This window comes from Coptis chinensis, chromosome 3 (genome assembly GCF_015680905.1).
Source record: "Coptis chinensis isolate HL-2020 chromosome 3, ASM1568090v1, whole genome shotgun sequence".
Classification (NCBI taxonomy): domain Eukaryota; kingdom Viridiplantae; phylum Streptophyta; class Magnoliopsida; order Ranunculales; family Ranunculaceae; genus Coptis; species Coptis chinensis.
The window spans coordinates 8486825-8558913 of record NC_141458.1 but is presented as its reverse complement, the minus strand read 5'-3'; the positions used below and the strand labels follow the sequence as shown (position 1 = coordinate 8558913).

The 72089-nt window shown below is 36.0% G+C and overlaps 3 protein-coding genes, 1 long non-coding RNA gene and 1 pseudogene across 14 annotated transcripts in view; 4 read left to right on the top strand and 1 right to left on the bottom strand.

The window, feature by feature from the left end:
• Positions 1 to 21580: 21580 nt before the first annotated feature.
• On the top strand, positions 21581 to 28128 carry SOS2 (Protein kinase superfamily protein). Of its 5 annotated transcripts, none has more exons than XM_086600424.1 (14): positions 21581 to 22002; positions 22084 to 22146; positions 22216 to 22287; positions 22359 to 22466; positions 22550 to 22624; positions 22749 to 22802; positions 22938 to 23063; positions 23800 to 23889; positions 24777 to 24899; positions 25125 to 25244; positions 26326 to 26442; positions 27080 to 27136; positions 27249 to 27323; positions 27679 to 28128. In XM_086600424.1, exons 1-14 carry the CDS (start codon positions 21844 to 21846, stop codon positions 27772 to 27774), a joined length of 1335 nt encoding a protein of 444 aa, XP_086456550.1. In that variant the 5' UTR covers positions 21581 to 21843; the 3' UTR covers positions 27775 to 28128. The 5 variants fall into 5 exon arrangements, 3 of the variants coding, with proteins under 3 accessions (XP_086456550.1, XP_086456551.1, XP_086456552.1); XR_015217760.1 differs by having other exon boundaries at positions 21706 to 22002; positions 27080 to 27158; XR_015217762.1 differs by having other exon boundaries at positions 21706 to 22002; positions 27080 to 27092; positions 27679 to 27753.
• Positions 28129 to 37414: 9286 nt separating this feature from the next.
• LOC147507733 (uncharacterized) lies at positions 37415 to 39520 on the top strand. Of its 2 annotated transcripts, XM_086599075.1 has the most exons (4): positions 37415 to 37554; positions 37657 to 37735; positions 39012 to 39121; positions 39198 to 39520. In XM_086599075.1, the coding sequence occupies exons 1-4, from the start codon at positions 37531 to 37533 to the stop codon at positions 39492 to 39494; spliced, it is 510 nt and encodes a 169-aa protein (XP_086455201.1). In that variant the 5' UTR covers positions 37415 to 37530; the 3' UTR covers positions 39495 to 39520. The 2 variants fall into 2 exon arrangements, with proteins under 2 accessions (XP_086455201.1, XP_086455202.1); XM_086599076.1 differs by lacking the exons at positions 37415 to 37554; positions 37657 to 37735 and adding an exon at positions 38580 to 38612.
• An 80-nt stretch (positions 39521 to 39600) lies between these two features.
• Positions 39601 to 40850, top strand: LOC147507732 (phosphoenolpyruvate carboxylase 4 pseudogene; annotated as a pseudogene).
• Positions 40851 to 47029: 6179 nt separating this feature from the next.
• Positions 47030 to 48822, top strand: LOC147507731 (uncharacterized). Its single transcript, XR_015216222.1, has 5 exons — positions 47030 to 47211; positions 47752 to 47813; positions 48253 to 48321; positions 48476 to 48552; positions 48643 to 48822. It is a non-coding gene; the product is annotated as an uncharacterized LOC147507731 (long non-coding RNA).
• Positions 48823 to 69934: 21112 nt separating this feature from the next.
• The window catches only part of LOC147507730 (uncharacterized), a 4480-nt gene continuing 2325 nt past the window's right edge, over positions 69935 to 72089 (bottom strand). For 3 of the 6 annotated variants that reach the window (XR_015217758.1, XR_015217756.1, XR_015217757.1), the window contains 4 exons: positions 71427 to 71517; positions 70780 to 70846; positions 70558 to 70710; positions 69935 to 70321 (listed from right to left, as the gene is read on the bottom strand). Coding sequence is in view for 3 of the 6 variants with exons in the window: in XM_086600423.1 (XP_086456549.1) it covers positions 70268 to 70321; positions 70780 to 70846; positions 71427 to 71517 (212 nt within the window). In the remaining 3 variants the exon portion in view is untranslated. The remainder of the gene's footprint in view (positions 70322 to 70557; positions 70711 to 70779; positions 70847 to 71426; positions 71518 to 72089) is intronic. The other 3 variants (XM_086600423.1, XM_086600421.1, XM_086600420.1) reach the window with 1 other exon arrangement.

Below are 72089 nucleotides of genomic sequence, written 5' to 3'. Positions count from 1 at the left end.
GAAAACTTTATCAGCAGCACTCATCATGGCCAAGTCCCTGTCAGACATGATCACGGATGGGTTTATGTCACTAAGCAAGCTACTAAACTGATACAGAGCCCACTCATAGTCGTTGTTGTTTTTCGTGAAAAAAGACGACACACAAATAAAGACTTCTACGTTGAACTTACTCCAACAAACTGTACGAAAGGCCATCGATTCCTGTTAGTTTTGTAGGTAGCGTCTAACATGAAAACTATTGGAAAAGTCCGAGCCAACTTAACACCTTTTGGATGGGCCCATAACAACCCCGTTATCTCCTCGGTATTCTTATATTCTCTCAACTCCTTAAAATAATGTTCTTTTACTAACAACTCACGCAATCTCTGCAATTATGTGAGATTGTTCATATCCAGTCTCCTTACCTTCTGCCTTGCAGTGTAGACTATTGAGATATACTATATATGTTTTCATGATACTTATTTTTGATGGAATCCAAAATTTATTTAGGCTTTATTCCACAATTACTCATCTCTGATAAATACTCGAACTCTTGAACGGTCAGACGAGTAGCAAATGCATGTCCTTTAAGGGTCTTCGCCAATACATGGTTGTAAATACCATTTCTAACTTATATTTTCCAACTATCAACAGTGCCGCGTTGGAAAACACCTTTTAACTGAAGTGGACATCCCAATTTTTTGGTTCCTGACTTTCTCTTATTAGCCCTCCCTTCGCCTTCCTTCTTGTGTGACCGATAAACACCCGAGTACTTGCAAGCCAAATTCAATCTTGCTACTCGGTTTCCCTTAGCATACTCCGACTTTTCAATTACCACAACCACATTAACTTGTTTTCCTCTAGCGGTTGCCCAACCAATTACCTCGCTACGTGTATGAAAGACCTAAATACATAAAAAACGACAACTATTATTAATACACTAATAAAATTACATTTAGAAAATAAATAAAAACCAATTGCCTTGCTATGTTTATGAAAGACCTAAATATATAAAAAACAACAACTATTATTAATACACTAATAAAATTACATTTAGAAAATAAATAAAAATAAAATCAATGCTTACTCCATCATACCTCTTCCGTAGTAAATATTTCTTTTGTATCACTTAAAATCAGTTGACAATCCACATCATTCGAGTTTGTAGAGAATCGGTTCTAGGATAGCGACAAAGGATCCTACATATAGAATAAAAAATAGTCTAAAACAATTTGTATAATGAGGGATTTCAAAGTCACCAAAAAAAATAAACTTCTCACTAAATTTAGTCTAAACGACTCAGCCACATCGGCCAATAGGGTTCCTAAACGACCCAGTCATGTAATTCCATAGAGGGTCCAAACGACCCAGCCATGTTGGTTGCTGGAGTCTCCAAACGACCTAGAGGTGTCGTTTGGGCTCGAGTTCTAAATGTTGCTGATTCATTTATTCAAGTGTTTTGCATTCATTCATTTAATCAATCAATCAAGTGTTTTGTATTCCTTCTAATCAATGCTCTCTTATAGATTCATTCATTTATTCATTCAATCAATCAAGTATTTTGTATTCATTCTAATCAAGTGTTACCTCATTATTTCGGTTTGTTTGTCTTTGTCGTCGACGATTTCTCGGAATCTCATTTGCTCGACTAGTCGCATCTTCTATTTTTTCAACTTCTTCACCTTCACCTTCAACATTTTTTGCCACTTCTTCACTTTCTATTGGTTGTTCTTCACCTTCAACTCTAATTTGTTGTTGCACCTAAAGCATTACCTCAAATGCTTCTTCTTCATCTTCGTGTTCCATTTAGGATTTTGATTGGGTTTTGATTGAGTATGAAAATAGTAAAGAGTAAATTAGAAACTTGAGTATTTGATTGAGCATGAAAAAAGGAGTAAGGAGTAAATGAGAAACTTAAGTATTCTATGTAGAGATATTTGAAATGTTAATATATTTCGAATAATTAAGTGAAATATGTTTGTAAACCCTAAAAACACTAAACTCTAAACCCCAAACTAGTTTATTATTCACAATTGAAAAAAAAATGAAAATAACAAGTTTAGATATAAAATAAATTATTATTTTAGATTTGGATAATTGAGTGAAATATGTTTGAAATTAAAATTTTTTTATGTCGATACGAAATTTGTAAACCCTGAACTCTAAACCCTAAACCCCAAACCCCAAATTAGTTTAAGTTCACAATTTAAAAAAGAAAATGGAAAATAACAAGTTTAGATATAAAACAAATTATTATTTTGAATAATTAAGTGAAATATGTTGGTACAAAATTTGTAAACCCTAAACCCTACACCCCAAACCCCTAAACTAGTTTATGATTCACAATTTGAAAAAGAAAATAAAAAAGTTTAGATATAAAACAAATTATTATTTCGAATAATTGAGTAAAATATGTTAGTACGAAATTTGTAAATTATGAACCCTAAACCCTAAACCCCAAACCCCAAACCCCAAATTAGTTTATGATTCACAATTGAAAATAAAAATAACAAGTTTAGATATAAAATAAATTATTATTTTAGATTTTGGCATGTTTGATTACATGTTTTAACTTGGTTATATAGATACTATGCCATAACAGATAAAAAGTACAGAGTGCATGTAATTGTGTTGGTGTAACTAATTGTGTTGTTCCTAACCCAATTTTTTAAATCGAAATTCAATTTTACTAATTCAATTGGGATGTGATGATAATTGATCATTACTAATTCAATTTTGCATATCATTGTTTAAATAAGTTATTATACAATTATGATCGATTAATGATTTTGTATTCTAAAAAAAGTGTTCGGTGTTTATGTATAAAAAAAAATGTAATTGATGTTTATGTAATCAATTTTTATTGGTTAATCGGGCTAATCATTGGTTAATCAGAAATTTCTTTGGTTTAGAACTTCTCAATTATTTTAGTTCAAACGTCTCCCCCAGGTTTCCCCATAGAAGCCCCTTAAACGTGTAACACCTCTAATTTTATTAATGTCCAAAATTAATTATTTCGCAAAATTTAATATATTATTGACTATGTTTTAAGTTGACTATTAAATTTAAGTAAATATGTAAATATGTTTGACTTTTTGAAAAAAAAAAGAGTGAAAATAGTTTGTTTAGTTTGAAAATGGTTTAATAGAAAAGTTTTTAAGTTTTAAAATAATGTGTAGAGATTTTATTAATAAGGAAACATGGAGAGAAAAATTTCGTAATTTATGAGAGAAAATATGGAAAAGACTTTGATGAGAAAGAAAATTTCTATAATTTGTGGAGAGAGAAAAGTTTTTATTTGAAAAGAATGTTTAGAGAATTGTAAATATGGAAATGTCTTGAGTTTGTTTTAGGTCTAAAAGAAAGAAGAAGAAAACAGAAGAGAGAAAGAAAAACAAAAGAAAATTAAAAAGAATAAGAGAAAAAAAAATAAAAAATAAATCAAGTATTTCTATTGCTTAGTGATATGAATTTTATATGGCGTTGATTCTTTTCTATGATTGTTCTTTCGATGGCAACAACAAAAGGGTGAGTAGATATATTTGGAGAAAAAGAAAAAATAATAATAATAAAATATATATAAATATATATATATATATATATATATATATATATATATATATATATATATATATATCGTTTTTTTGTGATTTTTATCTTGTTTTCTTCGTAAATGATTCATTATCATTTTATAAAAGTGTCACGCCCCGAGACCCAACACCCATCCCGAGGACGTGGAATGAATCTCGAGGCGGTCGCTATCCCGATTCTACCGAAATTTCGGCAGAGTTTCCTTTGTTTAATCGACATTCGTAAACCCTAAAACCTGTCATAACCTGGAAATCCTAAACTACAACCTTCCAACAACCATATATATACAAACCAACCTTCTAAACAACATTATATACATCCACCAACTGTTTAAGTGTAACTGCTACTCAAATACATAAAGTATTACATCAAAATGAGCGAAGCTCTCTATATATACAACCAAAATGACTAGACTATCTCTATACAACCCAAAATATGAACTTGACTCTGTCCTCGTCAAGCATAAGGGAATCCTCCCAAATTCCCATAACCATCATCGCTAGGTTTAGGAAAAGCTTCATCTGCAACTGGCTCGTCTGAAATGTTAAGTAGGATGAGCAAACAACTATGCCCAGTAGAAACGCACATAACCAATACTAGACTACTTATAACAAAACATTTAAAATATGCAGGTTTTTATAATAATATCCAAATATCGTGACTATACAATAAATCACTAGCTAGCATAAATCATATCGGCAAGCTTATTTAATATTCAAAATATCGTTTTCACAGTCATCATACAACTATTGTGGCCACGCATCCTATTAGAATGGTGAGAGGTAATACCGGGTAATTCCCATCCGCAGACAAATCTCGGTTCAAGACTTTCCGGTTGTGAATCATGCACCGTTGTTTTCCCCGATTTTACCGGCGGGAGATGAAATGCCGTTGTTGTGTTCGCACACACAAAATCCCCAAAGCTTTTAGGGCTCGGGTGGGCCACTGCGACCACGACCCCCATACGGGCGTCACCTAATTTACGGTGGTCAACCGTTCGACAACTACAGATCGCTTTCGGGATCCCGACACACATCCGTGTGGACTAACTCTCACTCCTTACGCCTAAATCTCATCGAGGTAACATGTAACCCCACACAAGCTAATCACCATACAAATAAGGACACGCATTAACATGGTTATCTAGAAAAGTAGAAAAGGAATTCCCGGACTACATCCAGTGATGCATCCCTTTAAAGGTAGCCCACCACCTCGAAAGGTGTACACCACCGTTGGAATCTAAAGCTTTAACCGCTTGCCTCTCGGAAATACGACAACAGTTCCTTCTTTATAGGAATTCACAATTCCTTTTCTAAATCCCCTCGTGATAAGCATAGTATTATATATATACTCGTATTACCGATTATTTCCAAATACTATAGATACATATTTAGTTTTTCTTTTAAAACTGTTGGTCCTGTATGTGTGAGTTCCTGGATTTCCCCCCATCGATCACATACAACCTATGACTCCCAAACGGGCCAGTCATAGTAAATGACAACCGATGATTCCCAAACGGCGAATCATCGTAAATAACAACGAATCTCTATCCCGGGGACAATCCAGAACCTCACACATATTTACAAACAACCGGATAATCCTTACCCGCATTACAAAATCACTCTCTCTGTCTCATTACAGAGACAAGAGACGAGAACCCTTCCCAAAACCAGTTTTTCTCTTTAACAAAGAAAACAAATCTCCGCTACCCCAATTTTATCAAAAAAAACCATTTCACACGAAAGCTATCTATATATATAGTTTATAGCGAGGAAATACAGTGCAAAACATGACTATCATATATACATGCATGGTTGATACGCAAACTATCTATTTACAATTTAAACGATTCAAATCATGCATGAAAATAAGCAGACTATATATTGGTATGTAGGTTCCTACCTTAGCAAGCTCCGTTCTCCTCAAGCCCACTTAACTAAATCCAGCCCGCTTAACCGAATCAACTCGAATTCATTCCTATAACAGCATATACATATACGTCGGTTGTTAGAATTGATCGAACAACGAGGAATTCTTAACTAGTGTAAGCCGAGAAGAAATCTCGACGTTAAGAATTTGGTTTCGGATAAATTTTCATCTAACTACCGTTAACAGAGCCTCTGAGGCCATTTAAAACATTACTCGACGGGTCTACTACGGCTATTTCGGGCCATGGCGGCCCCTCATATCGACGCCAATCCTATCACATCCCAATTCCAAGTCCAAATTTCAACTACAACCAATCCCACGCCCTTCGATTCATATTAAATCTAACAATAATATCGGGGGTGTTCCTTATCCCTCACTCAGTACTCATTCAAGTCTTAAACAGTTATAAATCGACATGAATTGCTCGAAATTGGAGTGAATAACCAAAATTCTTACCAAGTCAGCAAACAAAATCGCTCCTCTAGCTTTCTTCTCTATCAGTTTCACTCCATTCTAGCTTCTCCAATTGCTACTGCCGAAATACCACACACCCCGTTCAATATTTTCATCAATACATCACAAGTTATCGACATCGAGTTTAAACTATTTAATTGAGGCGAAAATAACTCACCTTTCACTTCGATTTCGCTTGGTACACTTGAATTTCAAGGAGATTTCGAATTCTCCCACTTCAATTTAGTGTTTCTAGGTTTGAGTGTGAAGAATTGAGGGTTGAATCGATGGAACTGGGGAAGAATTTGGGTTTCTCTCTCTTAGGTTTTTAAAAGGTAGCGAAATTGGAAAAAAATAGGTGCGATTTGATTTGGGGATTTTGTTTGGTGCGATTTTGGTCTAATTTTTTGCCAAAAGACCATCCTGCCCTTACCTTCTAATTTAGCATCCAACCAAGTTTTGAATCCCCCACCCTGGTAAACAACTTCAAGTTTTGCGATATACCATAATAATTCACGGTCGTCGGCGACTTTGTCCAGTTTTACGGTTTTTCAGTTTTGCTTGACGGACTCTTATTGACTATTACTTTATTTAGTTAGGTGCCCACGAGTTTACTACGTATCGAATTATTTTATCATTTCTTATTTATCTTCTTTTCGATTTTTAGTATATTCTAAGTAACCAATTATATGAAATCTAAGAACTTTTCAAGTGGTTTTCCGGAACTAATTAGATTTTCTCGGTTATTGTCAAATTAATTTACGTTACGTCGAGGGCTAACCGCTTATCCGACCGCCAAGCAAATGCGTATCGCCCCTAAGGTTCAAGTGTCCTTTACTAATTTACTCTTAATAATAATTCAGGACTTTACATCCTACCCTCCTTAAAAGAAAATTTCGTCCTCGAAATTAAATCATACCTTATTTCTCGAACAATTCGGGATATTGTTGCCTCATATCGGCTTCTTTCTCCCATGTTGCTTCCTCTACATTGTGATTTCTCCACAAGACCTTTACCAACGGAATGACTTTTGACCGCAATCTCTTTTCTCTCGCATCTTGGATCTGAACTGGCCCTTCCGGATAGGTAATGTCTTATTCCAACTCCAACGATTCCAAATCGACAACATGTAGGGGATCAGGCTCATACTTGCGTAGCATCGAAATATGGAACACGTTATGGACACGTGATAACCTTTCCGGTAACTCCATGCCTATAAGCCAACTCCGAGATCCTCTGAATAATCGGAAATGGTCCCACATATCTCGGTGCAAGTTTCCCTTTCATCCCGAACCTCTGAATGCCCTTCTTCGGAGATACTTTCAAGAATACCTTGTCACCTTCATAAAATTCCAAGGGACGTCTACGCCTATCCGCATAGCTTTTCTGACGACTCTGGGCTGTGAGCAACCGATTCCGTATCCCTCTAATCTTCTCGGTGGTGTCACTAACCATCTCTGGCCCCAACATAATACTATCTCCGGTTTTAGTCCAGCAGAGAGGTGTTCTGCAAGGTCTGCCATACAACGCTTCAAACGGTGCCATACCAATACTAGATTGGTAACTGTTATTGTAAGCAAACTCAGCCAACGCCAAATGAGTCTTCCAACTAGCCCCAAAATCAAGCACGCAAGCCCGAAACATATCTTTGATGATTTGAATGACTCTTTCCGATTGCCCATCGGTTTGCGGATGAAATGTTGTGCTGAATTTCAGTTTGGTCCCCAATTCTCTTTGAAGACTTCTCCAAAACGAACCGGTAAATTGAGTACCTCTATCTGAAATTATCGAGAGTGGAGCCCCATGCAACCTCAGTACATCTGACACGTAGATCCTACTTAACTTTTCAGCAGAGTAAGTAGTCTTAACAGGTATGAAATGGGCAGACTTGGTCAGTCTATCAACAATGACCCATATAGAATTCATTCCTTCACTGGTCCTCGGTAACCCGGATACAAAATCCATGGTTATATTCTCCCACTTCCATTCCGGAATCTCCAGAGGTTTAAGAAGACCAGGTGGTTTATGGTGTTCAGCTTTCACCTGTTGGCATGTGGCACACTTCTTAACATATTCCGTAATGTGTTGCTTCATGCCCGGCCACCAAAAATTGACGCCTTGATCTCTCAGATATTTTGGTACCACCAGGATGAATGGTATACTTCGATCTTTGTGCCTCCTTCAAGATATTATTACGCAAAGAGTGATCAAAAGGTACCCAAATTCTTCCTCTGAATCTGATGCTTCCGTCTCTGGATTTTTCCCAATCAACATCCTCAGCATTATTCACATATCCTCGGTACCTAGGTCCATCCTTCGATGTATTCTGGGCATTCACAATCTCCTGGACTAAGGTGTTTTCTGCCGTCACTGTCATCTGTGCTAAATAACAGCACTTCTGAGGATCTCCACTTCCATTTCCCGTGATTTCAAAACCATAAGAAGCAGCAGACTCCAGCAATTGCCACTCCTTCATCATCATCTGAGCACAAACATGTTCTCGCTTTCTACTCAATGCATCGGCAACTACATTTGCTTTACCCGATGGTATTGCAATGAGAATGTATAGTCCTCCATGTACTCAACCCATCTCCTCTACCTCATATTCAAATCTTTCTGCGAGAACAAGTACTTGAGACTCTTGTGATCAGAGAATATTTCAAACTTCTCACCATACACATAATGCCTCCATATCTTTAGAGCATGAATAATCGCCGCTAACTCCAAGTCATGAGTAGGATAATTCTTCTCATGGGCATTCAATTGTCTAGACACATACGCTATCACTTGGCCTTCTTGCATTAGGACACATCCTAACCCGGTGTTAGAGGCATCAGTATAAATCACATAACTCTTCTCCGGATCTGGAATAGTCAAACCGGCGCCAAGTATCAATCGCGTCTTTAGCTCTTGGAAAGCTTTTTCGCATGCCTCCGTCCATTCAAACTTCACATCCTTCTGTGTCAATCTAGTTAAGGACGACGCTATGCTAGAGAATCTTTCCACAAAATGACGATAATAACCTGCCAATCCCAAGACACTTCTGATTTCCGTCGCTGACGTCGGTCTCGGCCAATTATTCACTGCCTCTATCTTTGAACGATCAACTGTTATTCCATTCTCCGATACAACATGCCCTAAAAACTTCATCTCATTCAACCAGAACTCACACTTGCTAAACTTGGCATAAAGCTGATGATCAACTAAGGTTTGGAGAACAATCCTCAAGTGTTCCTTATGTTTAGCCCTAGTCTTGGAATAAATCAAGATGTCATCTATGAATACGATAACAAATTGATCTAAGTATTTCCACATCACTCGGTGCATGAGATCCATAAATGCAGCTGGAGCATTGGTCAGTCCAAATGGTAACACCAAAAACTCAAAATGCCCTAGCCGTGTTCGAAAGTCGTCTTACAGATATCTTCTTCTCGAATTCTCATCTGATGGTAACCTGTTCTGAGATCTATCTTCGAGAAATATTTGGCACCCCTTAACTGATCAAATAGGTCATTGATCCTAGGCAATGGATATTTGTTCTTGATAGTCACATTATTCAACTTCCTATAATCCACACATAACCGAAATGACCCATCCTTCTTCTTCACAAATAACACTGGTGCTCCCCAAGGTGACTGGCTTTGCCTTATAAACCCCAATCTTTTCAATTCATCTAATTGGGATTTGAGCTCTCTCATTTCAAGAGGAGCCATTCGATAAGGAATCATCGAAATAGGCGACGTTCCCGGCATTAGATCTATGACAAAATCTATCTCACGCCAGGGAGGCAATCCCGGCAATGCATCTGGGAACACTGCCGCAAACTCACGAACTACAGGAACAAGCTCGGAAGATTCGAACTTCGGCCCTTGGAGACTAAGACCAGCTAACAATCCGTATCTATCATACTTGAAGTCAGACTTGGCCTTCACCCCTCGAGATACCATATGTCTAGTCCCCTTGAACACAACCTCAGTGTCCCAGTACTCTGGCGACAATCGTTTTGGCAAAACAATCTACATGGGCATGATACTTCCCTAACAAATCCATCCCTACGATGACATCGAAATCTTTTAGGTCCATCACCGTTAGATCGACTATCATCTCCTTATCACCTATCTTTATCACACAATGGTGACAAACTTCAAAGAACATAGTTTTCTTTCCTAGAGGAGTAGATAAAATAAGCTTCCTCCCCCCGGGTATTAACTACTTCCAACCCAAGAATTTCCACCATATTTTTAGAAATGAAGGAATGAGTAGCACCAGATCAAACAAGACATGCACCTTATGTGTAAACAAACATATCATACCTTCAACCACTTGATCGGTAGCTACGATATCTGCCCCCCATAGCATTATATACCGTGGCTTCCTCTTGGACCGATCAGGATCCACTACTTCTTCCTCCGCACTAGATAATACACCTTGCCCCCCGGGTCTCTGCTCCACCCCCTCGAATTGGACTTGGGACAAAACCGCCTGATATGCCCAGCTTCACCGCAACTATAGCAAACCACACTCTCTCTCCCCGACTGTGTACTCTGTGGTATTACATATTGCAATCTAGCTCTCTGACCTTGAGGCCTCAAATTCTGTACTGGTGATCTGGTCTGATAAGGAGCAGGTACCCTCGGTGCCATCTGTGATCCACCCGTCGATCTCGCAACTGGTAGACTCTGTGATGGCCTAACCACATTCAAACCCCTATGTACAGCTGGTGCCCTCCATGTGTAGTGCCTGCTGGATGACCGGCCTATACATCTGTTGCGACCCTGAACCACTACCTTGGTAAACTTGCCTCTTTCCCGTATCCTGCCTACCCGAAATCGAATTGCCTTACCGCTTCCAACCTCTTGCCTCTGTAGCAATAACTGATCATCCACTCTTTCAATACCTTGAGCCCTTCTCACAGCCTCAGCATAAGAATCGATCTGAAGGACCGACATCTTGCTTTGCATATATGGTTTCAGCCCGTCAATGAATTTCCTCGCCTTAGCTTTTTCCGTGGAAATCAACTCCTTCCCGTATCGTGAAAGAACAGTGAATTTCTCTTCATACTGCCCCACTGTCATGTTTCCTTGTTCTAACTTGAGGAATTCCATTCGCTTCTTAGCTCTCGCCGCCTTGATAACATACCTCAAAAGGAAGAGTTCCTCAAACTTAGCCCAACTCATAGGAAACGTCTCCATGTCCTTAACACTGATCCACCAGTGTTTGGCTTCACCTCTAAGCATGAAGGCAGCCAAAGTAACCCGTTCCACATCAGTACACATCATGGAGTCCAGCATACTAGACATGTCTAACAACCAGTCTTTGGCTACTTTAACCTCAGAAGACCCCACAAATTCAGGTGGACGTAGCCTGATGAAATTTGCAAGCGAAAACCCGATTGACTTTGCACTGGTGGTCTGAACTCCTCAACTCTCACTACGGTTGGCGATGCTACCTCTAGTGTTACGCCAGGTAGAATAACAGCGGATGTTAGAAGAGGTTGGGGCTCGTTCCGACTAGCCCTCAAACTTTCAATCTCAGCTCTCATCTCATTTTGTGCTTGAGCCATTTGATTCATCATAGCGAGGAGCCTATCCATTCGGTCCTCTCGACCACGATCCGTAGTATCATCACCACTAGTACTTTTCGGATGCATGGTAACTATTATGCACATACACAAAGAACCAACTTCGATTATGATAAATTAGAGAGAGTTCTCAAAATTATGCAAGAGGCGCAGGTCGCGCCTTATGGAACTCACATGCACAGAATGAGCGCGAGTAGAATTTCAAGAGATGAGCGCAAGTGCGCTCCTACAGATGGCAGGTCATACTCCACCTAGAAATGAAAATTCACTCCGACCTTGTAGTGTCCGATTAATAAATTTTTTCTCGACTCGTGTCCGCTCTCGGGATGTGACAAGACGACTAATCGTCTGACGTCTCGACATTGCTAAGCTATTATTAACGCTTAACGTACTAACTAGGGGTAGTGTATGCCTACTGTTTCGGCAATAAACTGCTTCAACACAACGAGAGCAATAGTAAAGAACGCACTAAGAAACAGAGGAATTTGATGTTGGGGAGATGAAATCAACCAAATAATGGTGCCTTACGCATCCAAGATCTGTTCTCTAGGGATCAAGTTTCCACGTAGTTCCTTATGAAAAATAATGTGGTATTTATATAGGTAGAGTAGAAAGTCCTTGTAGCTCAAGTAATCTTGTTGCTTGAGCAATTGTGATAGAATATAACTCCCAACTGATAATTATCTTTTGATAAGAAATGAATCTGACATAAATCAATGTACATTAGTGGCAAAGCCATGTGGCTAAGGTTCAGCCTTAGACACATGAGTTAATGGGCCTGTACATTGATCCATGATATTGCGAATTGGGCTTTAGCCCTGTCGATTAAACGAATAAAATGGAGACCCCTAATTAATAATGGACGTTTGCCATGTATATGGGGGTCGAAACACCGCCCCCTCTTTGTCATGCGAACAAAGTTCATATGGCAAAGAAGAGAAGAAAAAGCAAGGAAAAAATGGAATAAGAAAAAAGTGAGCGTAGTGTATAACGAAGTATCATGCGAAAGGAAATGATAGAAAAATGGAATGTCGAGAAAAATGCCTGAATTATTGTGTGTTAAATAATTTTAAACTAATTTATATGAGGCTGCAATGTAATTAATTGATAGAGGGGGAAGCAAGAAGTAAAATAGGTGACAAAAAATCGATAAAGAAAACTAATTTTTAATCCGGATTGGCAGATCTAGTATTAATAGAAGTATGGAAAAAACTATATTCCTTTCAAGAAAGTGGTTGGGTTGTAGTGGCACACCCACTAGTTGGTGAGAGGGGTGAACAATGTTCGAGTCTCCACATGGACAAATTAATTTTTGAATTTCAAAGATTCCCAAACCTGGGCTATTAAGCCGGTCACAAAGGTAGGAAGTGATAACCACATTCATGCAACGAATTTAAATCCGGATTAGGAAGTGATAAGCACGAATTTAAATCCGGATTAAGAAGTGATAAGCTCCGTAACTTGGACCAGTGGACGTTTGCCACGTAGGTGGGGGTCGAAACACCTACCTAGGGTTTATCGGGTTCCGATGAACTTTCGTTAAGACCAGTCCCCCCACTACACGACTCCCGGGATCTGATCTAATAGTGGGACGCCTCGATACCATCGTTCACCACCGAGACCCAACACACATCCTGAGGACGTGGAATGAATCTCGAGGCGGTCGCTATCCCGATTCGATCGAAATTTCGGCAGAGTTTCCTTTGTTTAATCGACATTCATAAACCCTAAAACCTGTCATAAAAACATGTCATAACCTGGAAATCCTAAACTACAACCTTCCAACAACCATATATATACAAACCAACCTTCTAAACAACATTATATACATCCACCAACTGTTTAAGTGTAACTGCTACTCAAATACATAAAGTATTACATCAAACTGAGTGAAGCTCTCTATATATACAACCAAAATGACTAGACTATCTTTATACAACCTAAAATATGAACTTGACTCTGTCCTCGTCAAGCATAAGGGAATCCTCCCAAATTCCCATAACCATCATCGCTAGGTTTAGGAAAAGCTTCCTCTGCAACTGGCTCGTCTGAAATGTTAAGTAGGATGAGCAAACAACTATGCCCAGTAGAAACGCACATAACCAATACTAGACTACTTATAACAAAACATTTAAAACATGCAGGTTTTTATAATAATATCCAAATATCATGACTATACAATAAATCACTAGCTAGCATAAATCATATCGGCATGCTTCTTTAATATTCAAAATATCGTTTTCACAAAATCATACAACTATTATTGTGGCGTGCATCCTATTAGAATGGTGAGGGTAATGGTACGACGGTCGACCCGATCCATCACCACAAATCTCTCGTTCAAGATTTTTCCAAAGGTGAACCATGCACCGTTGTTTTCCCCGATTTTACCGGCAGGGAGATGAAATGCCGTTGTTGTGTTCGTAAATACACACAAAATCCCCAAAGTTTTAGGGCTCAGGTTGGCCTGTGACCACTCTAATTCCATATGGGTCAACGTCACCTAACTTACGGTGGTCAACCGCTCGACGATCGTAGACCGCTTTCGGATCCTGACATACATCCAGGAGTGGACTAACTCTCACTCCTCGCGTCTAAACCTCATCGAGGTAACATGTAACCCTACACAAGCTAATCACCATACAGCGTGACACGTACAAGCATAGTTATCTAAAAAAGTAGAAAAGGAATTCCCGGACTACATCCAGTGATGCATCCCTTTAAAGGTGGCCCACCACCTCGAAAGGTGTACACCACCGTTGGAATCCTAGAGCGAACTGCCGTCTCCGAAAATACGACAACAGTTCCTTCTTTATAGGAATTCACAATTCCTTTTCTAAATCCCCTCGTGATAAGCATAGTATTATATATATACTCGTATTACCGGTTATTTCCAAATACTATAGATACATATTTAGTTTTTCTTTTAAAACTATTGGTCATGTATGTGTGAGTTCCCCGGATTCCCCCCGATCGATCATACAACCTATGACTCCCAAACGGGCCAGTCATAGTAAATGACAACCGATGATTTCCAAACGGCGAATCATCGTAAATAACAACGAATCTCTATCCCGGGGACAATCCAGAACCTCACACATATTTATAAATAACCGGGTAATCCTTACCCACATTACAAAATCACTCTCTCTGTCTCATTACAGAGACGAGACGAGAACCCTTCCCAAAACCAGTTTTTCTCTTTAACAAAGAAAACAAATCTCCGCTACCCCGATTTTACCAAAAAAAACCATTTCACACGAAAGCTATCTATATATATAGTTTATAGCGAGGAAATACATTGCAAAACATAACTATCATATATACATGCATGGTTGATACACAAACTATCTATTTACAATTTAAACGATTCAAATCATGCATGAAAATAAGCAGACTATATATTGGTATGTAGGTTCCTACCTTAGCAAGCTCCGTTCTCCTCAAGCCCACTTAACTAAATCCAGCCCGCTTAACCGAATCAACTCGAATTCACTCCTATAACAGCATATACATATACATCAGTTGTTAGAATTGATCGAACAACGAGGAATTCTTAACTAGTGTAAGCCGAGAAGAAATCTCGACGTTAAGAATTTGGTTTCGGATAAATTTTCATCTAACTACCGTTAACAGAGCTACAGGCCATTTCTGGCAATGTTACTCTGACGGTCTCTACGGCTATTTCAGGCCATGGCAGGCCCTCATATCGACGCCAATCCTATCACATCCCAATTCCAAGTCCAAATTTCAACTACAACCAATCCCACGCCCTTCGATTCATATTAAATCTAACAATAATATCGGGGGTGTTCCTTATCCCTTACTCAGTACTCATTCAAGTCTTAAACAGTTATAAATCGACATGAATTGCTCGGAATTGGAGTGAATAACCAAAATTCTTACCAAGTCAGCAAACAAAATCGCTCCTCTAGCTTTCTTCTCTATTAGTTTCACTCCATTCTAGCTTCTCCAACTGCTACTGCCGAAATACCACACACCTCGTTCAATATTTTCATCAATACATCACAAGTTATCGACATCGAGTTTAAACTATTTAATTGGCTAAAAATAACTCACCTTTCACTTTGATTTCGCTTGGGTACCCTCGAATTTCAAGGAGATTTCAAATTCTCCCACTTCATTTTAGTGTTTCTAGGTTTGAGTGTGAAGAATTGAGGGTTGAATCGATGGAACTGGGAGAATTTGGGGTTCTCTCTCTTAGGTTTTAAAAGGTAGCGAAATTGGAAAAAAAATAGGTGCGATTTGATTTGGGGATTTTGTTTGGTGCGATTTTGGTCTAATTTTTTGCCAAAAGACCATCCTGCCCTTACCTTCTAATTTAGCATCCAACCAAGTTTTGAATCCCCGCCCTCGTTACAACTTAAGTTTCTTGCGATATACGTAATGCATATATTTCGTCGTCGGCGACTTGTCCATTTTTACAGGTTTTGGTTTTCGGTTTTAATTTGGACTCTTATTGACTATTACTTTATTTAGTTAGGTGTCCATGAGTTTACTAAGTATCGAATTATTTTATCACTTCTTATTTATCTTCTTTTCAATTTTTAGTATATTCTAAGTAACCAATTATATGAAATCTAAGAACTTTTCAAGTGGTTTTCCGGAACTAATTAGATTTTCTCGGTCGGTGTCAAATTAATTTACGTTACGTTAGGCTAACCGTCTATCCGACTGGCCAAATACGTAATCGCCCCTAAGGTTCAAGTGTCCTTTACTAATTTACCCTTAATAATAATTCAGGACTTTACAAAAAGTTTCATATTTAATTATGAACGTTTGCTATTTGTTTTGAAATTTTAATTGTCGTTTGGAACGATGATATGTTTGCAGAATTCTGCACAAGTACTGACTTGTAATTTGAATTCGACTAATTAGATGATGTAACTAGTTTTTTGACAGAACTAAACAATTTTAGTTCTCTGAGTCATCTTTCATTTTCAATTGGCCTTGGCTGATTCTAGTTTATATTCTATTTGATGTGAATTTTACAAGAAAATGCGTCAGAAAATTGAATATCATAATTTAAGTTGTTGGGTCTGTTCTATCACATAGTTTAGGGTACATACTAAGGCTCTGTTTGGCCATCTAATTTTCTGTAGTACCTCACCATGTGTAGGGTATGCAAAATTAGTGGTGGATACTCCAAAAGTGATTATTCTAGAGACTGTTTGGTCCGACGGTTTGTCTCGTACTGTAGTTCATCTTCTTCATTTTTTTTACCAACTCTTCAAAGGCAATAAAAATTGCCATCAAAATTTCCAAAATAAAAAAACTCAAATCTGATCGAAATAAAATCCTGAATGAATCAGTAACTTCATAATGAAAACCCCAAACTTCAAATTCAACATATAAAAAGCACTACCCATTACTTGAAATCCAACCAAAAAAGTGTTTCTTTGAATACCCATTACTTTCAATACCCAAAGTACATGAAGCACTACCCATTTTGAATACCCAAATTCTACAAATTTTATGTGGTGGAAATGGTGGATTGTGCTTGTTGGTAATGCTTTGTTTTTTATTTATTTTTCAAGCAAGATAAAAGTTTAGAAAGAATATGGTGGGGGTTAGAACTTTCATAATAGAGGAATTGATATTTGTGGTGGTCGATGGTGGTGGCAGAAAGGTGGTGGAGATCCTGGATGGAGGTGGGAAAGGGTAAAGAAGAAGCCGTATTTTTGGTGTTTTTTTTTTTTCGTTCTTTTGTTTCTCTCGGATTCTGGAGTTTTCCTTGCGTATAAGCCAGTAGAACGAAATCGCAGCTCTCCCAATGGATACCACAAACCCGGTTAAAGCCTATTATCTAGTTTCGTTATACATTAAGTTCAGCTAGCTATCCACTTAAAATGATGGACCAAACAAGAAACCCACTATCAATGCTCTTATTCATTATACAGGCTACCCAAACCATGCTACCAAACAGGCCCTAAACGAATTAGTGTTTATAAATTTTTGTATTGAAATGGATTTTCTGTCTAATTTTCAGAATGGTATAATTGATTAAAAACTTTGATTATATGAATTATCTATAATTTTTAGAATGGACAAAGGTCAAACTGTCCTAACCAATTTATCATGCATATAACAATATACGTAACTTATCAGTGTAGGTTTTAGTTGTACAAGAAAAAAATATAATAATCATGCAATTTGTATCGTATTAATATTTCAAATAAATGTATATTGATTGGAGGAGTAATTATTTTATTTGTCTAAAGAGTTCTATTACATGTATTGGAATAAGAGTTGCATGTATAATTGTTTGATGAATATTGTATGTATAGAGCGTATATTGATACCATAATAAATTAAATATTTTTGGATGATGACAGTATATATATTAAATGTTGGTTTCATATGAGTATAATTATTTATAGATTTTATTAACATGTGATGATATACGTACCAAATTGGAAATATTGTAATTGGGAAATTTATTTATTGTTAAGACGTGTTTGATGCTAAATGGAGTTCAGATTGATTAATTAGAAATCTTTGTAATGTAAATCAAAGAGTACGTATGATTTTAGTGTGACATGACATCCCTTAAATGCTATAAAATATGGTTTAAATCTGAAATATATGCAGCGTCTTTAGGTCCTATTAACAACATTTATCAACATAGAATTTTTTTAAAGCGATACAATGTACTATGCCCGATTTCACAAAAATAGCAATATTTGTTAGTTCCGTCGAAGTGATGATGTGTCATTGTTTTTTTTCATTTTAAGTTTTATTTGTATTTTCCACTTGGCATGCCAATTTTCTACCAACTTTCGGCATTTCCACCTCGGCATTACCATTCAAGCTTTAACTTTCAGCATTTTAAGTTTTTTAAGTGACTAAAAAATAAATTAATATTTTTTGAATTAATAAATATATAAAATAGAATAAATTAATAATTATATAATAATAATAAAATAATTATATAAAAATACATAAATATATAAATAATATATTATTTTATTTATTATATATATTTGAAAATTATCAAAAAACTATAAATAATAATAAAAAAAATATATATTATTAATTTATATATATTATTAAAAAAATATATATTATTTTTTATAATAAAAAATATATTATTTTATTTATTATATATATTTGAAAATTATAAAAAACTATAAATAAAAAAAAAGATTATAATATAAAATATATATATATATATATATATATATATATATATATATATAAATATAATAAAAATTATATTATTTATATATTTCTTTATTTATATATTTTTTTATTTATATTATAATTTTTTTATAATTTATAGTTTTTTATCATTTTTAAATATAAATAATAAATAAAATAATATATTTTTATATATTTTTCTTTATTTATATATATTTTTTATATTATAATATTTTTTATTATTATTATTTATAGTTTTTGATAATTTTCAAATATATATAATAAATAAAATAATATTTTATTTATATATTTCTTTTATTTTTATATATATTATTTTATTATTATTATATAATTATTAATTTATTCTATTTTATATATTTATTAATTCAAAAAATTATTAATTTATTTTTTTAGTCAAAAAAAACGAAAATGCCGAAGTTAGCAAAGTCCCAGTGAAAAATACAATAAAAACAAAAAATGAAAAAAACAATGACACATCATCACTTAACCCATTTAACCTAACAGATTGCTATTTTTGTGAAATCGGCATAGTACATTGTATCGTTTGTGAAAAAAAAAATACAAGTGTTAATAGGACTTAAATCGTTGCATATTTCTACAGATTTATACCTAAAAATATTATGCAGTATATTTAAAGCAATTGTGACATAATATTGTATGTTATAATTGTTGTTATGTTAAATGATATAATATGTTATGATATATATTAAATGCGACATTTTTTCAGAATAAATGTAAACGCTCTATTATTATATTTGTGAGATGCTAGATGAGGTATTATAGTATTTGTGGATATTTCCAAAGAGATTGTGGTTTTGTACAATAATTTTATTTGGCATGTGAAAGAATAAAATGGTTATGAGATGAATGATGATATTTCTAAACGTTGTGTTTTAGTGCAATATATTTTATTGGCACATGATAGAATGTGGAATGATTACGAGATATAATGGTAAGATATTTGAATAAATTACGTAACGAAAATCCTATAACCTAGCTACCACAACTCATGTGATTAGCCCTTGTGTAGAGGCGTACGTAATATGATTGGCTCTTGTATAGGGTGTATAAGATGCTGATTGACCCATGTGTAGGGCAATCATAGCCGAATAGTGGCTTGATTATCTCGTTCGCAAAATTTAGAACGAGACGCGTGATATTTTATGCCGAATAGTGGCAATACTCACCTAATGGAGTTCGTGTGAGGGTTATCTGGTATGCGATATCCCGCTTATGGTAACTACGCATGGAGTGGTTCATTACGTGAGGGGAGACATGTGATGTACATGTTCGGCGTTGGGGAGCGATTGTGGTAGCCAGGAAAACTAGGTAAAATATAGAGATGACGTGATTCGAGAGACACTTGAAGAAACTTTAAACAATAATTGTGATGATATATCAAAATGTACGTTAAATCTATAATAAATGATTTATTGTGATTATGAAATTGGTCATTGAGATTGTTCTTGTTGGTTCAATAAGATGATTGAAATTATATATATGATATGTTTGTTTTATTGTAATTTATTTTGCATTCACAATGGTTTTGCAGAAGGGTGGGTTGAATTGATTATTTATGCAGGTGTGACCCACTCTGTGATTAGGCCTACACCAGTGTAAGTATAGAGTTTTGTTATTTTATTAGATGCAGTTGATCTAGTACGGTTTGAAGCTAAGGCGTCTCGATAGAGGAACTAAATGCCTTATTGTTACTGAATTGAAAGTTAATGCGCCTCAGTGGAGGAATTACCTGTCTTAATTATTGTATTTAATAATGTTGTATTATTCGTTGGAAGTTAAGGCACCTCGGCAGAGGAACTAACTGCCGTATTGTTTGTGTATATATATGTTTAAATATGATTTGTATTTTATGGTTACTCATACCAGCATTGTTTATAATGCTGACCCGATTTGCATGTTTGCTTATCGGGTGTGTTCATAAAATGAACATAGTCGATAAGTCTTGACAGGATTAGTGTTGAAGAAGGTTGATTACGGCTTGTGGTTTGCGTTAGCGTCTCATTACATAATATATTTTGTTTTCTCTTAAGGTGCAATAGATTTTTAGTTGAGACAATATTGTGTATTTTTAGTTGTAATTATAATTAAAACGTTGTTGAAAGGAAATTTGCAACTTAATCATATTTGTAAATTTTTGTAATATAGAGGACTTTTGTTTATTTAAAATTTTTTATTGGTTTCAAATTATTGGAATAATTAAACGGATAATGGATTTTTTAAAGTTGAGAGTGCATCACACTTCAAAAATCGAAGAGTCGGGAACAAATATTATTTTTCCAATTTTGTCGAAATTCGGGGTGTGACAAAACGACCCAGCCATACCGCTTACATGTGATACCAAACGATATGTTCAAGCCATTTGAGTATACACTCAAATGATATGGTGGTACCGTTTAAGTGTACACTCAAACGGCATGATCATACCGTTCCATGGAGATTTCGGGAGCCAATTCTCAAACGACAGGCTCAAACCGCTGTGGATGTACACTAGAATGACATGGTGGTATCGTTTGAGTGTGTACTCAAATGACATGGTGAGATCAAACGATCCAGAGATTTTGTTATGGCAAGACCGGTTGAATTGGTTGTTGGGCCTGGGATTTGATGGTAAAGTTGTAATTTGGCCAATCCAATTTGATGAGTGGAGGATTAAGTGCCCAATTAAACTACCTTTTTTTTCCTCCCTTTCTAACAAAAATATATAAAAAAAAAAAAAAAACTGTACAATTTATTTTTCTTTTTAGGAAGGAAAAAAAAAAAAATCTAACTTTGATGAGTGGAATTAAACTATCTTTCCCCTTAAAAAAAAAAAAAAAAAAAAAAAAAAAAAAAAAAAAAAAAACTGTACGGAAGAAAAAAAAAAAAAAAAAAAGAAATCTAACTTTCCAACCTCTTTTAACCCCCGCCATAAATTTCAATTTATGTTAACAGACTTTCCTACTGTTTGTCTGACAAAAAAAAAACAAAAAAACAAAAATTCAACGTACTCCATAAAATTATTTCCACAGAATAGCATTTTCCTTTATTTATCTCCAGATTCTTTATACCCACTCACTTGTCGATCTGTAGCTTTTGTGAAGAAAACGAGAGTTTTATAAAGTTGATAAATGAAGATGAGGAAGATTGGCAAGTATGAAGTCGGGAGAACAATTGGAGAAGGGACTTTCGCGAAAGTTAAGTTCGCGCATAATACGGAAACTGGAGAAAGTGTCGCGATGAAAGTTCTTGCTAAAACTACTATACTCAAACACAAAATGGTTAATCAGGTAACTTTTTACTTGATACTTGGCCGGTCCTTTGATATGTTATTCTTTCTTAGAATAACTTGTGTCAGTAAATTTTTCCAGATTAAGAGAGAAATATCCATTATGAAGATTGTCAGGCATCCTAATATAGTAAGGCTGCACGAGGTATGGTACCTTTATCTTATCACCACTTACTTTTTTCTTAAACTTTTCTGACTTGTTATATTTCTGTAGGTTTTGGCGAGTCGGACAAAGATTTACATTGTTTTGGAATTCGTCACAGGGGGAGAATTATTTGATAAAATAGTAAGACTTTATGAACATGGCTATTTTATTTGTTACCGTTTTTCTTTCTTTCTTCATTTTTCGGTCTGCAGGTTCACCAAGGAAGGCTTAGTGAGAATGAATCTAGGCGCTACTTTCAACAGCTTATAGATGCTGTTGATTATTGCCATAGTAAGGGTGTGTATCACAGAGATTTGAAGGTGTGATGCGTTCTTTCTATACGACACTTGAGTTCATAATATATTGCTTCTCATTGTATTTATTTGTTTTCATCATTTTGTAGCCTGAAAACCTTCTAATTGATTCTCAAGGAAACTTGAAGATTTCTGATTTTGGATTGAGTGCGTTGCCCCGACAAGTAAGTTGCATTTCCTTTTCTTATGCCTTAGGCAGGGGTAAAGATAGTAGGACTCCTTACAGATGCTTCACCTTTTAATTGTGCATTTTGTGGAATTAGCGTTTTTATTTATATTTATATGCAGGGAGTGGGACTTCTTCATACAACGTGTGGAACACCAAATTATGTCGCTCCTGAGGTACGTTTCTGTTTATACACCATTAAGATGCTGGAAAGATTTTATACTGTTAACTTACTGGTGTATGGTTCAACATTCAATACTTGTGGAGTCAATTACGTGATAGCTCTTAAGCTATGAAGCTTGGCCTATCAGGTTCTCAGGCATCAGGGTTATAATGGTTCTGCTGCTGATATCTGGTCTTGTGGAGTCATCCTCTATGTCATAATGGCTGGATACCTCCCATTTGATGAGACAGACCTTCCAACTTTATACAAAAAGGTGACTTACATTCATTTTTTTGTTGTTTCTGTTTACAATTATTTTCCTTTTATCAAACTGTTCATAACAAGAATACTGCTTCATGGAACTGAGTGTTGGGCTGTTTAGAAAACTTATTTGTATTGTCAGCTAGAGAAAATAAAGTAAGTCAAATCCGAGGAAATATGGACTAGAAATGTAAATGAATTAGTAGAGAGTTTCCAATCTCTCTAAATGAGAAGTTAGATGGAGTATAGATGCCGTACAGAGACCTTATTATCTATTTTACTATCCATTCATGCTGATTATAATTTTCTTATTGGATCTGGTATTTTATTTTTTAATTATACATTGCTGATATGACACTTTTCAGTATTCCCTGAACAGTATGAACATCATCAATCTCCAAATTGTATCATGCAAGTATGAAACCATGATTATGTTAACTTTGAGGAGATTCTTGTGTCATAAAATGCATTCTAATAGATCTATTCCATTAAAATTGTTTTGTGAATATCTTGTATTCTTTTTACCAGATTTTGGAATCTTACTGGATTTTTCTCAATATGAAGTTATGCTTGGCTCTATTTGTTTTTAACCTTGTATGCATGCGCTTCGGCTGTATCATGTAACCTTAAACAACCATGGAGTTGGCTTAGGCAAGTCTTAAGGAGGAGATGGAGAAAGTTACTTATATTTGATAGGATTTGCATCTACAGTCTCTGAGTTTGTTAATGATTCTGTACTTCCTATGTAGATCAGTACAGCAGATTTCTCCTTTCCAACCTGGTTCTCCCCTGCATCGAAGTCGTTTATATCCAGAATACTTGATCCTAATCCCAGAGCAGTGAGTATTGAGAATATTGATCTATCTAGTTAAATTTTGCATTTAATTCTTTGCGGAATCGGTGTACATTAATATAGACTTTATGTACTTCAGTTGTACAAGTATTGAGATCTCTATATTACAAGAAGTATTATGAGTCATGGATACAATATATATTGATACATCTGGGTGATAGTATGGAAATTGTAGCTAGCAAGGCTTTGACTTTTTAAAGAATCCATCAGATATGTCAAATGATTTCGGTATTAGGTGTGCCAGAAAACAAAATGTGTTGCTGATAGTTTGGCAGGTAGGATATCTTGACCCATAGTTTGGCTTTGACTGAGACAATATGTTGGTCAATATCTCCAATGGGACTTACTCGCATTCCTTGATAACCTTGTTTTTAGCTCGTCTCATGTAAATCCATGAAGTAAATATATTAGAACTTTGATGTTTGTAAATTTCAGTCCTTCAGTTCTAACAAATCATGAGGGGGTCAGCCTTGGTCCATGGACAGTTGCTCATATGATTTGTCTGCAATTGTGTTGCATGGATACATAAGAAATATGCATGAACCTTGGCACTCGAGCTGCTGATACATGTGACAATAGACGGTTAGTCATTGGACAATAGATGGGGTCTACTTTGGGACTTAAAAACATCGTAAATGTGCTTAATTCCATTTTATCCTAAGTTTATCCGAGCTGCCAAATTTGTTGCCTTACACCTCTGTCAGAGCCCAACTCACATCATGCTTATGCAACATATCTGAGTAAAAACAAAAACATGTAATTTATTTTTGAACATTGGATATAAATTTAAGTTACACCCCCTCCTGTAAATTTGCAGGCCTTTATACCACAGCAACCCTTTCTTAAATCATTTATTTTCACATATCTATGCAGCGAATCCAGATTGTGGGAATTAAAAATGATCCATGGTTCAGGAAAAACTATGTTGCTGTTAGACATGGGGAAGACGAAGAAGTTAATTTAGATGATGTTCGTGCTGTTTTTGATGACATTGAGGTTAGTCTTTGTGTTCTCATTTGACTTGTCCCAAGTTTACTCCATGGGAATTAAGACAATTTGCTTATTTTAATTGACAAGTTCGGAGCTCTTTCTATTTCAGTGGAATAGTCATGGTATCTCTGTAAGAGTAAAGGACACTAGGAATTCTTTTTCAAGTCCTTTCCTAATGTGTTTCAATTGATTTTAGTTACTTAAGGTTGTTAGTATTGCACTTCCATGCAGGATGAATATGTTTCTGAGCAGGTGGGAGATAAGGATGAAGGCCCTTTGATAATGAATGCTTTTGAAATGATTACCCTATCACAAGGACTGAATCTTTCAGCATTATTTGACAGACGGCAGGTACAGTTCTCTACATTTATCATTTTGTACACGATGTAAAGAAGTTAATCCTGCCTACTTTATCATTTAATGGTGGTATTGCTTAGACTGTAGTATGTGTGTCAGCTCCTGTTTGTGTTTTCCCCTTGTTAGACCGACAGTCCCTTTGGTATTACACTTGCTGCCCCTTATTGAAGATGAGCATCCAACTTAAAACCAATTGGTGATAAGTGGAGAGGCCCAGGAACGTATATATATTTCAAGGCAAGGCTTAACATATCCCATGTGGGACTAAACATCTCAACACCCTTCTCTGTCAACTTAAGCTTTGGGGGTAAGAGTGGATCCCAATATATATAGATGCAAATTAGTTGTATGCTAATGACATCTAGCTATTTGTATGTTTAGTGATTTTGATACCACCCTTCTATTTCTTTGTAATGTAGTGCATGGAGGCATCTAATCTGCACACAACACCACAAGGCAGATTTTTGTCATCCTGTATGGCATTCTTTTCAATCCAAACAGATCAAATGCCTGGTTACAGTCAGATGAAACAATGGATTCAATAATATTCAGGCCTCCATGAAAGCACTTAAAGAGTGACAAATTGAACTCACAGTACTACTCGATCTATGTTGTGTAGACCCCTCTAAGAAGACTGACTGGCCTAAAATCATCCTAGAAAAAGCATTTTAAACTCGTGAATCAACATATAGTCATATACAGTAAGATTTGTGACGCACTGGCGCCTATAATGAAATATCTAGTATTAAGTTCGTCTGCCAACTTTTTATCTGTCCTCTTTCATGCTATTTTCCAAAAATGACAAGGAATAGATGTGTTTGTTTAGAACTTTCTGTTGGGATTTCCTAAGTCTTAACTTTTAAATTTCTGAGTTACTTACTTGGTCACATCTTTTACATTCTGCGATGGGGGGTCAGCAGTCTCAGAATTTTTGCTATAAGGTGGACTGCCACTTTGGTTGTCTCTTTTATTAAACTTTGTGGTTGCAAAAACTGTTCCTTTTCCTGTATTTGTCAATAGAAATTCCAATTCTGGTGAAACGGACTTAAACAGTGTAACTCTCCATCTCTGGCAGGATTTTGTAAAACGGCAAACGCGCTTCGTCTCTCGCAAACCAGCTAAAACCATTATTTCAAGCATTGAAGCAGTTGCAGAATCCATGGGTCTCAAGGTCCATTCTCGTAACTACAAGGTAAACATTCCAACAATACTTTCTCTATGGTCTTCCGGCTTTTGCTAAAATGATGATGCACCTTGAAAGTGTTGCAACCTTGGTGTGTCATTTTACATTCGAAGATTGTTTCATTCGACTTACACATTGGTTTTGAGAGGGCACGTAACTTTGCTAAAACCACGATATGGATTGTTGCATGTTGGAGGATCGACGTCTTTTCCCCCATTAAGTCTTTCTTTTAACCTGTAGTCAATGAAGCCTATCTTTGTGCAAATATCTTATTTTATGAGGGTCAGAGTATATGCTTGGCGTGTTGACGAGTCTTGTATGGTTAAAGGGACTAATACTTCTTGGTGAGTCTTGTAGTAACTACAAGGTAGAGGAGGTTCCACTTATCTTACCATTGGCATGTTTTTGACACATTTACAATAATGCGCTTTTTCCCTGGAGGCTGGACCCACCTTTTGGTAACATTTGAACATCTTAGGGTCCAGTACTAGACCAATTTTTTACCCACGGGATGGGTATCTCATGATTTCCTTCCAGTTATTAGTAGTACTGGTAATGATATAACTATGCTTCCTTGGTGATTCATTTGGTTTAATCTGTTCCTCGATATTGTGCATTTGAAGTCCTGCAATATTATTTTCTGCAGATTAGACTTGAAGGTATATCCGCAAATAAGACTGGACAATTTGCTGTTGTTCTGGAGGTGGCTTATAGAGATTTAAAGCGTGCATTTACTTTCCTATCTCATTTCATTAATAGCATTTTGGTTCTGGTTTCATCCTTCTCTAACAGAAGTTCAGCGGCTCATTTGTTAGGTTTTTGAAGTTGCACCTGCCCTCTTCATGGTAGATGTTCGAAAGGCCTCTGGGGATACTCTAGAGTATCACAAGGTTAGACTGTATTTTCTTTTACTGTGAGCTCAACTTTGGTTTGTCATCATTACATACGAAGAGGCTGATTAGTGTTTACAGTACACCTCATCCACATTCTCAATCTGGTAGAAATTCTGAGCACCATCCACAAGGTACTACAACAATGATGGTTATATAGCGCACCTACTGTATGGGCCATCTTAGTGTGGGGCAACTAGGATGGCCCACATTGTTGACTTGGACAAATCCGTTAGCCAAATTTCAGTTTAATGCCCTGACTTGCATATTATGCAGTAATGTGGACCAAATCATACTATGGTATAATTTTTGTGATGCTGTTGGTATCTTAATTATGGTCTTATTGGGCTTGCAGTTTTACAAGGACTTGTGTACCAAGCTTGAGCATCTTATTTGGAAATCAGCGGAAGGTTCCATGCAATCGCAGTCTGCTAGGTCAATGAGTTGCTGATCCAGTTTTATGGATGTGATGTAGATCAGTGTACAGGAGAATGTGCCTCAGCAGATTCTAGAAGTTAAGAATGTTCAGTTACCACCTTATGGTCTTCCAAGAAAACTTCTCCTATAGGCAAAATTTGTGCTGTTTTTGGTTAATCATAATCGGAGCCACGAAGCTGTACCCATGTATTTAGCGATAGCTCTGTCCAAAGTTCAATGCATTTGTAGCACGAGACCATGCTAAGGATTTAAGAGCAAGGTGTAGTGTATAATGAGAAGTACGAAAGATGAAACAGTTTATATATGGTACATGCCCTTAAATCTCTACATAAATTCATATAATAACAATTCCTAACAATTCTGTGAATTATTCTGTCTAGAGATTTGCAAGCAGGAGATTATTTAGTCGTTCAGTAATTTTTAGATGCGCTGGCTTAGGAAAAAAATAGTTTCATTTTGATGTTGAGCGGCAGATCAGGAACCATTTCTGAGGACCAGTAAGTATTATCCACAATGAATTGCACTTCGCACAGCATATAGCAGAAAGGTAGTTCCTAGATCTTTGTAAATGACAGCCTTCTGGGAGACAGCTACACATATATCGTTGGCTCTTTAACAGGGATTTTTTTTTTATCAAGTATCTCCAGTGGCACTACATATGATCAGAAAACAATTGGTTTCCACCCCACCTAGCAAAAGCAAGTTCTGTATGTAAAAATTCCTCCGAGCTTATTGAAAGGATCTACCCAATGTATAATGATGTATATTGATCTTATGAACGTAACTAATGTCGGTTATGGAAGGAAGGCGTACTGTTCTTTGATAAATTGACGATATCACTCAAATTACTTCATGATTTAGGTTATTAAATTTGACGATATATATATGGGGAGGGATCTGTTTACCATGATGCCCCTTTACAAGACGAGTTAAGACTTAATATTTTTGTGGATATGATCTACTAACTATAAATAGCTAATTACCAAAAAAAAAAAAAAAAAAAATCGCTCATTTGGATATTTTTAATCTAGTTACAAAATGTTGTCAGGCCCAGATTCTTCAATTTTGCAATTATCTTTTGATATTGTTAAACACTACCAAATGAGATAAAATTTTGTACCAGTTTGTTGAACATATCCACAAAAAATTTGGTTCTAGTTCGTCCTGTGGGTGAAGTTGTGGGCGTGATATAAACTATGATATGAAAACCATAGTATATTGATCCCTTCTTTTATATATATATATCAACTTAACAAAATAGCTCGCTTTCCTAACTCGCGGCTAGGATTCAATCTAAGGGTGGATAAATCGAAGGCCATCGTTCTGCCACGTCGATTAGGAATAATTAATAGTATGAAACCCTTCGGAGTGCAAACCCCTTCGTTCTCACTTTCGCCATTATGGCAATTACTTCTCCTCAGCGGTGGATTAGTTTCTCTCTATTTTTCATCTTCCCTAATATTGAACTTAATCTCTCTCTCTCTCTCTCTGAGCTTTCATTCTACTTCACTCAAGTTTTTTGGGTAAGCAACTCCATTGAAGAAAAAAGATGCATGGATAACTGTCAATCAAATTATTCTAAATTCCTGTCACGCATGCGTAAGTTTTCCCACGAAATTCTCCTTCAATTGTGATATTTCACATACTCATGTTCGATTATGCGATTATTTATACCTTTTAATTTCCTTGCTTGCATATTGTTAAATAAATCGCTCTCACTGCTTGATTCAGGCATGATTGCATCACTGGGTGTTAATTTGTATCAATATGTTTGTTTTCCTCTTTCACATGTCGGCTTTTCTTACTTTTGGTGTTCTACTATATTTTTGTGGAACTTTTGAGAACTCGAGTATTTCAAACTGTTGGGAATTGGTGCAGGCTTGAGCATTTTTCATGAAGATTTGTGCGCTTAATCAATTGGCATGGACATAACCATTGTCACCAAGTACGGTACGGGTTTAAAACGGTGTACTTGAAAAAAACTTAGTTCGTGTTTTAAACGGAACGTCTAGGGAAAAAAACGGAAAAAAAGCGTAAAAAAACGTGGGGCATAAAAAACGGGTTTAAAACGGTAAAACGGGTTTAAAACGTATAATACGTATAATACGTAAAAAAAACGGTAAAAACCGATGATAAATAATATAATAGATAAAGAGTTTGATTTTCTATAAAAGTGGAAAAAAAAATAGACACATAAAATAAAAATAATAATAATACAAATAAAAGAAAATTCAAATACATGAAAATATCAAATTATCATTATTCATCCAAATACTATAAGTTTTAGATTCAGTGCCAAAACACTACTCAAAATAAGATACTACTAATTACCAACCATAATGGCATAATTAAGTACTACAAATAAGTTAATAACTTTAAAATTTTCAATTAATTATTAATAGTCCAAAGCAAAATAGAACGGTCTCAATAAGTCAATCTAACGCCCACTCTTCAAAAAGGTAAACTCCAAAACCCTTTTATTTTCTAGCGTTTAAAAAAAATAAATAAAAAAAAAAATAAAAAGTTTTAAACGGGAGATTTTCAAAATCTTGGGTTTTAAACGCGTTTTTAAGTTTAAAAAAGCGGGTTTAAAACGCTTAAAAGCGCGTTTTTGAAAAACCCGGGTTTTAAACTGGAACCAGACGCCTTGGCAATATCTCGGGTTTTAAACGCGTTTTTTTCAAAAAAACGCCGTATTTGGTGACAATGGACATAACTAATGCGTGCCAAATTTGCGATGAATTGATGCATTTACAAGGTAAAGTTTCTATCCTCTTTTCTTCTTTTGCTTCTGTTTTGATTCAATTGAACTATTGGATTTTAAAATGGATTAAATATGGACGTCACTGAAATTGATCTCCACGTACCCGCAGTGTTTTGATCCAGGTTGGTCAGATAGTGGCATCACGTGGTTCGTCGCAGAACAGCCCGATTTAGCTCCAGGGGGAGCTACTCATTGTAGATGTCCACTAATTTCAGCAGATGTTTGGCATGGTTCTGATTCGCTTTCAGTTTAGATAGGAACTGAGGTTGCCAGATTCTGATGAGCTCTTAGTTGCATGCAGCAGAAGCATTGGGAGAGACAGATCGAAAAGGTCGCTGAGAGAGATGTTACCGGGGCATATAGGAGGCCACCGTACTTTCCTCAATCCATTCCAGCTGGTGCAGCAGAGACTTCCTGAAATATGTCTAAGTGGCGTTTGACCTGGGGTGGGTGCTCTTTTTGTTGCATGGTTTAGAACCCAGGTGAACGAGGTAGGCATTGAGGTTTGAACAATTTGGTTGTAGATTAGAGGTGATGGCATTGAAGCTTTACACGCTTCTTTGTAATGTTAAAACCCGTAAATGGAGATACTCATACTAATTAGAGTTGCATTATCGGCTGAAAAGTGGAATGCTGTTATGGTGCTCAACTTTCTAGCAGATAGGCAGATAGCCTGATTCAAGTGATAAGATAGTGCGTACACACTAACCAAATAGTTGAAGTAAACAAACATTTAACACTAACCAAATTTTATTTTGACTTTTCTTTAATTTTTCTTTCTTTCTTTCTTCATTGATTTTGTTTTATTATGGGAAGGTATAAGTTGAGTCAAATTTTATAAGTTGAGTCAAGGAGGGTCAAATATCTTAGTATTAATTTCTATGATAGATAGCTCCTTTTGGATTATGGACCAGTTTTATTAAATTCATGTACAATTATACTCTCTGTTCACCAAAGACATGCTTTTGATAGGTCTAAAATTTGGGGATGGACTGTTCTTTCTCACTGAGAGCTTAGGCTACAACCAGGTTACTTCTTCTATGTGCTCAAAGAATCTACTCATCTGATTCTCTTCTTGATAGTTTCCCCATTTTCTGATTGCTATGTCAGAGGTTTGTCAATGTTCTTTTTCTAATTATTATTTTTTTTCTTTTTTGAATTGCTTCAGATTGCAAAAGAAGTGGATTTTTCTGCTAATGATATAACTGCAGCTGGATTAAAATCCTTTGATGGTTTTCTTCAATCAAATATTGTACTAAAGCCACAACACCATGAACGGTGAAGGGAAGCGAGACAAATTTCAATAGCAAGTTTACACAAATAAAAAATAGCACTGGAAAGCGAACGTTTTACGTCAAAATTGGTAAGCCTCAATAGCTTAAACTTTAATTTATGATTGCTTTTTCTTAGGAACCTTATTAGTCCTAGGATGCTTTGAACTTTGGGAGGGGGTAACGTGGCGTTTTAACTTTGGTCTAATTTCTTTGTTGATTCCATTTTTCAATTGTTTATTAAAAATTCTTTAATAGTTGTTCGGAAGGAGAGAATGGTTCTCGATATTTATTCAATTCTAAAGGGTCTGTTCTTTCAGGTCCTTTAAAGCCCAGTAATGTCATAAACCATATAGCTCTTGGGTTTAGTGATTGGCTCCCATTTTTTCTTTAAGGTAACGCATTACCTATTATAGACAAATGTCATTTAAAAAATGCATCGCTTTTATTTAATTTGTTTGATGTTGAGTCCGTGATTTGTTGGGTCATATATTATCCAAATAAAACTGCATAATAAAAAGGTTTTGTATTATATTAAATTTAAAATTGCAACTTATTTAGAACTTAAGATTAATATGTAGGAAAGTTGACTATGATAATAACATAACTCCATTTTACAAATTATTTTTGCACCAAGCCAAGAGGTAAAATCAACAAAAAAGGGAAAAAAACACGGAAAATTAAACCACCAAGAGCTACACCTCCTCTTCTAGCATTGCAAAAAAGCACCCCTTTGCCAACAGTTAGTTTTATCAAAAAGGACTTTTTCCCCCCCCCCTCCCTCGCCTGCAAATTCATTTTGTTTTGTCTTTATTTTTCCCAATTCATTTTACATCTGCTTAAGGGTAGCAAAGATAGGAACCTTAAAATGTTTTACATCTATCATTATATCATGGTGCTGTTGTGATAGTACATCTCCTTTTTCTTATTGGTTATAGTTTATCCATTCTAAGTTGTTGTCCTCTTGAAATTGCATGTGACGCCTAGGTGTAGTGCATATCTAGAGCGTTAGATTCAACAAGATCTAACGGTTGGCTTGGTATGTCAAGATAGCCGGACCGTATATATATATATATATCAATATAACAAAAGCAGTTTGTTTTCGACTCAAGGGCTGGGATTCATTTTGAGGGGTATAAATCGAGGGTCTACAATGCCACAAAGATGAGAGAGGTTAGATGAGAGAGGTTAGAAATTAATTAATTAGCCGTTATTATGAAAATTGTGAAAAGGAAAAAGAATCGGCAAACCCTTCGTTCTCACTCTCAGAGGTTTTAGACTAAAATTAAATGAGAAAAAAAAAATAGAAACCTCAAAACCATTCGTTTCTCCAAAGTTCTTCCCGTCGCTTTTACTCTACCCTCACACTTCTTCTTCATGTGATTTTTGAGAGATCCTTGACAGTCCTTCTATTGCCTACAAATGTCGATTCACTGCTATGTGACACGAATCCACTATGCTCAAAGGCAAAAAAGCTAAGCAACAATACAACAAGGGATTCCACCTGCTTTTAGTCTCTATACAAATAGAGTTACAACATGTGAGTGCAAAGAGATGTGTATAATTAAAAAGGTTGGTTGCTATTATTTTTCCTGCAAATTATTTAGGTGGTTATTCTTTTGCCATAGATTGATTGGAGTCATCTCAAATCATTGTCCTCTAATCTGTGTGTCACTTTTTGAAATCACCGATTTTTGATTGGAGTCAAAAGAAGATCAGGAAAAGCAAAAACAAGGTAGGCATAAATCAAACCCAAATCGTGAATAAATTCATAATTGCAAGAACACAATTGCTTATTATATTTGTGATATATATGATTTTCTCGATTTTGTTATCAATAAATATGTTTACTAAAAAAGTAATGGCAGTTATCTTTTCCATTTACACTTTCAGGGATACGTACATATACTTCTAAAAACGATTTCGGAGTTGGAATAAATGGTTTACTGGTGGCAAATGATACTTCTAAAAACGTATACTTCTAAATGGTTTACTGGTGGCAAAGGATAAATGGTATAGTTAGTTGGATACACCCCTTTCTAAATTTGTTCCTTTTTTTTTATGAAGTTGATGATTGACTGAGGTTATTGTGTATTTATATGTGAAGTGTTGAGAAGGATTGGTAAAGTAGCATGCATTTTTTTTTTTTTTTTAAAGCATTTTGTTAGTTGGTCAAGTATTGAACTTCCTCGAGTTGGAATAAGCTAAGATAAATGATTAATACATTCACAAAATATTTAACGTATCATTTTTAGTCGTCTTTTCTTTTCTTTTTTCTTCAAGATTGTTCTTCATTACCTCTCTTTTAAAAACTCAGTGCAGTTTTTTGAGTTAACCGCATACCACCATTGAAAGTGGCATTTTTGGTAAGATTTGGGTTCTTCTTTTTTGGTCAAACTCATGTGTGCATATGATGTTGTCGTTTATACAAATGAAAATTAATTGGAAAGTATTTCTCAGCCCAATAGCCTCAATGTAATTTAATTGTTATATTTCTTTGAACTGTGTTTCCAAGGTTTCCCAAGAAGGAAGAAGATAGGTTGATTTTATGAGCAAATAATTCACTGTGGAGGGGTGCTGCTGGTGTGTATGTTCTTTACGCGATGCTATGACTAATGTTATTCATTGCCAACATATTTGTTATAGTTTTAGTACTCATAGTGATGCATATTTCAACTAATATTTTGAGTGTGTACTGCCACTAGAAATATATCACACCAGTCTAGGCACACCTTTTGATAACAACTTAAGGTCAATGTTGCCGCTCTTCTTTGATAGATTAATTTTATTGATTAAGGATTTAAGGTTAAATGCTAAAATTAAGTTTACTGTTTTCTAATATGTGAAGCTTAGACGTTCAAAGTTCTTAATGTTGTTCATATACTTATTAACATGACTTAGTACCATATATTTGAAGTATTAAATCCGTATGCACATTAAAGAAAGAGTTCCTTGATTAAGAGTTGAACCTTCAAGACCTACTTGATCTGCCAGATTTTGAAAATGTCCAAATCCTACAGAGGCAATAGCTAGACGCTATTATCCTGACTAACTTGACTTAGAATATGTGCTTTAAGCTAATTCAATTTAGAATGTTAATTTACAATTAACCTAGGTGCCTAGCTTATGATACATTTCCCAAAGATAGGTTTCAAAGTAGATACTCTAAATAGCATTCATGTGAACTTTTTGACCTAACACTATAGGTCACATCAATTAGTATTTTATATCAACTTAACAAAACAGCTCGGTTTATGACTCGCGTCTAGGATTCAATTTGAGGGGGTATAAATTGAGGGTTACCATGCCGCCACGTTGGATTATGAATTAATTAAATGTCTTAATTGTGAAAACCCTTTGTGTGCAAACCCTTGGTTATTTCCCAGTCTTAATTATGGAAACCGATCAAAGATAAATCTTTTGGTCTTCACAATCAACGAATTGGAAATAAAATAAACCCCCGTTCCCTTCAAACCCTTTAAGAGTAGAGTTAGGGTTATAAGCAATCATTTGTCTTTTTCTTCTTCTTCTTCACCAATGGCTTCTGAAGAAGAAGCTGCCGCAGCTACTTCACTTCCTGCTGAGAATACTCCCACAGTGTAAGCTTTTTTCTTTTTCTTTTTCTTATACTGTGATGTTCAATGTTATTGCTAACGTTAGATGTATCTAATAATTGTATCAAGAATAACATTTTACCATAACTCTAGCATATGCTATAAAGTAAAATGATTCTCATACATTATATGTAGATTTGACAAAATTATGAGGAAAGAGATTCCTGCTAATGTGGTATCATTTCAATTTTCTTCTCGACACACTTTCTTACTAAAGATTTCTGCCTATGTATGGTAATTGTGCATAACGCTTTCATAATAGCACTGTGGTTTCGACTTCTCCCATGCTTCAAATATTTTTCACGGCTCTCATTTGCAATGAACATGCCAATGTAGATACAAGATAACTGTGAATAAAGTTTTATCCTCATAAGACCACCGGATGTTACAAGTTAACAAGACTTAAGGGGGAATTTGAGTTTATCCAATAATGTTGTTCTTTTTAAATTGTTGATTTCTTAATGAAATTCCTCATAACATATTCTTACATGTTTCTTTTTCAGTATTAGAGTTTGAAAAATGTTATTATCCATGATAGATGATTTGTGTATGATGCACCCTTTACTATATTATATATTCCTCCTATGCTTAATGACCCGGCTTAAGTTGTATATATATATTCCTTTGATAATTTTGGTGGAACTAATATATGTGTAAAATGCCCACCCTCTCTCTTTATGGTATTACTAGCATTCTTATTGTCATTTGCTTTCTTGATCGATTTTCTTCCAACAGATCTTTGCATTCAATAATATAAATCCCCAAGCTCCCACTCATATCCTAATTATTCCGAAAGTTAGGGATGCCGACTTAACAAAACAACTCACTTTCCTGACTCGCGGCTGGGATTCAATTTCAGGGGTATAAATCAAGGGTTACAATAGTGCCACCAAAGCGTGTGAGTTGGTTTGTACACTCTTTCTTTAGTTTGTAGGAAATCGATTAACCACCTTCTTAACTATGAACTATGGTAAACTCATTAATTTATTCTATTTGTAGCTATCGTTCTCCTACAGATTTTATGAGGATTCATTTATACCAATACCATCAATTACTATTTCAAAAAAAAAACAACAACAACAACAATTAGTTGTCACAAAGACACATAATAGTGATAATATGCCTACAATTGATTCTTTCAGTTTGTTGATCATGTTGTTTCTTTCAAATGTGCTTCTCCATTTATAGTCATTCTACAACATTTGATAAGGGATGTAAAGGCTTTGTGGTTGGGCGCCTTATCTTTCTTTCTTTCTTTTATTATTATTATTATTTTTATAATTAAATTTTATTTGACAATGAACACAACTCCTCGACTGCGGCAAGGATTAGTTTTGGGGTATAAATCGAGGGTCACAATTGCCTCCACGTGAGATTAGGGATATAAATCAAATTCTTAAATGTGAAAACCCTTCAGATCCAAACCTTTCGTTCTCCCGAGATTAGAATTTAATTGTGAAAAGCTTCACAACCTTTTGGGTTCTCCTTCCACCTCTCGATTAGCCGACCATCTCGTATATATCGAACTCCTCTCTCCGATCCCCATATCGCTACTTCTTTCTCGGTAATCTCCATCTCTCTCTCAAGCTTTCAATTATATTCTCATGGCATCATATTTTTTTTTTACCATAATTTGAAGATTGAGATATTGAGATGTTTTTAACCATTTAAATTAATATATTTTCATTCAAGTTTGAGGCAAATGATGTTTTCAAATAGGAATTTTTTCAGGAGTTTGTCTATTTTGTATTGTTTTCTATGAGTTTTATTGCATATTGTTATTAAACAGGTCATTGGTGCTCTCTCTCTCTCTCTCTCTCTCTCTCTCTCTCTCTCTCTCTCTCTCTCTCTCTCTCTCTCTCTCTCTCTCTCTCTCTCTCTCTCTCTCTCTCTCTCTCTCTCTCTCTCTCCTTTTTGTATCATGGCTTCTACCTATTGCAAGCAGATCTTACCAATGCTTTATTAAGTATTTCAAATTTTGTCCTATAGACCTAGATCCTTGAGCAGCTCACTTGCTCTTTGGCCAGAAAGGTCAATTAGACGCGTTAACAATCCAATGTCCTCGGTGAGGTTTTGCTCAGAGTCTCATTTGCTCTTGCAGGAACTCCAAAGGGTAGAGAATGAAAATCCCTTGGGCAACAATGGTGAGCTTCTGTTTTGCCATAAATATGTAAAATTCTACACGTTCTATGCTAATGTTTTGTAACAATGAGTCTCTATGTAAAACGTAGTTTTTGCTGTATCAGGTCAACCATCAACAGAGCGACCGACACCTCAGATGCCAGAGAAAAGAACGTTGCACGTTGTTCTTGAGATACTGCAGAGGTTAGTATTTATGAACATAAATCCTTGATTAATGAAACTCAAGGTAATACTTGGGCATAGCTCGCTCATGAGAGTATTCTACTTCTTGGATTCTTTTTTGGGAAAGACACGTGAGATCTTCGCTGTACCAGTTGATCCTGTAGAGGTTTGTACTTGATTTATTTTCCCCCAATGTCAAAGTTCAATAATATTTATAGCGGACTTCTTGCTTTGGAAGGTTGAGGGATACTATGAGATTATTAAAGAGCCAATGGATTTCATGACTATGAAAGAAAAAACAAAAAAAGGAGCTTACAAATCTCTTAGAATTAGTGTCTTAGTAGTCCACTTTCGGTCACGGTTAACATAAATTCCAAGATCTTTACCCTATGCCTCGATTATTAGTCGAATCCTATGATATCTAATTAGTGAAACATGACTCAGTTTCCATATTTGAGTTTATGGGAGCATAGTTGGACTGTGATTGATTAATTATTTGAATACTTATAGCATGGCGTTTTCTTGATATTTGAGAATCGCGATGCTTTTCAATGCTCAAAACACCATCTTTTCTTCAAATCATCAGTGCTTGCTTTACTATTTAGTCTCAACAGTTCTTAGTCATTTTTGACAAAGAATGTTGCCTAAAATACCTGCTTACCTTTATTACGAAAACATGCGATGAGTTTTTCAGGCTCAAACTATAGACGAACTGGCTAAGCAGGTGGTTCGAACCCTCAGAACGAAGCCTGGAAACCTTGAGTACGAATTCTTGACGAAAAAAAGACATGGCAGAAAGCCCAAATTTGAAACCAGAAGTTTAAATTCTACATTGCAACCTCGAGCTTAATACAAGGTAGTAGATCGAGTAGAATGACTTCCAATGTCGCATCAAACGGTAAGCCACATTCTTGATATGGTGATTCAAATTTCATCCATGCATATGCTTAAAATTTATCCACGCAACACTTCAAGTACGTCTTATATACTGTTTACTAACTCAAAGTTATATTTGTATAGAAGACTTGCTGCTAAAATTTTGGCACAACGTACTTTTTTTTGTGTCACTCTATGACTATCAGCATCTGCCCTCAGTAGACTCCTAGAGAAAAAGTATGTATAGTAATTAGTATGTAGGGTGCAAGTTGAACCATCCAACTGATATTATATCAAATGTAAAAATACCTTTTTTGTTTTTATGTAATCAATGTAATATACTAAAATGCCGTTAGATTTGTTATATAAATTTGACCATGGGATTTTCTATTTTCTATTCTTTTCCTTTACTTTTTTCCAGGAACTAGAGAAGGACAACCGCGTTCAAGTTACAGGCCTTTTAAATCTTTCCTAAATGAAACCGAGTCATTAATTTCAAAGGAAGCCACTTGCTCCAAATCTATTGTGCGCGTAAGTCTTCTTTATCACTGTGAAAAAAATTTAGTTCCTAAAAGTTTATGGTGATTACATTCTTGAGACTCTACAGATTGACAAAGGAAGGATGGGCGGCTATGGATACAAGGAGAGCCTGTTGCAGTTTGTGGAAGGTCTGGGTCCGACAGCTAACAAGGTTGCTCAGCAAAAAATTCAGGAATGTATAATTCCACCCCCTAACACTGACTTTCAAGCAACACATCACAAGGTCATACGCCCTCAACCTACAACAGATTTGAACTTTCTGGGTGATGATGGGCAGTTGGAATCTGACGACGGATGCCAACAAGCCCGATGCTCAGGTATCGCATGCAAAGTTAGCTTCTTAGGCAAGGCCTCTGGAAATTGAGTGCTTCCTCCGCGAGAGAAGATCACATCTCTGATCAACCGTTGCCTTTTCTAGCTACAAGAACATCGAAACCAGCCAAGGTCTCGACTCTTCTATCCGGCCGATTAGCTATGGAGTCGTTTTGGCTCGGCAGGCAAGTAGCTCTATTCAGGAAAGGGAGACCAACCAGCTCTATCCAGGTACCCTGACCCCTTTGGTTGCTTATAGGTTGAGAGTGGTCCCTCTATTTGAAACCGTCGAGGACTTGAGAGGAGCTGGTTCAGTGATCAAAAAGTTGTTAGCAATTGATTGTTATCGGGGAGCACATCATAAAAACCACAATGGACAACAAAGAGGTAATGCATCATAAATAAATGGGATAATTTTGTCTAGGCCATATGAAACTTCTGTAACTCCATTGGGTTATTGTGGACAGGTAATGGTTAGGTACTTTCAGATTAAGGAAAAGATGTTGACCGCTTCAACTGCAGCGTGGGAACCGTACAAAGCCCAAGAGGACGTTGTGGCTACCTCGCAATGAGTATGGCATCAAAGTAACACTATTCCATGGACGGGGGAGGAAGTATTGGGCGTGGTGGTGGACCCATCGATCTTGCCATTCAGTCCCAACCACCTGGTTCTCAGAATGGTAGTAGGTCCATCATGCGATTCGCGAAACTTGGATACTACTAGATAATTCTTTTGCTAGCTAACGTTCAGTAATAGCACAGGTCTTACCTTTTTCAAAATCGCTTCTGTTCATGGTTATTTCATCCTCTTGAATCTATATATAAAAGTCTATAGTAATCGTCAAATGGTTTTTCCACTGAACGTTACACTCTTCATTAGAACACGTTCAATTAGAAATTCTGTAACCTTTGTTTAAACATATCTTTTTGTCTGACTCGGTTATAGCCTCCAATCCCCCCTAGAGAAGAAAATTGGTGTAACCTTATGGAAGAAATTTCCAAATTCAGTTGCAACAATTATCGGAGTATTGTATATGACAACCCGGACTTTCTTGCCTACTTTAACTAGGTTACATACAAAGTGAGCTTGGTTTCCTCAACATAGGAAGCGCACCAAAGCACGAAGCAAGAATTCAACAGAATCGGACATCTTCGCGGCAATACCATGGGTATTTGCATGGACACGCATAATATTTGTTCTCCCCAGCTTGGCTTGGTGTTGGTGCTGGCCTAAAGGGTGCATCTGGCGAGGGATATACCGAAGATTTGCAAGCAATGTACAAAGAATGGCCATTCTTCCAAATCACTTATAGATCTCATAGAGATGGTACTTGGAAAAAGTGACATCCCTATATCCGGGCATTACGATGAAGTGCAAGCTGTCAAACTTTACACGATTTGTAAATAAAACTGCTTGACCAAGTAACTTATATTTTGTTGCATTTGTTCCCGATTCTCGATGGCTATGCTACTAGCAATATAGGCACGCTTAATAAATTGATATGTGTTACACCTTTGACTACTACTTAGTGCATATATTGTTTTCATCTAACGATCTAAAATGATGCATTTATTAGCATATGTTTAGGAGTCGCCTATTTTTATTTTGGTGGTCGTTGGTTCTGACTTCGGTACTTTGGTACTTTGGTACTTTGGCATACTATTATCAAATATATTCACTGGATTGTTACACCTCTCACTTTGCCGTTGACGATGGAGGTATTGGAATCGGCATTGGAAGTAGTGTTGGTGTTGGGGCTGGTACTGCCGTTGCTATCTGAAAATCTGCTTCCTCTTTGAAATTGATTTATAGAATAAAAGTACGATTGACAATGTGAGAAAAAGTGTAATATATATAGATACTGCTAGCACAATCTTAATAGTAAAAATGTGTGTTAGTGAGTGAGATCAAGTGTGATTTGTGCTCAGCGCAATCTGTATTCTGTGGTTTTTATTTTTTTATTTTTATTTTTTTTTTGCTTTGGTAAGATTTGAATGTATCTGTAGTCTGTGAAAAGTTGTCGAGCAATTGAATTGTTACATGCTACTGTATTTTACCATTACACAGACCAACTGTTGGAACAATGGAGAGTATTTACACTTCTCCAGTACTAACATCTAGCAACCACTAATGATATTCATTGTAGCTGTTGGGGACTTCTGCACAAATTCATCACTATACAATATTTAGCTGGATTTTACCATTTAGACATAAATAAACATAACTTACAAGTATATAGAATCAAAGAATTACTTGGAAAATCACCAAGAGTTACTGATTAAGATGCAAACAAGTAACGAAACTAAAGAAGATAATGGTCTTTCACATACTGCTATACAACATAGTATTTTGTGAAGAGTACAGAGTTCTCAGTGATGTTCAAGTATTTGCTGATTCAATTTTTTAAATTATTTTCAATAGTTAATTACTATCGTGTTCGGAGGAAGAGGTGTAGCTCTTAAATGTTGTTGCAAAGTTGAAGTCTATCCATAGGCAAGTAATTAAGTGTAAAAGCCAATAAAAAAAGTTTTCTTCCTTTGCCTAATTATTGTACTTTGAGATCAATGATTGTTAGGGGGGCTACAATATATAATAATTTTATGGAATCCGTGCCGAAGGCACGGGCATTAACTAGTAAATATACGGGCTGGCTACGTCGACATACAGAAATGACATACAGAATTGACATATGCAATCCAAAAGCGGGCTTGCACATTGTTCTTAGGGCTGATTTTTTGTAGATATTATCTCCCTACTATGGATAGTATCTCTACAAAAAATCAGTTCAATCGGATGTGTCTAGTCTTGTCAAAAGAGTGTAAAATTCTAGACCGTCAAATAATTTTTTAATTTGAACTCAATTTTTGGTAGGGTTAGATATGTTCAAAAGAGTTGATTTTTTGTGGAGATGATCTCCATGTTGTGGAGATCACATCCCTATAAAATCAGCTTTTAGTTCATTATGTAAGTAGGTAGGATTGCGTATGGCATTTTCGTATGTCGACGTAGCCAGCTTTTAGAGGATATATATATATATATCCTCTAAGGGCATGCTTGATAACATTGTTTTCCTGCTGGCAAATGTTATTTTCCCACTTAAAAGGGTATTTGCCAATACTTGATCCACAAAAAATTAGATTTTAGTTCACCTTGTGGGTGAAGTGGTGGGGCGTGATATAAACTATGGTATGAAAACTATAGTATATTGATCCCTTCTCATATATATATATACTAGGTATCACCCGTGCCTACGACACGATTTGTTATGAGATACTTATTATGTTGTTTGTGTCATTAATCTTAGTACACCCAAGTATTTTCAAATGTATGGCCTATGTGGGAATTTGTAGACATTTTATTTTGAAGCTAGTGGTTGTTTATTATGTGGATGTCCGTATGTGGTGGTGTCTCATACCAAAAAAAAATTGTGCCTTTTGATAGTTAGAGCCTTCGTCATCTATCTTACAATAAAACGTTGATTTGGTACGGTTATGCAATTTCACTTTTTTCTAAATGCATATAATATTTTATTTCTTGTTACAAAGCTGAAAGCTAAATTGTAATGAACTGAACATTTGATATGTGCAAAATAATTTGATTAGTCTGACATGAATAATAGTTGGGGTATGTAAATTGTACCTAATCATTATTATAGAGTATATACATAAATTTTTGGGAAAGAAATGAACAAAAACAATTGAAAGTCTATTAAAAAAAATTGACATGGACGTTGTCCTCTACCCATAGTTCATGATTTCGGAATATTTGGAAGTCCGACAAATCCAAAAACCGGAATTCTGCCCTTGATTCCACCATATTCTGAGTGCATTCCGAAATTCAATATTTTTCCCCTTGAACCGGAATTCTAAATTTCCGAGTACATTCTGAGAATTCCGTTGAAATCACTAACTGTGCCTCTACCATGCCTTCAACACTTTTTGATGAACTTGTTCATAACTTGATATACAACCATACAAAACATTGTCTAGTACATCAATCGTGGAAAAATGTTAAACAATCACCGCTTTCTCGAGTGATGGGCACATAATAAATATTGATTTTCAAGACAATCTTCCAATCTTCAAAATAAAATTACATTGAGTAGTTTGAGCACATTGTGAGCCATATTGTCAAGTAAAATGACACTCACATAACTAAACGATAGATATGAATAAACTACTTGATTAAGGCAAAACCTTATTAGGTAAGGAAGTTTGTTTAGTTGTTTTCAAGGCTATCGTTTCCTATGAAATTGGATTTGAAAATATAATTTCAATACTTACAATTTCAAGTAGTTAAAATTCCTAAGAGCATCTCTAGGTGGTAGCATAGTACAAAATATCAGGATATGGGTATTTATCGATATTCAATTTCTGGATATGTATCGTGGATATATCCCATTCTTTGGGGATATTTGACATTGTTTCACATACAAATATCGTTGATATATCTAAAATATTGACATAGATATTGTGGATATGTCTTGATATATTATGATACATTATTTATATTTATTTGAAATATAATGGTAAATATTAAATAAAATTGTTATATAGACAAAATATCGCCAAATATCTCTAAATATCTCCAAATATCACAAATATCATCGAAATATCACCGATATTTGTAGTCGTATATATATCTGAACATATCGTGATATTTATATATCTTTCTCTGAAATCTGGATAGATATCCCCAAATATTGTGATCTATCGAATATTTTGTACTATGGGTGGTAGTATTACCTCCAAATTTCTTCAAATTTGCTTCAAAATCTCGGAATTTCGCAGAAAACCAACTTTAGGTGGAAGCAAAATCCGGTCGTATCACCTGTCTAGCCGCATCCGTGGTAGCAAATTTGGGATTTCGGATGCGGATGTGGCGCAACATTGGTAATGCCGTGCGCCACTCCTAATGTCGGCCAAATTTTTTTTTTGACTTTAATCAACACACCGCGCCATTACTAATGTCGCACTATTGCCAATGTCACGTAGTTTTTTTTTTTTTTTTTTTTTTTTTTTTTTTTTTTTTTGGCGCGACAGTGGGAATGTTACGTGGGTTTTCTTTTTTAATTTTTTTAAAAACTTGGGGTGATAGTGGTAATGGCGTGCGACATTACTAATGGCGTGCGTGGTAGACTCTATATACATATTTGCGTCTGATATTTGCAACCACCTAGAGTTGGTCAAAATTTGAGAATACTTTCTTCAAATTTCGCCCTCAAACTTGCAGGTGATACCACCACCACCTAGAGATGCTCTAAATATATGTAAATCTCAAGTTTCTGCCCCCTTATAGAAACTTACAATTCCTTGATTTTGGGGATTTGAGATTTCCATTATAGTGTAGAAAAAGTTACCAAATAGGGTGATTCTTAATTTTCAAAAATCTATTCTAATCCTAGTTGCCAATCCTAGTTGCCAAACACACCCATAGAGTTACTTTTCATGAGATAAAATATAGTAATTACAATTTTCTCTTCGTAGCCTGAACCTCATTGAAATATTGAATTAGCTGAACCAATTCTTTTCTTTGCATGTTTTCAAATGTGTTTAATTACTCAAAGTAAAATACTACATGCCATAATAATGTTGCAAACATGCAAAATACAAAACATTCCAAAATTGACTATGGATTAAAATAATTATGGAGTTTCATCGTGTCTTAACTTTTTTGGTAACTGAGATAACAAAGCCTCTTCGCCAAGCAAGTGCTTCAACAAAAATAGACTACGACATCAAGCACATGAGTTTACTTCTCAAGTCAGTTATCATGCAAAACAGACTACTGAAGCTTTGACCCGAAACCTGAAAATTCAACACCAAAATTAATAACATTACAAAGTCATTCCACCATTATTAACGGGTTAATTATCCCTACTAAAATAACTCTTCTTTTACATAAAGGCATGACTAAAATATTATGTGAAGTTGGTATATTTCTTCAGCGCCACTGCAGATTTGGGATGGTGTCCATTGGCTCACATACAACTAGAGCACAGGTCTTGGCTGTTACACCCTCTCTTTGATAAATGGAATATTTTCACCCAAGAAAAGTTAAAAATTAAGCATCAGTAACAGATGATATGTGAAAGTGACCTGGGAACACTTTCCAACATACTTACATTTTAATTTCTAGTTGTTAATTTCAAAAGTCAATTAGGAAGTCTAATGAGGTCTTGACACACCAAGTCTGCACAATCCTTCACAACTGTCTTTGTAAGCGTCACTTGCAATTGGAGTCTGGAAATATACAAAACTACATGCAACTATGTCAGAATAAAGAAAAATCAATTGAATGCATATCAACTCGAGATAGGGGGTGGGTTGGGTGTCTAGAACACCAACCTTTCTTATTTTTCATTGAAGCATCCAGCATCACATATAAACTCAAAAAGCTATCCATGTCGGTTAGTGTTAGTACAACCTCTATTGAATTTGAAGCAGCAAAAAAGCTAAACGTAGTTGTCATTTCGTCCAATATACTCGCACACCTAGTATATTTAACACCTTGGTGACCCATGGTTTATAAAAGTAAGATTGAGCACACAGACTACATCATCAGTTCTCAATAATATTGTAGTACTAACAGTCGAGAATACCACGAAAACAAAAAATCTACGAAAACCTTTGATTCCTATAATGGTCTTTACGAAATGTACATAAGCAGAAAACACACAACAATCTGCATTAATTTATTAGTTATCCAAGTTAAACAATGCAATCTAAAACCATTTGGAACCAGAAATAAGGCTTGCACCGTTTCATTCAAACTGATCGAAATAGTTGAATTCGAAATTAAAATATGAAATGAAAATGAAAATTAAACTTACCAAACGTGATCGTGAATTGGAATTGTATAATTCAAACGTTAATAAAAATTAAAATTAAAATTAAAAAATGAAAGACTATTGCAAGTACCAAATTTAATTAAATACTGAAATTTGAATCAAGATTCTCCCAATAAACAATGACTGTAAAAAATTCCAAGAAATTGACGAAGATAGGAAGACTTGGACAATGGTATTGGCCCTGCAATTAAGTATGTATGCATGTATGTGAATATAAATATGATAGGGCAACATGATAGTGCAACACCCATGGTGTAGAGGTAAATAGTGGGATTTGATAGTGCAACATCCATGTTGCAGAGTTAGATTTGATAGTGCAACACCCATGTTGCAGAGGTCAACAGTGGGATTCGACATGTTGCAATGAGATTTGATAATGCAACACCCATGTTGCAGAGGTAAATAGTGTGATTTGATAGTGCAACATCCATGTTGCAGTGATCACTACTACATAATGGCACATTTGCCACGGTAGGGGAGAAGTTTTATACCACTGTTCTACCAAAAACAGTGGCAAAAATGTTTATACCACGGTAGAAATTTATTTAGTTATTTGTTTATTAGTGTAAGCCACAGTTTCGTGTAAACCGTGGGATCTAGTTTGCTATATGCCACGCTTCCAATTATTCATGTTTTTTAACCTATAATACCCCACTGTTTCCCTCAAACAGTGGTTTATAACCTTTTTATTTTGGGGCGAAAAAATCTTATCTACCGTAGTATTGTGGCCTTTCAAATTTTACTCCAAAAACCCACACTCTCTCAAGAAAAAGGACTCCACGAACTCACTCAAAACTGTGTCGCGTTATTTGCTCTCCAACTTCTACCCTTCTTTTTAGAACCCTAACAATATTGACGACCATGTGAGCTTGTTCAATTTGTGAGCTTCTCTGTTCGTGTTTTAATTCACTTCATCTGGTAAGCATTTCTTGTTTCCCAATTCTTATTTGTTTTGTTTTTTTTAATTGTGATTATAAATCTATCTCGCTCTTAAATTTATGAATTTTACTTCAAAATTCACGCTTTTTTGCTCTTTGGAGGAAACCTCATGAGGCTTGCTTCTTGGCAATTAAATTAACTAGGGTTGGACACTTAGAATGGGGTTTCTCTCTGTTCTTCTTTGTTGTTTTCTAGTGATTTTATTTTAGTTATACCGATCTGCAAATTTGATTTTATGTTCTCTAAGTTGCTTGCCTTAAACTGTTTGATTGAACGAGTGTGTTGGTTGGATGGTGCGTTCTTGAAGCAGGTAGCAATGACCAAGTAGCAACTAATCTCTGTCTTTTCGGTTTATCATCGATCTATGAAGTGTTTGATAAAATGTTGCAGTAATGGGGATTTTATTATGGGTTAAGGTCTTTGATGAATCGTTGCAGCACAAATTTAGAACTAAAATTTATCGATGGTTTATGAAATATCTTTGGATATTGATGTGCTTGCTGGAAACACCTTACACAGGCCAACTGATGCTACTGGGATTTTTGAAATCCAGCAGATGTTGAAAGGCAATCACTCTCTAGGCAAGTATTACTGCGTCATTATGTGTTTCTTTTTTATTAAACACTTCTGTCTATGACGTTCTTAAGATTTCATACTGAGATGACCTTAAACGCTTGACTAAGATATTAAAGTCAAGGATTGTTGTTCAGTATGATGCCGATGAATATGCGATTAGAAACTCGGATACTACCAGAGGTGCAAAAGCTATTGATGCTTCATTGAGCTAGAAAAATATAAATATACTTGATGATGAAAAGAAAGTAGTCTACTTAAATAGAGTTATAGGAGAAATTCCAACGCTTTTTCCTCAACCAACTGTAACTAATACATCACTCTTGGTACATTGTTCTATACATAGGCGCTTTTTGTGCATGCCCACTTGCCATGTCTGTTCATACATGTCAGACCTGGTACTTAGAAGCATGAGTTCTCATTATTTTGTTTATCCTGATTTTGTAGTCACTAGATCTAGTTTGTGCTTCACCAATAGATATTGCAAGAGCTTACATGGGTACTTGAACATCAGAGGTAGGCGTTGCTTCCCAAAGTAAAGAGAAATCAACTCCCCTACTTGCTAATGCTTTTCTATCGAAGACATCTATTCTGGAACTTACCCCAAAGTCGTCATTATGTTTGCCTAATGCTATGGTTCAACAAAGTAATTCTTATTTAACACTAACAGATAGAGGCAGAGTTGGGGTTCAAAGTTTCCGTCCAACTCCTTATTCTAGAGATGTTCATTCAAGATCTACTTCTAAGGTATTGTGAGTTTTAATTATGCCATTTTAGTCATTAAACGTAAGTCACACCTTGTTCAATCTTACATACACATGCTTATTATGCGACCAGTTGGAAGGTGGTGGTGGCAGATCTCGTAACATCTATCTTGTCAACAAATAGGAGGCAATTGCAAACTTCTGTATATGGCGGTAGTCAGGTGAAGTACTCTCGTATAAGTGGTTAACAATTGGTTTTGCTATGACATCATGCAAGGAACAAAATCAATGTGATATTATTCTGCTTTTGAATGTAGTAACCATAGTTAGAAACATTGTTTAGTTGAGCTATTACCTTATATATTTAAAGCCCAATGGATGGACTCAATCATTGGCTAATAAGCTTATTTCTTCTTGAAATACTTCTAATTTTATTTTTCTAAAGTTATTATTGATCACATTATTTGTCATATGTGTTATGATTATCTTATTGTATATACTCATATTGAAATTATAATAATCAACTCAAGTGGTATTGCTCTATGTTTTCTTCATTGCTGTAAGATGTTTTTTTTTACTAATGTTATTGTTTTATATTTCAAGCAATCATAATAAGAAACGTTGCATAGCTACTAACTGAAATGTTTCCATTTCCAACGGACGGGAAGTAAAACTCATTCATTGGTTTAGCTTATTTATACTTGTAGTTATTTCTACTAATTAATTACGAGTATTTTTTCAAATACAACCAAACCTCATTGCCTTTGGCATACGACCAGACCTCAATGCCTTAGGCATACGAGGATCTCATTTTAAACTCTTATACAACCATGGTTTACTTTGGTCTACCACTCTGCCAAGCCAACTGCAAACTTTCATTTTTGGTGTTATTTAATTTGTAAATATTAGGTGTTTAACTTTATTTATTATGAATGCTTTTTCTTTCTCCCTTTAGAATTCTTTATGACGAATTTGTGAGTTGCCTTGATGTCGTTGGATTTACAAACCTTCACTAGCCTTTAGTTGACGTTTTTATTACTACAATACACGTGTTATGTTGTCATTTTTAATGTCTATATTTTTTTTACTACCTATGCATGCTCTTTCGCGACACCCTAGCACTAAATATTAAATATAAGATTTAGGGTAGCAATGAACTTGGTCACCTTCTTTATTTATTTTTCTTTTGCAGTGGACATTGTGTAGTAATCTTGATATTCTTTAAGGGCATTTGGGTACCTTTCTATGAGCTTGGAAGTACAATTGTCATTTTTTTTCTTCTAGCTACGATACTTATCAGTTCTAATAAAAGTACATAAGGGATTAGATTTTTTTTGCTCTATTTAAGTTCTTGTGTTAAATATATAGTGAATTTCATTTATGATTTAATTCATTAAGGCAGTTTAATTGTATCGTCTTATTTTGGGATGCGTAGGAATAATATGTAAGTAGGTTCATTTTTCTTAAGTTGCTACACGATTCACCTTATTGTGTAATTTTGGTTAACATTAAAAGGTCGTCATGCAGGTGTGTGTAGTAGATAAGTTTTCATGGATACTTGACACCTCTTACTTTTGAGTAATAAGGAGGAGTTGTATCTAATTGAATGTGCATATATGAATCGAGCTCTGGCACAACTAGGAGGGTAATTCAACTGGATGTCAATTCCCAGTCAATGTTTTAGGAGTTGAGTTGATCACCACACCAATGTTGGCTCTTTTGAATTTCAACCAGAGCGTTAGGTATAGAATGATACATCTTATCCATGGTGCAGTTAGCTTAGGTGCTTTTACTAGAATTTGGAAACCCCTGAAAAAACCTATTTTGCCACTTTGAACTTCGGATGCATTTCTGATGGTTTTGCACAATAATACATAGTCACATCTTAATATTTGATAGTGCAACATTCATGTTGCAGAGATAAATTGACACTACAACATGAATATTGCACTGCCACATCAATTTGTTCACAATAGCTTGTTCAAAGTTGTTTGTTCATATAGAACAACTCAAAATGAACACTGTGAGATGATTTTTCCTAATCAAGAAACACAAATATTTTGTTGATGATCAAAGAACAACTAGAAGTATTAAATCAATAAGAAGAAGAGATTTAGAAGATGATGAGTTGAACCACGTTCTTTAATGGCTGCCTACGTATCCTGTGTATAGGAATCAAACTCCAAGCGTAGTTCAACTATTCTATTTATAAGAATAGATGAGGTTTCTCAATTAGTGTTTAACTAGGAGACCGTCTCTTGTTAAGTATCATCTTGATGAATAGATGAGGTTTCCCAATTAGTGTTTAACTAGGAGACCGTCTCTTGTTAAGTCTCATCTTGACTCTTCTAGAAGCCCCATGTTTCCCAAGTCAAATGTCTCCTTTATTGACTTAAACAAAAAACGTGTTTAGGTTAGGATTGGGAGTTGGAGTTTCAAACTTAGTAGTTCCGGTTTGGTGTTCCTAGTCGGGAGTTGGTTCTCCGAGCCTACAACTCTCGAACTAGATCGAACCTCAATTTTCGAGCCTACTACTCTAACCGATCGAACCTCCAGTTTTCGAGCCTACTACTCTAACGGTTCGAACCTCCAGTTTCTCGAGCCTACTACTCCAACCGGTTCTGAACCTCCAGTTCTCGAGCCTACTACTCCAACCGTTCAAACCTCCAGTTCTCGAGCCTACTACTCCAACGGTTCTCAACCTCCAGTTCTCGAGCCTACTACTCTAACGGTTCGAACCTCCGTTCTCGAGCCTATTCCAACCAATTCGAACCTCCGGTAAGAGGATTTGGACTTTAGGTATGTTCTCGGTACTTTCTACCCACACCAAGACTATATCCAAGCCTTAAGAAGATCTTGATGTTACATATCTATTTGCTAAAATATGCACACCAGATGCCCACCTTTTTTATTCATGGGTTGTGAATCAAACCCTTAAGGAAAAAGGGCTGGATAAAAATGTAATCGGCGTCTTTTACCTCGATTTTCTGTGGAATATATTGGCAAAATTTTGCATTACTTCTGCAAAAGAATCAGAATTCGGACTGCTATGACCATGCCCCGAACCTTGTATTTTAGGCGAACTTGGTGAAAACCGGTCTTGCCATGCCTTGTGATGATCGGACTTGGGATTACATTCTCGAACTAAACCGTTAAATCCGAGCGTCGCGGTGCATTGTGATGACCGGGCCCGGTCGGATCAATCAAAGCCTTACCAACTCCACTCTGAGTGTAAGTCAACATTCCATGTTTCACAAAGATCAATTGGGATTACATTCGGACTAAACCGTTAAAGCAAAGACTGTCATGCTCGTGCTTACCGGACTTAAGTTGATTTCTAAATCACCTTGACTTCGGAAGTGCAACTTGGGCGGGCTGGCGAAACTTGAATTGGGCTTTGCCTAATTGAATTGTTCAACATAACAAAATAAAGATACCGCCAAGCTAACTTGCTCAAAACACCTTCTTCTTTCTTCTTGTTAAATGCAAGGCTACTCCAAGAAACTTCGTTCTTGTCATCGGTAAGAATTGATTAGTATTTTCCACTAAGTCGCGAAGCTCATGATTCCAAAGTAAAATGATATCAACAAGCTCCTAACTCTTTTCCTCCAACAGCTCATGTTTCCAACTTAAAGATTCAATTTTTTTTTTTTTATCACCATTAATGAGTGGTTGAAGCTTTTATAAGCCATTGACAAGGTTTGGGAGTTGTGGGATACCGAAAGTAAGTAAGTAAATCACTGGTTCCTTGCATTTCCATACTTGAGTCTCCGAGTAAATGCCTTGGCGTAAATGGTATTGTGATCGTCCCCGCGAAACCTCCTCCTGGCTTATGATAGCGGTGGCTTATCAATAACAATTTGGAGGTCCGGATGCCCAATCAATCGCATTCTTCGATGGAGAAAGAGAATAATTGTACTCTGGAGAAGCAAATAGAATACTATCGGCTTCAAGAATTTTTTGTCGAAAAAGCCTCAACAACCTGGAGGATAAGTTCCATTGACTTCAAGATCCATGTTAATAAATGGTAAAGGCTCAATTTCAATAAACTCTATTTGCTGCCACAGGATTGACTCGTTTGCTATCTGAGCTGCAGAGTTAACGAGGCCACGGTAAAGCTTTCATGGTGAACCACAAAGTGCATAACTTTGATCATTGGTTGAATGATCTAGCGATGCTGCCATCTCGCTCTTTTCTTTCTTAAACTTCGAGAGACAAATGGTTCGTTATAAAGAGTGTTGATTAGTTGAAAAGAATAGTTCGGTGTTGGTTGGTATTGATGTATCGGGTGTGCTAGCGAGCCTACCGTCTAGGTTGATCAAGTCAAGATCGGCGCGTTGCTACTTTATAGTTTATAATGTCTCATCAATCAATGTCGGGCTCTTCAATCCACAAAAGCGGTTCGAATCGATCTTGGGCAATGCAATTGTCGAGGCATGCAGTTCCGGATATGTCAAGTTACAATGCAATTCAGATAGGCCGGGTACTATAGTTGACAATGTAGGTTTGGATTCTTCCGTCCACAAAATAGTTTTGGGTTTGTTACTCGAGAGAACAGTACCGAACTTGGACTTTCTGTGTTCCTTATTAGCTAGGAAGTTGAGTTCCAAACTTAGACAAGTTCCGAAGGTGGAGTTCCAGGCAAGCTAGGAAGTGGTGTTTCTAACTTGGACAAGTTCCGAACGTGGAGTTCCTAACTAGCTAGGAAGTAGAGTTCCGAACTTGGACAAGTTCCGAACGTGGAGTTCCTGACTAGCTAGGAAGTAGAGTTCCGAACTTGGACAAGTTCCGAACGTGGAGTTCCTGACTAGCTAGGAAGTGGAGTTCCTAACTAGCTAGGAAGTGGAGGTTCGAACTTGGACAAGTTCCGAACGTGAAGTTCTAGACTAGCTAGGAAGTGGTGTTCTTTTATCTTTATTTGCATAAATATGTATACACAGATGCCCCACTTTTCTCTCAAACGATGGTTGCACATTCGACCGTTGAAGGAAAATGACAAAAGTGTCGAATTATATTTTATACAAATTATTATTCCGAATCTTAGAAAAACAAGGTTTTGTAGGAAAATAGGGTTTGCCCCTGTGTCAATTCCTGTAAATACCTTTAGTTTTGTTAAGAAATAAGACTTTGTAGGAACGTAGGGTGTGCCCCTGTATTATTTCCTATAAAGTACTTAAATGATTTGATATCTAATGCATAAACCGACACTTATAAGCATAAGGCATTAGAACTGCTTGTAGGAGGATAAAATCCAAACTAAGTTAAACTTTCTCCATCACACGGGAAACAACACATGAGATCTTTCACTCATCATCCCAAGAAAGCTTTCTAAAGGTTATGATACAACTTTGGCCGACATATGGGATCTCTCACCCAATATCCAAAAAGTATCACAGCAAAAAATTATAAAATAAACAATGCTCTGAAAAGAGAAATATAACTTTTATTGAGAATTGATTGGCATAGATCATGCCCCCAGTATAGTGGAAGCAGATCCAAATTTGTGAAAATTTTGTCTCTTAGAAGCTAAGAGTAGTATAACATTACTTGGAAACAGTACATGTTAGCATCGAGATTCACCGCTGGAGGATTTTTCATGAACATCTTGTTCCTAGTTAACTTCAAAGATGTCCTCATAAGGATAAGTTAAAGTGGTAAAGTCCCTATCCTGTGGGGGTAATTTATTACTTCCGAACGTGTCACTAGTCTTCTGTCTCTTGGACTTATCTTGATAGGAATTCATACTAACTTGTGCTCCACCGCGGGTTCCTCGGACTTCCTATCATTATAATGACTAGCAGAGCTCCTACCAACAGGAACGGAGGTGACACTGGTTATCACTCTTTTATGAGAAGATTCCCTATCCAATTGGTCTCCTTCTAGTTCCGCATACTTATCGATCTGAGCCTACAACTCTATCATGTTCATAGGCTCCTCTTTCTTCAAGGACATGTATAGACCAGAAGTGGGATCTAACCACTTTCTAAAGGCCACAATGGCGAGGGTCTCATCAACGTTGTCAATATGCAATTGCACCTTGTTAAATCTTTTGGTGAAATCCCTAATATGCTCGTCCTTTCAGATCTTCATGTCAAATAGTGCATCAGCAGTTTTAATGTAGGGTCGGTTGCAACTGAATTTCACAATGAAATTGATGGATAACGCCTTTAAATTAAATGAATGCTGCCTTGGGCAGCAATACTAAATGAGTGCCGAGTCAAAAACTTGAAGCAAAATACTTGGCACAAATAATGATCTTTCTTAGAAAGACCCACCATTGCTTGACGATAAATGAGCACGTAAGAGACCGGATCTCCTTTGCCATTAAATTTAGAGAACTTCGGTGGTTTATAATAATGGGGGATGTATCCACTCATAACATGTCGTGAAAAAGGAGTTCCAATGTCTCCCTCGATTGCTGACTGAACAACTAACTCATCCATCTTAGTTGGTTTCGAACCTCGCAATTCCTCCAGTATTTGTGCCTTAAGCTGTGTAAGGGTAGTTGGTTAATGAATTTGAGTTCTCTCGTTATTATACCTCGGACCTGGACTCTTGTAGTTCTCATCTCGATGATAACGTGGTTCCAGATCCCAATATCGAGTGGAGGAGTTTGAAAAACTGGATCGGGGAACTGAAGGATTCCGAGGCAATGAAGGTTCCCTTGGGAAAGTCTTCTTCGTATCGAGGGTGACCTTGATAGTTATGGATTCCGGGAAAACACATTCGGACGTCCATCCCTCATACCTCTAGAACTTGAATACCAAGAGAAGTCAGTTCCGTGTGAACTCGAGTGTCAGGTTGGATCCAATTCCAGATTATAATCCGAATCTGGTTGATTGCTATGATACCCAACGAAGTAAGGGATATAAGGCGTAGGGACGTAACTCTCACCATGGTCGAGACTTGGTGACCAAAACTGCCCCCTCGAGTTTCCATTAGTAGGCAATATCTTTGGAGGTGAACGACCCTCCTTCGTACGGTAGTAGTCTTGGAAAAAATGCAAACGAGCCTTACGCAACCACGTTACGCCATCACAAAGATCCATAACGGCTTGGTTGGTTATATGGCAGATTGGGGAGTATCGTTGTTAGGCTCATCTTCTTCACGACCAGATGATCTCCTCTACGCTCAGATTGTCTTTGAGAAGTAACATGTGGGTTATTGATCTCGTTATTCCCCTCGTTACTTTGATTCACATTGGCTCTTGTAGTAACTATGATTTTGAATCAAAGTGAAGATAAGAATTTTTTTTTTTTTTAAAGAACAACAAACCCAAGAAAAATTGGTGGGTAGGAGAACCTAGAACCGAAAAAATTTGACCAAGAAATCAAATCAATTCGTATGGTGTCCCCACATATAATTGTGTGATGATTTTTCCTAATCAAGAAACACAAATATTTTGTTGATGATCAAAGAACAACTAGAAGTATTGAATCAATAAGAAGAAGAGATTTAGAAGATGATGAGTTGAACCACGTTCTTTAATGGCTGCCCTCATTATCACGTGTATAGGAATCAAACTCCAAGCGTGGTTCAACTATTCTATTTATAAGAATAGATGAGGTTTCCCAATTAGTGTTTAACTAGGAGACCGTCTCTTGTTAAGTATCATCTTGATGAATAGATGAGGTTTCCCAATTAGTGTTTAACTAGGAGACCATCTCTTGTTAAGTCTCATCTTGACTATTCTAGAAGCCCCATGTTTCCCAAGTCAAATAGGTCTCCTTTATTGACTTAAACAACAGAAAAACATGTTTAGGTTCGGATTGGGAGTTGGAGTTTCAAACTTAGTAGTTCCGGATTTGGTGTTCCTAGTCAGGAGTTAGTTCTCCGAGCCTACAACTCGAACTAGATCCGAACCTCCAGTTTTCCGAGCCTACTACTCTAACCGGATCCGAACCTCCAGTTTTCCGAGCCTACTACTCTAACCGGTTCCGAACCTCCAGTTCTCCGAGCCTACTACTCCAACCGGTTCTGAACCTCCAGTTCTCCGAGCCTACTACTCCAACCGGTTCCGAACCTCCAGTTCTCCAAGCCTATTCCAACCAATTCCGAACCTCCGAAGTAAGAGAATTTGGACTTTAGGTATGTTCTGGTACTTTCTACCCACACCAAGACTATATCCAAGCCTTAAGAAGATACTGCCACGTATTACATATCTATTTGCTAAAATATGCACACACAAACACACTCCTTGCTTAAGCACTAATGGAACCTAGAAGCCTACCATAACGGTCTAATTAGATTCCCTTATAAACTAGTTATCCCTTACCCTTTGTCCCTCTGACTCTCAGAGAATGTCTAGCGATAGAATAAATTTGTAAATTTGTCATTCGTTACTCGTTAGGCAGACCGTATTGAATATAATAAGAGTTTTAGCCCCCCACGATTCATCTCATATCATCGCTATTGAACTTTAACAAACCTAAATAGAAACTCAGATTTCTGAATCATCATAGAAAATAGACTCAAACTTCCATGAGCTCAAATTAAATAATTCAGTTTACCAAATTCTAATCTATAGTGATAAGTAATATAAATTTTAACTAAGATAAAAATTAAACAAACAACAAAATGGATTTAAAAAAAACTTATTGTAATGAGATGTTCAATCTTCTCTTGATGATTATGATGAACAACAAAGAGAAGTAAAGCAACAATTGAAAACAACATAAATAAACCCCAGATCCAATTAGAAAACCTCTTTCTAACTGGGAGCCGATACTTTGCCCGCCCGTATCCGGATCTTCCAAGAATCCATTTCCACCAATTCACAACCAAATCATAATATATAAACGACCCATTGCTTAGTTTTCATGTAAAAAAAAAACGCTCCTTGGGGCAAGTTTGTATTGCAACAGTAATGCTTTAAAGTCTTTAAAAGAGAGAGACAAAGAAGGAAGGAATATGGGAGTGTTTGAAGTTGTTTCTATGTCTGTTTGGAAGAGAACATATTTTTAGTTGGGCTCGTTTTTATATATATATTTTTTTTCACCAAGGCTTTAATAATATAATAAGAGGTTATTATGGTATTAGAAAGTTCATTGGTATCACTAAACGGACATAAAAAAAATATGGACAAAATGACATTGCTAGATTACCTGAGACGTTGCTAGATTTGAGAGGGAGAATAGATGCATGATTGCTATCACCGACGATTGAAGAGCATTTTCTCAAAACCTTTGAACAAACACCAATAACAGACGTCAGTAAAGCACACAAACTAAATTTGCTATCAGGGCAATTAAGAAAATACACAAAAATTTGCACTTGCGACTAAAAATAATAGACAAAGGATTATAATTAATACTGAGAAAATGAAGAGAAGCCCAAACAAAATGAAGTAGAAATAATGAGAAAGATATAGCAAATAAAAGTAAATTGATTAGGAACGACGTTAAAAACCAAATTGATGTGATGACACAACCTTTCTTTCATTTGAAGAGTATAACAAACAAAAAAATAGTAACAATTTATAGAGGTAGAGAAAACACAAAACCAGGGAGGAAGTGAAGAGGCCCACTACTTTCAATATATTTTTTTAATGGAAGAGTTACATAAAAACTAAGTGAAGGAGATGAATGTAGCTGTTTATTCTAAAGAGGTGGAGACATTTTTTTTTAGAAGGAGGAGAACGGTTGGTTTGGTTTATAAGGATTAGATTTTTTTAATAACAATCTTAAAAGCTCATTAAGGTCTTAAACCAAAGAAAATTAATTAGAGGGCGGGAGTGTATTTGAAAGATAACTATAGGTTCATGATAACTCTCAATTCATTTATAGAGCATTTACTTCACTAAATAAACTTTTTAAGTTTCATTGAGAATTATCTTCAAAGGGGTTTCAAAATGTTCTAGACCATATACGTGTTTCTATCCAACACAGATCTCCACAAAATTGTCACCACTTTTTGTCTATCTATTTTATTTTATTATAATAGATATATGTCTTCTAAGAGAGTCTGCTTGATAACATTGTTTTCCGCTGGCAAATGCTATTTTCCCCCTTAAAAGGTATTTGCTGATGCTTGGATGCAATTTACGACCTGACAAATTTTTTTGACATCTGCCAAATTTTCCCTCACGTACTTTACTTTCTCGCTTAGAGTGGGAAATTTCATTTGGCATACAAAGTTGCACGTCCCTAGCTAGGGGACTATACACCGATTGACTTATGCATGAGTTCACACCATTTCACTTTGATTTTATTAGATGGAGAATGCCAGATTGGCATTATTGTGTCTGAGACTCTGAGTGTCCCTATCGTTGGACATTGTTTAGGATAACAGACTTCCCGGACGCAATTTAGAAACACTTTTTTTCACTATTTTGTTTTCGCCCAGTAAAAAGTGAAACACCCTAAAACAAACCCATTGGACTAACAAATCTAAAAAACCTTCACTATATCACTATTTTACTTATCTATTTTTATTTTCCTTCATTAGGTTTTTAGCAGTGATTTGTTTTGATAGATCAAATTTAGGTTTTTTTTTTTTCGATAATATCAAATTTAGGTTTTGAATCATTGAACGTGCATATATACTGAAATGAGGAAAGAGTTTTTCTCCAATCCCATCCAGAATCCAAAGACGAACCAGAGTACGACGAAAACCGGTGTGGTGGAGACTCGGAGTTTGGGTATTCTGGGCTTAGCCTACTACAATGTTTTCGGAATTGGGCTTCGGTAAAGACTCAACGCTGTAGCAGTTTGGCGTATGTAGAGTCGTAGACTGTGTGAGAGGCTAGGGCTAGGGACTGATTAGACTTCAGTCCAACAACCAGACCAGTTGCAGTCCTATTTTCAGATATAGGGTACGTAGACTAAGAAATATATGATGCAATTATCACATCAGATCATATGCTCTAACAGTAACTGTTCTAACAGTAACAAAGACCAAGTTGCAGTACTACTACAGAAATTGGAGAGACAATGGATGATTTACATATATATCAAAAGTTAAGGACAGAATGACAGATATGCTATCATATTAGTGATAGGGTTGCATTATGAAATGTAATTAAGCACAACAGACTTGGACACAACTTTAACATCAAGGTTGATAAATCCTATTACCACATCTGCATCTCCAAGTGAGAAGATAATAGGTATCATCGTCCTTTTCAAATGATACTTCAGAACTTCTTTTCCTATGTGGTGGAATAACCAGTGTAGCCTTGCATGGTCTACAGTGGAAGCACTTGTTTACACATAAAGGAGGTCTTGAACCCAACATCATTTTCTTCTGCTTCAAAGCTCGATCATTATTATTACTTGAAGACACCAAGCCAAGTACTGCATGCGCAAACAGAAGAAAAGCACATCAGAACAATTTTGCAAAAACTGAAGTGAACTGAGCAAGCTTGCTTTACAAGTCATGAAACATGTTAGAATTGAAAATCCATCTGGGATTCCATCTGCCAAGAAAAAAATATAGCTTATACTACAGTTTGAAACAAGAGTTGGTTTTTTCTCATTTTCTAATTTACCTTGCTCGGAGGGTAGAAACGTTGGTGACAAGATGAGAATTACAACAGCAAGACTTAACCCTTTTGAGCAGTTTGTTAGTGAAGCCATCATCAGTCGTCTTTTGAGAGTCACCAAAATTGGCATGTAAGACGCGAAAAGAAACAGTATTAGTTAAGACGTTAAAGAAGTGGTTTGAAACTTTAAAGGAAGAGAGATGTGATGGGGGGAAACGTTGAGGCAAAGGTGGAGGATTGTTGGCAGAAAAGAGACAGATATCTGATGGGTACTCTTTCTTCACCAATAAAGATAAGAGATAAGTTGAATCTGAGTCTAAATGTCCAATAGAGAGAGAAAAATATTTTTCAATGTCTTTTTGGGAAACTGTTGCACTGACTTTTGGTTTTGAGTGAATGACTTGAGGTGACTACTTGATCTTCTGTAGCTGACTTGACTACTCCAGTAATCACCAAAAATATCCCTATGCCCAAATGAAAAGCGTAATCTGAAAGAGATTGCTAAGAATCGTGGAAGTTTAAGAGAAAAATAAGGGCCGTTATTCAAGAATCTTTTTCCTCGGTACAAATTAGTGTGACTAATCACTCTTCACTTTTAATAGTTTTAAGTTCATGTATTGAGATTTGAGGGGTAATTTATACAGAAGTACGTCAGATTTTTATACGAACTTTCTGTGTAGTAGACGAGAGGCAGACTGCAGATAATTCCCAGTTGTCACAGTGAAAGTACTGATTTGTCGCTTCCCTCTTCAGTTATTAGATACTTTGATCAATAATTTCGAGAAATGCGTTGAAGCAACTATGCAAAGTGCAGGTAAGTAATGTGTTATGTCGCAAAGAATGAAACGAATACAAAAAGAAAATGTGATCAGGGTTCCCTAATAAGAGAGGCTTCCAGTGGCCGTAGATCAATTTCAAGTTTCAACAAGATATTACGAACTATTTGTGTATTTAACAATTGGTGAAATGTATTTTTACCAAGCAAACAAAAAAGTGAAATGTACTTTGATCTTTAAATGTGGTGCACATCTTTGGGCCACTTGATGTGTAAGAGGTACTATTACTTTGGTTGATGCAGATTAGGCCACTTCAAAGTTTTTTCTCCAATTACGGCTGGGAAATGAGCCGAGCAAGTTTTTTAATCGTTCAAGCACGTGTTACAGTCAGAGCCGAGCTTAAACAGGACTTAAGGGCTCATCTAAGAAATGATCCGAGCTCGACTAGGCGTCTACGCGACTAAGGACTGTTCGTGCAGTTCCTGACTTCCTGCATTTGCAAACTAACATGGGCAGAACTTGAACTTACTTTGCGGGTTTAGGTAACAGTGCTACAGTAGGTGGTGTGATGCAAAATTGTTTATTTAATGGACCAATTATACTGCATTAGACTAATTAGACTCCCAGATAATCTCTTTGACAGAAAAAGGGTAAAAGACGTGGAGGAGAAAGTGGATTGTCATAAAAAAAAAAAAAAAAACGAACTGACGTATATATAAAAAGCAAGTCCAATGGGGGTTATATGTGCTGCTAAAGTTAAATATAGCACCCCAAATACAAAAATATCATTTCAATTGTATTGCTAAAAGGGTCTTAAATTTAAGAGTAAAAAACCCAGCCAAAATTAAGCCCTTCACTAGCAGTTGCCATAATAAGTTCGCGGAGATGAACGACATAGTTTCTACCGTCTGTTGGTTATTTATGTACAGACGGTAAAAACTATGCCGTCCGTATCCCGTTTTAATTAAATGGACAGAACTCTGCCGTCTGTACCTGCCAGACGCAAAAACTGACAAATCTTATTATTCTTTTCATATACAAACTCACTCTACTTCATTCCATTCTAATCCATTTCGTTCATACAATAGATATAATAATCTACACATATGATTCAACTAAACAAAATTCATTCATTAAACAAATATGATTCAATTCATTTAACTAAACAAAATCCATAGAAGTAAATCAAAACACACATAAAAACAAATTCTAAACTAATTTCCGCTCGAACCCTCGCATGCTTGCCTCTTCTTTAATTTACTCGCTCGCCGTGATTCTCACAATGTCAGTTATAGCACCTGCACTTCTAACTTTGTGACTTTATCATGTGTCTTTTTCTTATCTTCTCGCTCAGCTACCAAATAATGATAGTATTCGTCGGTTGTAGTCATAAACGAATCGCACATTCCATGCATCATTAGCTACGACTCGGCATATCGCGCTCTAAGTGTAGCCTATAAAAAAATCAATAATTTTAAGAAAAATCATCACTATAAACCAAATATAATTCAAGTTTCAAAATATAAACCAAATACTAACCTCATCTAGAGTGTCAAAATCCGGGACAAGATTCGGAAGATAACTTTGATCAACATGAGGTATAGGTATTGTGACATACATTCCTTGAGATGTAACTATGTCATAGCTCCATAGGTTATCCGGATCGGAAGGAGTTGAAACAAAAGACTCGTAAGGACCTTGAGATAAAAAGTAAGGCTCAGTAGGGTGTGGGATACGCAAATCACTTCTAATAGCCTTATGTCATACAAAGTCCATGTTAGCAGCTCTATACATATTAGCAGGCAATATAGTCCTAGTAACTATCGTAGTCACCATTCACATCTAAATATAGAGAAGCTTGTGGCCACAAGTCTTCATGCATTTTAAGATAGGACCTCCACTGACTGGCTCTTCCCAATAGACACATATTCTCCGGAGGGGGGTGTGGGATGAAAGTAGGGGTGTCAAAATGGCCCTCAAACCCTTAGCCCCCGCCTCACCCGCCCATGGGCCCAAAAGCCTCAAAATGAGGCCCTCACATTCATGGGTCAATAATCCGACTCGCCCCTCAAGCCTTTTAGGGGAGGGTAAGGCCTAGACTTTGAAACTTAAGCCCTCCTTAAGCCCGGCCCTCATTAGGCCCCTCAACATTTATTACATATATTTTAATAAAAAAATTTACAATATATTTCATTTTAACATTAATATGCTAAAAATCACTTAAAAAAACGTTTATCTATTAAGTTTGTCAACCTTATAATTTTATTATAATATTTTATGAAATGAATTTAATTGATCTTAATTGACTAATACAACTTTAACAAGTTTTTTTTAGTAGTTTGAAGGTTTAATTGTGAAGTGCATTCGATTTTATCATTTTTAACTAATGTTTCTAAATTTATTTTGTAAATCAAATGTATAACATAGTATCCGGCCCTCACGTTTGGCCCTCAAGCCCGGCCCTTCAAGCCCTCTCGAGAGGGTTGAGGGGCGGGTAAAGGCTTCGAGATTTAAGCATTGGCCCGACCCGACCGCCCCTCGGTAAAATGAGGGTAGGGCTGGCCCGGCCCTCAAAGCATGAGGGCTTCATTGTTTGAGGGCCGGGCCAGCCCGGCCCAGCCCATTTAACACCACTAGATGAAAGGTGTCCCAACGATTTGGTGACAACACCTATCGCCCAGGTACCACATAATGATACCTCCAAACTCAAAGACAATTCGGCGCATTCTAAGATTATACGAACGATGTACACGGTGAATTGTCTCACGACCCTAAACCCTAAACCCTAAACATCATCCATGGTATCTCCCTCCACATCATCAATATTTTCCATATATTGAGTATGAAACCATGGTGTCCACTATATTGCCAATGCCGACCTAGTCTCGAGTTGGTTACGATCTAAGTGAATGTTGTGGCATCCTTAACCAGTTCGGTGATCTTTAAAGTCATTCATCCATGCTCTAATTAGTGGGATGATATCACGGTCCATGTTCGGTCTCAGAAGATGAGTCATGGTAGGTACGTACTTATGCCACCAATACTATTATAAAAACAAATATCAAAATCAAATTTTTACGTAATTTAAAAATTATAATACTATCATAAAGTTAAAATACTAAAAATTTAAAACTTACATGTAAAAGAGGGATGAAGCCACCACATTGACCATCCGCAACATTAGCTGTGACTCGGCACGCTTGATCCAACACGTAAATCAAAGCTCCAAACATAGCACTACCCCAATCATACTGATACATATAATCTAACCAAACCAAACAATTTATCCAACATAATCTCAGTGAACTATCCTATGGGAAAAAAACACTGCGTGATTAAGTAAAAATAGAATGCTCTCAAATATCTTTTCCGATCTGTATTCGTCGGGCACCAACTTTCGTCACTCTCTTTCGTCTTCTCCATGAACTCATTCACAAAAAAAGGAGGGTTTGATACCCCCTTTAGCCCAATGATCCGGCCTTATATTCGACCATTTTTGTTGTGCATAATCAAAAGTCGCGAACCGACCTTCTCCAAACGTAACGGCATTTCCCTTTCCTACGCTCATTCTCGTGAACATAGTAACATCCATTGGAGTGATGCCTATCTCACCTTGTGGAAAGTAGAAAGTGGAAAGTGGAAAGTGGAAAGTGTGAGTTGTGTCCCACCACCGCTCGATCAAAACGTATATCAAACCACGGTCGGTGTTTTGATAACCACATCGAAACAATGACCCAAACGGAGATTGTAAAATTTTATTTCTTATGCCTTCAAAACAATCTCATTTGGCAATCATTATTTTTCCATCAATTGTTCACGGATGCCCAACAACACTGCAATTTCATCTCCCCCCTTCCCTAAACATTTATTCAAAATATTTATTCATTAAAATTTAAAAAAAAAAAACAAATTATGATGTTAAGAAATCAAATTTAACGATAAAATGATTACCATATTTACACGATGAGATATGTGAGTTTCCGGGTTTCTAGCCAATGTAGCATGTGTTAGTGGATTGACTGGGTTCGAAAATTCAATTACTGGAGGGTTTTGCAAATTATAGACTTCATCGACGTTTTCAACCCCATCGATGTTTAGCACTGACATCGACTCTTGTGTCAATCTAGTAACTGATTTTCAACCGAAAAATTATTTACCCTTGTTACTCATTTTGCGTGGCACCTGCAATTCAATCAACAATATCCTATTTATAACTTTAATTTAAACAAAACGCATAATTTCAGACTAACATTCATCAATTCCAACATTCTAATTTAATCACAATTCAATTCAATTCTATTCTAAAATTAACATTCAATTTAATTCTAAAATCGAATTTGCAATTCTAATTCAATTCTAAAATCAACATTCAATTCAATTCTAAAATTGACAATTCAATCACAATTCAATCTTATTCTAAAATCAACATTCAATTCAATTCTAAAATCAATTCAAGCACAATTCAATTCAATTCAATTCAATCACAATTAATATTTCTAAAATCGAATTTCAATAAGAGAGAATGAAACTTATGAGTATTAAGCACAAAAATGAGTGAATTGAGGAATGAATGAGTTAATTGTTTTTTGTTTTGGTTTTGGTTTTTGGGAGTGAGCAGAGAAGAGGAATGGGGAGTGAGAAATTTATGGAGTGAATTAAGAAGAGATTCGTGCATTATAGTGCCTGGAGTGTACATACGATAGAAACTCTGCCGTCTGTATCCCGAACTTAATAGCTGCTAAAAGTCTCAATTTGACTGGTTTTTTGAATTTGGACTGCCAAATTTGGCTGGGGCTACTAAAGGGCCTATGTGGCACCTTTTAGCAGCCCATTATAGCTGCTCCCCATTCGACTTGTTCTAATGAGTCTGACTCCTCTATAACCGAGTACAGAAATAGTATCTCTGTAACTGTTGACAATTATATGCCATCTGTCCACTTTAGCAACCTGGTAAACTCCGTTGGTTTCTCTATTTTCTTTTCTTTTTTTTTTTTCATTTTTTAGCATTTGCATTTAAAAACCCCATCGTATCAAAAAGAACCTAGAAGGAAGAAAATTCAAAGATGAAAAGATGGTTTCTAGTGAATAAATTAAATGTATAACTTTAATTATTTTTTACAGCAACATTGATTCTTTCTCTCTTCTTTAAGCAATCATACAAGCTATACTAGTTTAGTACAAACTAAAATTCAAAACAGCAAAAGACTAATGCCCAAGGTGTGTATTTTGCCGGTAGAAGCAAATTATAAAGTAATTCATGGCAGTTGTAGTGATCATATAACCTTGTAATTTATGTCAAGTGTAGTAATTAGATTAACTATATTTGATGCGCAAAAATGCTTCATTTGCTACGACCGTGTAATGAAACTAGCACTAATGAGGGCCTAAACTAGGGGGGGAAAAAATCATTGGATGATTGCATTTAGAACATGCAAAGGAATTTTCTACTGGCTATTCCGATGGAGGAACTTGGACAGCGTATGTCACCAGTGGAGTATCGTTCTATTTTTCAGTACCGTCTCGTGATTCTTTTGTACTCTGATGGTGGTCTATGCCCTGTTTTAAAAAAGAGTATACTATATGCTTTCGGGGACCATGCAACACATTGTAGATATTTCCCAGGTTTCAAATACCGACATGATCATGTCAGAGATATTTTATGTGATATATTTTGAAGGGCTGTGGTACAAATGAAGAAGGAAGCTCCCGTGAATTTTCTAATTTTTCTCATTGATCCGAATGAGGGAAGATCGACACTTCGGCCTGCGGATGTATTGATCTACAGTTAGTCTAAGGGGAGACCTGCATGTGTCGATGTAACTGGAGCCTCTCCGTTGGTAGGACTTGGGAATGTAGTCTTTGAGGTGGGAGAAGCAGCTAATAAAGCAGCGGTAGAAAAAATTGAGAAACACGAGAAAGCTTGTAGAGTTAACCAACATTGTTTCATTCCGTTCAGTTTTGATGTTTTTGGTTTCTTGGCATAACAATTTATTGAGCTCCTTAAGATATTGCAGAAAGTTATGGACTGCAACGTAATGACAGCTGGTTCTAACGAGTTTGTATTTAGGATAATAGAATTTACTATTCATAAATGACTTGTGGCGCAGCTTGTTGCATGTTTGTCTTAATTATTTGTAAAATTCGTTATTATTATCAATAAAATTTCCATTTAATAAAAAAAAAAAATTAAACTTTTGAAAAATGTACTAAACATTATGGTTGGGTGCTTAGGGCTGGGATTTCTATGGAGGGAGATGAAGAATTTGAGGCACATAGAAAGAGATAAATGGGGAGAGTAATGTTAGATGAAAACGAAAATAAGCTTTAAGAAGAGGAAAGTGAAGAACAAATTTGGGGTTAGGAAAAACTGAAAACAGAGACTAACACGTTTCAGGTCTGGACTCGGGAGGTTTGTTCAAAAAAGTAACATAGTTTGTTTTTGTTGGAAAAGAGAAACTAACAGAGTTAACCGAGTTATTAGAATGGACAGATGGCATAAAATGGGCAACAGTTATAGAGATGGAAATACTATCTCTGTACCCGGTTATACAGGAGCCGGACTCATATAAAATGGACATAATGGACGACAATGTTTTTTTTTTTTGGGTAACTGCGCATTATTATTGCGGAATTGGACATAATAGACGACAATGTCATTCTCCATTATTACATCATAGTACTTTATTCAACAGTGAGGACGTCTTTTATCGAAAAAAAAACAGTGAGGACGTGAGGTATGGACTTGTCCTATCGTCTCTTTTGTTTTTTGTTTCTTTTTTCTTTTGCCCTTTTTCCCCCGTGGTGATGCTGATAAGAGGTACTATTGATAAGAGATACTATTGTGTCATGCAATCATGATGTCTTATGATTTACGTAACAGTACAAGTACCGCTTTGGATTGGCTTCCTATGTACTTACCACAATCTAAATTTGACCTCTCTTTTGGACTATTGATAAAATAATAATAATGATAAGGACATTCTTTACTGATGAAGGAAAAACCTCGAGCACATTGACTAGGGATGAATGGATGATAGATTGCAAATTTGCAATGCAGTTCCCCTATTTAGTTCAGTCATTTGCATAGATTGCGTTGCAATGGACCTATTTTAAGCCAAAGCTTAATTGGCATATACAATGTACTATATTTTTTTTTTGGCACTTTGACTGCCTGTACAATTTTCTATAGACCATACTACATTGTACAATCAATTTATCAAATAATTTACACTTTGATACTTAGCAATATTTCCGGTTATTTTGTGCTGATGTGGCCACCGGAGGCTACTACGTGTTTGGCCATTTTAACATATGGCAATAATTGTGCATGTGAATTGTTTTTCATTTGGAACCCGAGAAATTCAAGCAATCCCATAACAACTCTTTATCTTCAATATTTTTTTTTAGGCTAAATCTATGGTGTGAGATATGTATGGTGCGCCATTACATATCGGCCACTCATACCAAGGGAGTGCGTATGTATTTAATGGCAAAAGTATTGATCCAAAAGCCCATAATTACCTGCACCGCATTGAAGACATGTTTTTTTTTAAATCTTCAACCGTTCAACCCAATAAAGAACTAACTATATTGCTATCAACTCTTTATTTTCAACCTCTGAATCTATGAGACAATTCAAGCAACTCCATAACAACCACCAAAAAAGAATCAGATAACCAAAAGGAACACTGTAGAATCAATTTAGATTTAAATATCATATCAAATTCTAGATTAATCATTGGTCACGAGGAACAGGACGACACAAAATCAACAGCCGCTCAACAGTCTAAACATATTTTTGCCAACTAATTAAAACATTCAAGCAAAATAATGTGATGTCAAGAAAAATAATTACACGCCTCTGAATCTTGAATACCCATTTTTATCTTTATGAGTGGGTGCGGCTTTGGAAGTAGAAACTCTGTTGAGTACTGAGTTTCTCATAAAGGAAGATGATGATAGGAAAAGGGGTAATTAATTATTATTTAATAGTGGGAGGGCAGATTGGTGGTGGGGTGGTAGAGGGGCTTGATTAGGAAGAAGATGGAGCTATAATTAAAATATTGTCATTAGATTATAATTTGATTTTTCGTTCTACGGTTCAGATTATATCTTAAGTTTGTTCTGAGATAAGATCAAAACTGACACGTGTATGCCATCTTAGCATTTGTTGAACGGAATTTGAGTCATGGGTCGTCACCTGAAACATCACCATTCAAGAAAAACAAGCATATACTTAAAAGACACTAGGACTACCATTTACTCATAGTGCCTCCAATTACTTATTTTCAGTAATTAGACACTAGTCAATTTTGTAGGAACTTTTCTTCTACGAGGAGATTGGAGATCAAGTGCAACCTGACGATTGAAGACATACTTTTCTATTTTTAAATATTTTTAGTTGATTTTTGAATTTCAGTCAGTTTTTTTTTTTTTTTTTTTTGTTTTTTTTTTTTTTTTCAATTAGTTTTTATGTACTTATGTCTAAAGTATGTAAAAATTCTATGACAGGACATTTGTTTTTTATTTTTATGCTACAACTATTTTTAAATAAATTGATGTTCTATAATTTTGACAATTCCTATTTTATATGTTAGCTTAGATAAATTAAGATTGACGATGTATAATATGTTGTAATATATGAAATTTGATCTTCACATTTATATATTGTGTTTGGACTGATTATTGTTTTGGTTTTGTAAAATACTTGCAAAAATTTTTAACAAAAATGGTCTAGAAAATTGATGTGAGAATTCTTAACAGCCAAACAACATGTGGAAAATTGACAGTGAGAATTACCTTTGAAAACTGGCATAATTTGAAAAATCATATAGTATAATCATGAGAATGGATTCCAAAAATTCTAACTAGAACCCATTTCTCGTTTCCAAACGCACCTGATACCTTGTAGGAAACTGGCATAGAAAATAGTATAGTACCTAAAGTGCAAAAATAGACATAGTACATTGTACACCATGCCTATAAAGTTTTAAGCCAACTTATCTCAATCTGCATAAGCGGGAAGCCACATGAATTCTCGGTTTCCACTTTTTCTTTTACAAGCTGAAGTGAAAGCCTCCGATTTGGTTTTGAATTTTATGAGCCGAACTGAAAAGATTAATTGTAGTCTAAAGTTCTGAACTTCTCTAAAGAATGCACTTGCCAACTCAATAAAAAACACAATGTATTATTTGTAATGTTCCGCTTGCCTCAAATGTGAACTAAAAAACAAAAGTGACAGAAAGAGAGAAAAAGTTCATATTGGTATTCAATTACAAAGCTGCACCAGCTCGTATAAGAATTATAGCCTGAATGCAGTTCAACTATCTAAAAGCCATCAAAAGAAAAAGAAGAGGTGAATGTAATATCTCTGAACGTCAGTTGATATAAAAACCCTCAGCTCTCTCTCCAAGCGTTTCAGAAGTTAAAGAGCACAATGGTCACTCCTGGAACTTTCAAATTTTCAGGGTTCGAATTCTGTTGCACGCAGATTCAATGGTTTAATCATACATTCCATCCTGCTCCCAAACATCCACAAGAAAATCTACCACTTCCTGCAAATAATGGAGTTTCAATCAGCAAACAGCAGTTTGGACTTCCACTTACATTCTTGTTTTAAGGTACAATTTCAACCAGGCAACCACCACCCAAATCAGGCCATGTCAATACACATTGAACCTACTGACCATGTAGACACACTCTTCTGTAGTTTTGTTGAACCAGTGTACAAAATTAGGTGTTTGACAAATCTATAACCATTAGGCCATGGGGCTGAAAACAAAGTTGCCACCTTGGATTTTGGCATTTCAGGTTCATAACCCAATTGTCACAGAACACCAAGCATTCAATCGTGTACACGCTCAACAATTGGAAGATTGTATGTGTGGCCGATCAGTGATACCAGTATCATTTCAGGTATTATATGTCGCAGGTTGAGGGCACACTGAAACAAAAGCAAAGAAAAAAGTTCATCTAGTATATTGATGGGAACAACCAAGAAAATTTGACTTACAGAAAGAGGTATAGGCTGGGAGAATGGCTTGTTGGTCCCTAATAAGCTTTCGTAGGTAGCATTCCAACTGCATTGCGAAGTATTTGTATACAGATAAGGTCAGATCAAAATATGCAGGGAAAGATAATCAACAAAAAAGAACGACAAGAACAATGTTCCTATTACAGGAAATTCATGTGCAGCCTGTCTACTCGGAAGAACAAAGACCATAAACAGGACAGCAGCCCCAACTCCTGACCATTTCAACTATCCATGTGAAAACTCCCACCGGTGCAGACAGAAAAATCAGACGATACTGTCAAATAGATTCTTATTTTCACTAGAACAAGAGTCTATAAATCAGGATTAACTCTTTTAATGAGAAAAACAAGTTATTGATCAAAAGCAGAGAAGATACAGACACCAGATAAGGAGTCCTCCCTCCTATCACCATTTTCCCTGTACCTCTCATATCCTGGTGATTCAGTGAATAACCAAGAACAGCTTATGTTATGGTCAACAACTTGTTAAAGTTACAAATACCCAGATAAGTAACCAAGAAGATGAGGGATAATAATGTTAACAATAAATCAATGGGAGCAAGAGGTCAATAATAAGTCTGCTTAAATGGACATGAGGCAGCTGTAAGAATATTGTCGATTACACACCTTAGTTTGGGTTCTCGGTCCTGCTGAGTCTTGCTCTGTGTCCTTCTATTTCCAAGCCACTGCTGCCTCGTTTGATTCCAAAGAAGAAGACCTGCAACCCCAAATATACAACTAAATGAATTAGACACTCGAGATGTTGCTTACATGGCCAGATTTATTTAAAATCAAAAGCAAAATAAAGCAACCAAAATCAGTTGCCAAGATTAGGAAGCAAGAAAATAATGCAAACAAATGGGAAACAAAAAGATTGTTCTCTAAAGAAAAATCCGACATGGAAACTAAGTCAGCAAAAGGATACAAATTCTAAGTTATTTCTTCAACAAAGGCCTGAAGCTAAAACTCAAGCTTGCTGAGGTGCTGCTCTGATTTCCAGAGCGGCCCTGGGTGATTACAGAGTTGATCATGTCCAACACTAATACTATGTACCAACTACCAAGTGATTCTCACCATATATACAGAAGCATAAAACAGATAGTACAATATGTGCCCCGCCCATACCTTCATAACACCAAATACCCCAGATTGGTTATGTTTAATCCAGAAATATTGACACCTCAGATTATTATCTCTAACAAACTTATTACATATGCCATCCAATCGTTTCACCAATTAACTATGATGTCTCACCGTCACACATTAGATACATGCATGTAAATGATCCAG

Excerpts from the sequence above, each read along its gene's own strand:
- LOC147507733 (XM_086599075.1), top strand. The coding sequence starts at position 37,531 with ATGAAAATCCCTTGGGCAACAATG. Across the intron at positions 37,736-39,011 it reads GTTCTTGAGATACTGCAGAG|GAACTAGAGAAGGACAACCG; the intron begins GTTAGTATTTAT and ends ACTTTTTTCCAG. Across the intron at positions 39,122-39,197 it reads GCTCCAAATCTATTGTGCGC|ATTGACAAAGGAAGGATGGG; the intron begins GTAAGTCTTCTT and ends GAGACTCTACAG.
- SOS2 (XM_086600424.1), top strand. The coding sequence starts at position 21,844 with ATGAAGATGAGGAAGATTGGCAAGTATGAAGTCGGGAGAACAATTGGA. Across the intron at positions 22,003-22,083 it reads AACACAAAATGGTTAATCAG|ATTAAGAGAGAAATATCCAT; the intron begins GTAACTTTTTAC and ends AAATTTTTCCAG. Across the intron at positions 23,064-23,799 it reads TTCCAACTTTATACAAAAAG|ATCAGTACAGCAGATTTCTC; the intron begins GTGACTTACATT and ends CTTCCTATGTAG.